The 72,089-nt window shown below is 36.2% G+C and overlaps 5 protein-coding genes across 10 annotated transcripts; 1 reads left to right on the forward strand and 4 right to left on the reverse strand.

Annotated features, from left to right (window-relative positions):
• Positions 1–4,525: 4,525 nt before the first annotated feature.
• Positions 4,526–9,017, forward strand: LOC129257510 (neurofilament heavy polypeptide-like). The gene is made up of 4 exons (XM_054895847.2): positions 4,526–4,766; positions 5,251–5,316; positions 5,793–5,881; positions 6,582–9,017. Exons 3-4 carry the CDS (start codon positions 5,794–5,796, stop codon positions 8,480–8,482), a joined length of 1,989 nt encoding a protein of 662 aa, XP_054751822.2. The 5' UTR covers positions 4,526–4,766; positions 5,251–5,316; position 5,793; the 3' UTR covers positions 8,483–9,017.
• A 4,199-nt stretch (positions 9,018–13,216) lies between these two features.
• LOC129257509 (melanoregulin-like) lies at positions 13,217–25,837 on the reverse strand. 4 transcript variants are annotated; one of them, XM_064096744.1, is made up of 7 exons: positions 25,792–25,837; positions 25,176–25,653; positions 23,903–24,621; positions 19,168–19,348; positions 16,190–16,280; positions 15,369–15,535; positions 13,217–14,241 (listed from the first exon to the last, which is right to left on the reverse strand). In XM_064096744.1, exons 3-7 carry the CDS (start codon positions 24,070–24,072, stop codon positions 14,158–14,160), a joined length of 693 nt encoding a protein of 230 aa, XP_063952814.1. In that variant the 5' UTR covers positions 24,073–24,621; positions 25,176–25,653; positions 25,792–25,837; the 3' UTR covers positions 13,217–14,157. The 4 variants fall into 4 exon arrangements, with proteins under 4 accessions (XP_063952814.1, XP_063952815.1, XP_054751820.2 ...); XM_064096745.1 differs by lacking the exon at positions 25,792–25,837 and having other exon boundaries at positions 19,168–19,327; positions 25,176–25,577; XM_054895845.2 differs by lacking the exon at positions 25,792–25,837 and having other exon boundaries at positions 19,168–19,327; positions 23,903–25,601.
• Positions 25,838–27,214: 1,377 nt separating this feature from the next.
• LOC129256410 (uncharacterized) lies at positions 27,215–34,228 on the reverse strand. 2 transcript variants are annotated; one of them, XR_010293248.1, is made up of 5 exons: positions 34,050–34,228; positions 32,942–33,143; positions 31,986–32,080; positions 28,577–30,285; positions 27,215–28,387 (listed from the first exon to the last, which is right to left on the reverse strand). XR_010293248.1 is itself a non-coding variant. In XM_054894622.2 (4 exons), the coding sequence occupies exons 1-4, from the start codon at positions 34,082–34,084 to the stop codon at positions 30,099–30,101; spliced, it is 519 nt and encodes a 172-aa protein (XP_054750597.2). In that variant the 5' UTR covers positions 34,085–34,228; the 3' UTR covers positions 27,215–30,098. The 2 variants fall into 2 exon arrangements, 1 of the variants encoding a protein (XP_054750597.2); XM_054894622.2 differs by having other exon boundaries at positions 27,215–30,285.
• Positions 34,229–35,490: 1,262 nt separating this feature from the next.
• Positions 35,491–41,393, reverse strand: LOC135153743 (uncharacterized). 2 transcript variants are annotated; one of them, XM_064097868.1, is made up of 5 exons: positions 41,185–41,393; positions 40,224–40,377; positions 39,162–39,353; positions 37,909–38,003; positions 35,491–37,449 (listed from the first exon to the last, which is right to left on the reverse strand). In XM_064097868.1, the coding sequence occupies exons 1-5, from the start codon at positions 41,304–41,306 to the stop codon at positions 37,308–37,310; spliced, it is 705 nt and encodes a 234-aa protein (XP_063953938.1). In that variant the 5' UTR covers positions 41,307–41,393; the 3' UTR covers positions 35,491–37,307. The 2 variants fall into 2 exon arrangements, with proteins under 2 accessions (XP_063953938.1, XP_063953937.1); XM_064097867.1 differs by having other exon boundaries at positions 41,176–41,393.
• Positions 41,394–67,239: 25,846 nt separating this feature from the next.
• Positions 67,240–71,268, reverse strand: LOC129276941 (uncharacterized protein K02A2.6-like). The gene has a single exon (XM_054913332.2). The coding sequence runs from the start codon at positions 71,266–71,268 to the stop codon at positions 67,240–67,242; it is 4,029 nt and encodes a 1,342-aa protein (XP_054769307.2).
• Positions 71,269–72,089: the final 821 nt, after the last annotated feature.

Consider the following 72,089-nt stretch of genomic DNA (forward strand, 5'->3'; position numbering starts at 1 on the left):
GTGGGCTGATGATGTCATATCCCCACTTGTCCTTTTGTATGATATTATATGAAATTAGGTTTATTTAAAAAAGAATCTACCAAGAACTAAAACAATTGGATTGACAACTGATTAAGTGCATTAGTTATGTACTGCTGCAACTTATTTCATCATAATGGAGACACATCATTTACACATGTATAAAAAAATAAACAATCATGATTTCATGTAATAACATAAGAAAAGGGAAAGTGGGGATGTGACATCATCAGCTCACCTAATGAATATTCACGACGACGTGCATACAACTGTTTTCACAAAATATTGCTAAAGTTTACATTAAATGACTTCGTTATTTGTTATCCGATTGGATTAAATTATCAGCATTTTGCTCTGTGAATTATTCTCTATTTATTTAGATACATGTATAAATATCTTCATCCAGGAGCATCCCTTTAAGCAAAACTTTTAAAAGTCATAACTTTCTGATTTTACATCCGAGTTTAATGAATTTGTAGTGTTATGCTCGTTGGATTTTTCTCTTTTTTATGTAAACCAACTATTTGTTGGGGGTGTATTTGTCATTAAAAAATTATCGCTCAAATGCGATCAGCCCTATGTAAAAGAGATTTTCCGCATTACAAATATCGTTTTAACATTTTATTTCGAAGGGAGATGAAAATGAAGAAATGTGTAAATTGAATAAATGAAGATGTATTACTTAACATTTGTGGATTGGCCTGAAATGTAAAGGGTGTCTGAATCACAAAGTTTGATTTGCAAAAGTTGACGAAATGAAAAGCAAAGCGTTTTCAATAAACCAGGACCACACAGTTGTCGTGAAATTTGCTTTTATCTTATGTAAATCGTTCAGCTCGAAATTGGGCCAATAAATTTCACTGGCCACCCTTAATAGGCATCTTAACAAGCCGAACATTAAACAAGGTTTTGTTCCCTAATGGATTTCGTTTTCACGTATCAATACAACATCATTTACTACACTTAAGGAATTAAGTAAATACAAGAAAAATCCTTGATAACAAATGTATGTTAAATCGCGTTGAATCCTTAACAATATGACTGTCATAAATAAAAGTTTATTTAAAGAAATATCATTATTTTGGCTGTAATATCAAAAACAAAATCTGTATTAATGAGATTTATACTAAATTATGGCACGTTTTAATGTCTTCAGTATCATTTATTGCTCTTACTGCTATCAATAGTAATCGCGAATCGTGTACCAATATTGAGGTTATTTTCCCAAGACAACCGTAGAGTTAACATACTTTAATTTCTTTCAAGTTTTTTTTATAAGGCAATCATCGTGAAAGGGAAGATGTATACCATACTGATTAAAGACTTGTTTTATTTGCGCAGGGGTAAGATGTTTTGGAGATACCATATTACTTGGGGTAGTCTATATGTGATATAGTACTAAAATGTGCTGATTGTTGATTTTTTACCATGTAAATAGAGGAAAGAATGCCGTTTTCACTCATACTCACATTTTAATCATTTTCTTAAATATATTCTACAGTCGATTCTCCTTATTATGAGAAACTTTTTTTTTTAATATATCTACTTGAGAAATAGACATTTTTTGGTTTGGTTTGGTTTTATTTACCGTATAAAAATCACAATAAAATACATTTCACAATATATTAGATTAAATATGAATATATAAACATGCACATAAAAATATACGGATGGATCACTCTATTCAGAGCCATTGATATAATGGCTCTGTTCTTCCTAGAGGTCCAGTCAAGGTAACATGATAAATAATATGACCTATATATATAATGACACATTGATGATAACATGTATTTAAAATATTATTAATTAAAAACAAAAATAAATACTACTAATACTACACAAAAGCGAGTGGTAAAAAAAAAAAAAAAAATAATAATAATAATAATTAATAATTAGATACAATTACACAATAACAGTCCTAAACCTTCCCTATTCCTAATGATACCTTAAACCTTAACCCCCCCCCGATCAGCCAAAAGTTTAAAGATCAAAGTTTTCTGTCCATTTATCAAGGTCAGTTTTAAATAAAGTGAGTGTGTTGGGTCTGCGAAGATTAAGTGGGAGTTCATTATATATTTTCGATCTACGATAAGAAAATGTCCGCTTACAATAGTTAGTCTTAGGTTTTGGCAATACAAGATTTCCAACATTTCTTAGGGCATAAATACTTTCTTTGTGAACGAGATTATTTTGTAAATATTTCGGAGCTAAATCGTGAAAAATCTTATACAACATTACATACATGTGTTTTTTACGCCTAGTTTTCAGGGTTTCCCAATTTAAAAGTTCATGAATTTGAAATATAGATGTGTGAGTGTAGGGACTTATTCTGAGAATTATGCGCCCAGTCCTATTTTGGAGTTTTTGAAGTTGGTCGAGAAAGATGTTTGGACATGATTGCCATACGGTATCAGCGTAATCAAAATGAGGGAGAATAATTGATTGATAGATTATATTGAGATAGGACTCGTTTAGTGAGTGCCTTAACCTTAACATTCGATGAAATAGTGAAGAAACATTGATTCATTAATTTCTTTTTAAGTAACTATATAGGCCTAACCATTTTCTCTTGTTGCGCTGATAATACATTATTGTTGACGATATGAAGAGGATTAATGTATACCACACTTATTAAAGTTTGGATATTGTTTGAGGTGCATGAAAAAGACGCTTATTGTTGATTTTTCAAAAGTATAATATGGGGGAGGGGCATTTTTTCTGCTTTTATTACTTTGCATAGTCTAAGATTTCAGGTGTTGCTGGTGCAAATTTGAACTTTTGTACAACTTACTCCCTTTATCGTGTTTATAGTGCAATCTGCAACATAAGGAGCAAGAAACTTCTTCAAGCGACCCCCAAGTGTTTTATTGTGATAATTGAAGGGTATATTTTGTTCTTTCTTAGTTTGTCCTGCATTTGGTATCTTTTTTGTACATTCGATGAAATAGTGATGGAAGAAAGGGTGTATATAACCCCCACACCCAAAATGACGGATCCGGGGGATCAGGCCCTTGTCCCCTCCCCTTTTGAGAGCCATAAAACACTTAGGAAAATGTCGGAAGACCTATTTTTTGCTTGTCAATTTTTTTTCCGGATAAAATGCCCCCCCCCCCCTAGTGGAAAATCCTGGATCCGCCCCTGCCCCCTCCACTCTATAATACATCAAGGTCTTTCAATGTAGAAGGGTTGGGTCTATAGCATGTATATAGCGCGTCCTGTGTTGGCACTAGGCATAAGCATATATGAAGAAGGGATTCTGGCTGCAGCTGTGACGTCATTATGAAACGATAGACTGATATTTACTTGGTTTTGATGATAGCACTCCACAAGTAGTAAAGTCATCTGACTGAACTCGGAAGACAACTTTCACCTGTATTGAAACCTATAGAGCTCCGGGCAAGTGAAGCGAGCAAGCAAAATTGTTTACCCTTTTGATACAAAATCTATTTTTTTAAATAGATGTTTACATCGAAAAATATCATGTTTCACCCTTTCCCTCATTTCCTTCCTTTCATTTTTTTTCTCGGTTTCTTGGTGATTCATGGTCACAATCTCCTATCTGTACGCTAGTCCCCAATCCAATTGGGGCGCTGACGTCGAGTTTTTTTAATCATTTTGTTTTCTGGTGTGCGAAGGGGCACAAAAATGATGTGTGTAAGGATAGGAGGGTGTGTGTGTGTGCGTGTGTTTTTTATGAGGTGTAGATAAAGCTGACATTTTCAGGCGGTTAAGGTTGGATAATGAAAAAAAAGGCGTTCGATATTGTGCACTATATACTTTTTCATAGCCTGATATATTTGTAATTAGAGGGAGCGAAGAAAACAGTGGAAACCGAGACTTTTAGCACTAATAACTACTGTTTGTAATAAATGTGGAGAGTTTGCATATAAAGACCATTATATCAACAAGATATCAAAGAAAATTCAATGAGAATTATGATGCTGATTATTATTATTATAATCATCATTACTATTATTATTATTATTATTTATTCATATTTTTTGTGGGGGGGGGGGGGTCAGCACTAGCTCCCCCAACAACATCACGAGTACACGCCCGTGGGTGGGGGGCTTTCTTATTTTCTTCCATTTTTTCCTGAAGCCATTGTGCTCATATGTATTTGTTCCCCTTATTTTTCTTTATAGAACTATAATATAGTGTTTTTGCCAAGTCATCACCTCAGTTAATAATTTTTGTTCGACTTTACTATCCATATATCGGCAGTGGTAAGTTTGGTAGGCCAGTGGTTGGTCTTGACAACGGAATCAAAGGGGAAATATTGAACCGCGATGCGTCCAAGATGTATACACACTTCATGGGGGATTACGAGGATGGGCTGAAAGGGTGGTGATGTTGTCTCAAATATTTATGAGGGTCGTGGTGGACGTATTCCCTCTTGATATAAAACTCGAGAGAACAAAAGAGTTTATTTAAGGTGGCTGTATACAAGACGACGTCATCGGCATCTTGTATAGTGCTTGAAAGGAAGGGTACTGGGACAAAGTTTGAATAATTGAGAGAGAAGGGGGAGGGAGAGCAAGAGGGTAAGAGAGAGAGGGAGAGATGTTCCGCTATCGAAAGTTTGTTTCGAATAACATCCCAGTCGAATGGTCGAGACGCGTTATGTAAGGAAGTCGTTTTGGACGCTCCTCCTGCATGAGTTGAGAAAGTGCCGACGAAAGATGACGACGCATTTTTTAACATAGGAAATCTGGAATTGATTATGGAGACTACATGAAAGCTCACAGGTAAAGCTGGAAGAAAATCTTTAATTTGAAAATGTTGATTCGAAACCTATATCTGAAAACAGTAACTTCAAATAGTATTAACCCCATAACGTCTTTATCTATTATTTCAAAATTAAAATAATATCAAACCACGTTAACCATGTAGTTATAACTTCATGGTTAAACCTTATTTGTGTAATGGTGATATTGATGCCCACTTTGATCTTTATACCACAAAGTACACAAAAAAGTATCAAAATCCAGTGGTATCATGTTTCTATTTAAGTGTGACGTGTCATTGTCTGTAATTTTCACCTTATATAAAACTCTCTTATATATTATGGAACCATAAAGATGATTGGCGTATATCATTGTACAGTCTTTAATTATCATTTTCATCATTACATACGTTATATGCCCTTTATATGATGTTTAAGATAATTATTGAGTCAATTTTCTAAATAAAATAAAAATAACTACATGCGATCTGATTTCTTCCTTACAGAGACTGACTAGCACTGGAAGGAATATTTTTGTCTTCAACCGTAAAACGCCTTTACTTGCCATTCACGTAAGTGGTAGTGTTTTTTACCTGATTATTAGTTTAGTAAGCTGGGCTTGGCCACTGATTTTTGCTGCTCACATTGACATCCCATGGGTTGGGTTGGGTGCAGCACGGTGAGGATGAATATCTTTCTGAAGGATATTAACACTGTGGTTAGGATTTATTCGAACCCTCGACCCTTTGATCGCAGGAGTCACAAGCACTTGATCACGATAGTTATCATCCATTCGGTCCCATATTAATGATGAAAATAAATCGGCACATTTTCACTCTACCGCCTGATAATGACTGAATTTCGGATTTGTTTTTGTTTTATGTATGCCATTCCCATATCGTTTGCTTTTTAAAGAAGAAGTTATGAGGTATATTTCCACGTTGACCCATGTGTTTAGTGTCGAAACTATAAATATATTATTTCATTAATAAATGCTATTAAGAAATTACTTATGTATCATGCTTATTGTTTTATCTAAATTTAACAGCATGACGAGACTCTTCAAGAGGTGGATTTCCCTTCTTCTTTGTCTCTTCCTTCCCACCATGATGATCTCTTATTTATATCACAAACACGGTGAGTTAGTGTATACATTCGAATAATATATCCACCTTGACGTGAAGTTATTGTATAAACTTGAATGAAATAAACGTAAATTAGTGAAGGGTTGATGAAAATCAATAAAAGGATAATAGAGTTATGATTTTTTTTTCGAAAGTAAACAAAAATTGTGACGTCACATGTGAGCAGACCCGGTTGACTACTATCATGTCACGCGAGTTCCATGAATTTGCTAGTTTTAACGATTTTATAATGATTGGATATATTTTAGAAAATAAACTTGTATGAATTAAATATCTGGTTATTATATTGAATGTACTGCTGAAATTTTTTGAATTTTTGGAATATAACACTTTATATACATTTCAATTTTCATGACTTATAATTGTTGAGCTTCTCGCATGTGATGTCACAAAATTAGAACGTTATTATGGACATTCTTCTTATCATCAATTTCGTCATTATTTGATTATCGATTTGAATACTATTATCATGACAATTTTATTATAATTAATTAATTATAATTTTCACTATAACAAGTACCCGCTGAAGTTGTCAAAGTAGCAACGAGAGCAGCATTTTTTTAAATGAAAGAGCAGAAAAGAAAGAAGATCACATTGGCAATTAAGAAAAGTCCAGAAAAACAGAGACTGAATTAGATAAAAAGACGTTCATATATCAAAACAAGTTATCATTTGCTTTCCTACGTATGCAGGGATGTTGCAAAGGAAAATCGACAACACCCTTCAAATCCACCAGCGCCTGTACCCTAAATCCTTCGAACCCGACGAGTCATCGAGATCTATATGGGAAACTATTGTAATTCCAACACCAATCTATCGCGTCGAGAGAGATCTAAACGTATTATGGTCCCCGACGGCAATATCGAGGTTAACGTCCAAGGAAGTCAAGCGAGTCAGTCCGACAACGAAGAAAATGGTCACCAAAACGGTAGCAAAAGAAGACAACCCTTTGCCAATTAGGGAGGAGGCACTGGTCGACGGACCCGAAAGAAGTGTTATCGTTGCTAAAGGAAATGATATGATCAGGACAAAGACGCCATCGAAAGTAACCAAGAAGCGTCCGAGTAGGCGACCTCGAAGATCAAACAAAAGACCACCTGTGAAACAAAAAGAACTCCGTGAAAAAAATGCTGCAGAAACGCCTGTTGAATCCGTCAGAGGCTTGGAGAAAGTTGATGCTAAAGGCGAGGTGATTCAGACTTTTGCCCCTGTCGCCAAGACTCCTCCTGTGGACAACCATGAGGAAGATTTGAAAGAACCAGAGAAGGACGATGGTTCGGCTCCTGTACCACCTGTTAAATCCTTTGATACCGTAAGAACCGCTTTACCTACAACAAAGATCCTTCAGACAATCGCTCAGACAAAAATAATTACTGAAGTACCCAACTTTCCTGATGCTAATCTTATAAATAAAGTTACCAACTTTCCTCATGATAATAAGGTGACAAATGAGACGAAGTATAGCGGATTGACAAAGAGACCCGTCCAAGAAAAACCTTCAGAACAGAAAGTACATACTGCACCAGCTGCCCCTTCCAAACGAAAGTCCAATAAAAAGAAAGTAAAAGTGAAGAAACCTAGTGCAGCAATCGTTGATCAAGTTGTGAATAAAGAACAAAAGCTTAATCTATCGATACCGGATAGTGAGGTTGAAAAGAGTAAAAATGAGACTAAAACCAAGGATAGTGTAGATCTGACGATGGATGAGCAGAAAGAAAACAGTGTACCCGAGAAACCCCTATCCAAGAAAGAAAGCTCTAAGAAAAAACGGGATCGTAAATCAAAGAAGTCCAAACGAAAGTCTCATTCAGATGATTTGAGTGCTGTACCAGTGACGTTACCTCTCAAGTTCAACCTAACTGACCCAAAGACACATTCACCTGTGATTCTGGCATCTACGAACAAGGCTTTCATGAACTTCACTGACAACTGGCTGGAGAGTGTGAAGCGTTCAGGTATCCGATCAGGGGTGACCCTGGTAGCTGAGGATCGCGAGGCGTTCAACTACCTGAACAACAGGACAGACATCGAACTCAATGTCGTTCTCAATGACGTATCGGAGTCACCAGGAGAGCGGCTTCAGTTTGACTCCCCCGCCTACAAGCAGCTAGTCAACAAACGACCAAGCTACATCCTCCAGATACTGTCCAGTGGACATGATGTCCTGTTCTCCGACGTGGACATCGTTTGGCTTAAGAACCCGTTGCCGTTCTTCACTAACGACACCAACGACATATGGCTACAGGAGGACCGTCACGAACCCACGGTGTACTGTGCAGGATTCACCTTCTATCGGTCCACACCGGCAACCATCGCGCTGGTGACGGAGTGGGTGCAGACTTTGGCCTTGCACCCCACCTACCCCGATCAAAGGGTCCTCAATGGTCTCCTCAGGAAGAAACGATGGCTGGGGGATGCGATCAAGAAAGCTGTCATGGATTCGAGACTGTTCCCGAGTGGGCACCTGTTCTTCGACCCGGAGTGGCGCGAGGCTAATAAGGACAGTGATCAGGTGATGGTTCATAATAACTGGATAGTTGGACACGATCGTAAGGTGGAACGCTTCAAAGATGAAGGGTTTTGGTATCTATAGGATGAACTGAGTCGAAGAGTTTTTTAAAGAGTTGAACAGGGGCCCTGCTTCACTAGTTTCACTACGAGTTTCAACAATATTGCTATTCTGGCAATATTAACTACCATAGTAACTAGGCTCAGCAATCAATTACAAATCAAAGTTTCCATGATAGATTTAAAAAAAAAAGACAAAGTTACCACAGTTGTAAGTCTTCACGAAACGAATCCCTGGACTCAAAATGGAGGCCAAAGTGACCATCTTGACCGGATTGTGTAATTAAAACATTATTGAACATGTTGAAGAGCGAGCAAGGGTGATTATTTCTGAAGTGACCAAAGCAAAGCCAGAATCAGAATTTTACTGAAAGTAACAGCACTTCTTCTTTATAGTCCGTGAAACATTTCTGCTTAGTTCACCCAATTTCTCCAACTTACAAGATAAACTTGCAAGTTGTTGTACTTCACAATTTTTGTAATAGTTTAGGTATGAATATAAAGGCATTTTTAATCACCGTTTTAAGTAGATGTTTAATAAATTTTCATTGCAATTCGTCTGTTTCTATTTTATTACCAAGTAATTGCTTTTTATATTTGTTTTTTGTTTATTCAAGTGCACGTATGTGTTAGTCAGTTTACAATTCAACGCACTTTACCATTAATAGGACACAGGTACTTTTATTCTATACATTGGCCAGATAGTAATAATATTCGCTGTGACTCTACAAACCAAAGCTGTTAAATTGACAGACCAATGGATAGAAAAATGACTCATTGTACTAGTAATTGGGGAAATCTACATTTTATCTACACTTTTTACAGATAAGTCAGAAACAATCTTATCGTGTAGAATATAATATTACATTATACTGATACTACTAGCACTATCCTATTCATATTTTCTTTTCTACTCTTACTCCTCCTACAACCTCACTACTACTACTACTTCTACTATACTACTACTGCTACTACTACTACTACTACTACTACTACTACTACAACTACTACTACTGCTGCTGCTACTACTACTACTACTACTACTACTACTACTACTACTGCTGCTGCTGCTACTACTACTACTACTACTTCTTCTTTTTCTTCTTCTACTACTACTACTATTACCTCTTTTACTACTACTATACTACTACTACTACTACTACTACTTCTACTACTACTACTACTACACTACTACTACTACTACTACTACTACTACTACTACTACTACTACTACTACTACTACTACTACTGCTACTGCTGCTGCTGCTGCTGCTGCTGCTGCTGCTACTGCTGCTGCTGCTACTACTACTACTACTACTTCTTCTTTTTCTTCTTCTACTACTACTACTATTACCTCTTTTACTACTACTATACTACTACTACTACTACTACTACTTCTACTACTACTACTACTACACTACTACTACTACTACTACTACTACTACTACTACTACTACTACTACTACTACTACTACTACTGCTACTGCTGTTGCTGCTGCTGCTGCTGCTGCTGCTGCTGCTGCTGCTGCTACTACTACTACTACTTCTTTTTTTCTTCTACTACTACTATTACCTCTTTTACTACTACTACTACTACTTCTACTGCTACTACTACTACTACTACTACTACTACTACAACAACTACTACTACAACTATATGTACTACTACTACTACTACTTCTTCTTCTTCTACTATTATTTCTACTACTACTCCTACTTCTCATTCACTATTACTACTCCTACTAATGCTAAGTTTCCACCACCACTTCACCCGCCACTACCTCTTCTGTTGTAGCACTTTGAAGTTCGTAAAGCACTTTCTGATGGCGCCATCTTGCAATTTCATGCATAATGGGCAGAATAATTTGGAGTTGATATGACGGAGTCAAAAGTTCTGATGTCGTCAAAAATCTATTTGTTCAGACGATTAAATTCAGGTTCAACACTTGAAATTTATACAAAAGGTCAATAAGAAAGTATCAGGGTGGTACCGACAAAGAGAATCGTATAGGCCCGCTTTAATCCAATATATACTCAAAAGAATAGAAAACATTAAGGAAATAGTGAGAACGAAAGAAAGAAAATTAAAGAAAATGAAGAATTGAAGGAAATAGAAGGAATGAATTAATGTAGAAAGAGAGAAAGATAGATAGACAGATATATAGATTGAATTGAATTTATTTTATACTACACAACAAAATGTAATAATCGCTGATGTGGTTTACGGTACACCATGTGGAGTGTTATAGAAGCAGTGGATAGAAGAAGAGAAGGAATGGATAGGCGAGAAAATGGAGATTTGAGAGTAGAGTATTATTTCTTGAAAGTAGTCCTGAAAAGGACTGTAAACCAGGAAAGATTGATGAGTTGAGAACAGCTTGAGTAGTAGAGCTGATGAGGAGATGCTGGCTCGAGTCGGCAAGTAGAGATGATGAGTGGTAATACAAGAAACATGAGAAATACATTTGATACATATTACAGAAGACAGAAGATAATGACCATGGCAATAAGTAAGAGTGAAATATGAAGGAGCCTGCATTAAAAGCAGAGATAGATAGATAGATTGATAGAAATAAAGAAAACAAGGACGAGAGTAATGGGAAATAAGGAGAGAAAAAAAGGAAAGAGAGAGGGGGATAGAAAGAGAGGAGAGAAGGGGGACTTGAAAAGTCGGATAAACTTTCTGCAAAACTTTTTCAAATCTTACGAAAAACGTGTCGGGCAAGAGCTTGATTAGTCTAAAACATTGATTAACAATTATACAAGACAAAACATGACAATTTTTATTGATATAATTAGTTATTTTAATATAAATACATTCTATTCTCTTTAAAATGGCAGATTTCCCCAGTTGCATTATTTTGCTTTAGCTTCCCATAATTTTCATAATTGACTTACAACATTTTTAAGAGTGGCTCGTGAATATGATTTTCACAACGACGTGATTTAACAACTTGATCTTGTTATAACTAAAAAAAAACGATGGAAACGCAAACATATATTGCAAACACATATATAACCTAACCAATTATTATATCAGATGTAAGAAAATCCCAGCTAGTATATAATGTTATTTCAGACATTATCAAAAGGTCTCAGAATGTTATACACATATTTTTGTAAGCGTTTTGATAACATTCGTACATTGTAGTTTTCATGTAAAAACTTTATAATATTTTCTCCAAAATTATCTTATTTTTGTCAAAATTAGTCCACTATCGATATTTAAAAATATCTCAACAATGTTTCCAAGAAAGCAAACAAACATTTGAATAACAAATAAAAAATAATATCCTTATTAAACATAATACAACATAAATATTTACTTAACCATGATAAACCATTCGTTTTTATATTTTTAATATGTTTTCTTAACCTTAAGCTACCATTATTATGCCTTTTTATGATTTTCTTTAGTGAACTGTGATATATCATAGTGAACTTGTAACATTCTATCATATTGACAATGAAATACTCGTTTAAACATGTCCAGATATAACTTACATTGATAAAAAGAAAAATTCTTATATCATGAATATTATGGCATTTCATTCATTATCCATTGAACAAACTTATACTAGACCCCCCAATATAAAATGATCTGTTAAAACCACCATCTTCCATTTTCATTTTTTACCCTTTTCGTAATTTTAGACCAAATTTCAGATAAAATCGTGTTTTTTGTCGTTTTGCAAGTAGCATCTTCAAAATTCAGCTTTCATGCCATTGTTTTTTATACCACCTTTACTAATAAACTTTCACTGCCGCGTCAAATTATCCATATTGCACCAAACTTGCAATAGAGAGAAAAAAATCATTTTAAAAATGCAAATTCAGAATAGTACTTCTTCCCTTTTGCTTGTCTTTTTCTTTTTCTTGAAAAAATTATGGAACCTAACTTTTAAAAAATTCCATATTCTCTGAAAAATATGAAAAGAACGATGTTCTTTGTCGTTAGTGTATATTTCTCGAAATCGCGTATGACCCCGTCTTGAATGCTGAGTACAACAAATAGAGTTTAATCGATTACTGGACAATGCTAAGGTTACATTTTGGGTTTAATCGGTGCAAGAGAGAGCAGGATAAAATGGACTGTCATAATTATAAGTTTTTATCATAATGTACCTGTTCATTTGATAAAAATCTGTGCATGTTCTCAATGTCTTTAAGTCCATCCCTATAAAAGTTGATTTGAACAAAAGAGAAAAATCCAACAAGCATAAAACTGAAAATATCATCAAAATCGGATGTAAAATAAGAAAGTTATGGCATTTTAAAGTTTTGCTTAATTTCACAAAACAGTTATATGCACATCCTGGTCGGTATGCAAATGAGAGAACTGGTGATGTCATCCACTCACTATTTCTTTTGTATTTAATTATTTGAAATATTAAATATTCTAACTTACTCCTCATTGTCCTGTAAAACAAAGTTTTATTTCTTCATTAAATGTGGAATTACCATTGTTTTTAACATTTTATGTTTCAGTCAAGTTGGTCCTTATTGTCAAATCTGTAAAAATTAAAATAGTGTACAATTCAAACAATAAAAAACAAGAGAAATTATGAGTGGGGGACTTCATCGACTCTCTCATTTGCATGTTGCTGAGTTGTGCATATAACTGTTTTGTGAAAAATAAGCGAAAGTTTAAAATATCATAACATTCTTATTTTACATCCGATTTTAATGAAATTTTCAGCAATATGCTCATTTGATTTTTCTCTATTGATTCAAATCCACATTTTTTTTTTTTGGGGGGGGGGGGTGGACTTAACCTTTAAGCATGTAATACATTATACCATGCCTCTCTGACTGTCCATATCCATTATGTTTGAATTTCTAATGCAATAACTTAAAAGGTGTCTTTAAAATATATTATTTTGGAATGAAATACTATTGAAATATGGAAGTATCAAATAAAGATAAAAATATGAAAAGAACGTCACATTTTCTATTGCTTATTATCATCTCGCCAAGCGTCACTTTGTCTTCTTGCACACATATTAGAATCCTTCTTCGGTGTAAGTACGAGTATCGACCATAATAAGACCAACTCTCCTATAGTTTATGTTAGTCCATTTCGGCAGCAGCTTATTTTAAAGATAGAAATACGATGGGGAAATGAGCAATACAGTATTATTTCCCACAAAATGGCGCTTTTGGGACGGTTTTACTGTCACGTGAGTCTCGCAATGCAAACATCTCCTCCCTCGAAGCACTTTTTAAAGTACCAATTCAAAACGACATTTTAACTTTTTGAAAGGGTATTTTTTATCCAGTCACTGACCAACAAATGAAAACCCAAGAGTTCGTCTATGCATCAATGCATCTTGAGCGATAGCTGCATTAGGCGACCTTCTGTAAGTCGATATTCGCCCGAGTAGAAGCAATAATTTCTTAAAACAAAGATGATGCAAAATATGCCTTGTATTCCTCCTCTAGGTCGAATTAGTCCCAAGTCGAAACAGATTTCTATATGGTCTGAAATTATTCAACGTAGACAAAGTTCAGATGGTCCCATGGCCGTCGCGGCTTCATTCACCGAAAAGCAGAACATCCTTCATCATCTTTTCTATACTTTGTCCAAAGTGGGCCACAGTGGAGTCATTTTCGACTACACTACGTATAGATAGTCCCTTTAGTTCAGCGGATCTGCCATGCTGTCTTGTCTTAAGCACCGGAAGTGCGGAAGTTCTGGATTCAAATCCCTTCAGGTTTTTGGGGATACATTTTCTTTGCCAACACAACAAAATCATCTGCGATGTCCACTTCTATAAGCCGATCCTGAAAAAAAATAAAGAGAATGCTTGAATAGGACAAACTTACGAGTGGACTACAATAAATTGCAAGAGTGTACTCGAGTGGCAAAGATGTGGAGATGTGGCAGATCATGGAGAGGCTACATATACAAAATACAGGATCATGAGCAGATTGTTATGTTATTGATGTACAAGTCATCATTTTCTTGGTATTTGGTAAATGGAAATTTGAAATGCCAAGAATCAAGCAGGTTGAATAATTTTTCGTCTTTAGGTCAAGATCGAGACTCGATCGTCCTTACTTCTCTGCGCTTTTCATCATTCACTGTGGTCCAGAGTCATGATAGTCTGAACTCTGGTTTGACCAATACAAAGCCATGTTGTAAATCTATGATAAAATCATGGATAGCTATAGCTGCTAAACCCCTGTTTACGCTGATAATTAGGTTATTTAAAATATAAATATAACTATTAAATTTGTCATATTCAACCCAGACTGATTGCCAGACTATAGTTGTTCCATGCTGAACATGTTCAACATCTTGTGTTGAAGATTAGTGTTTCATTATTTTGGCTCCCCATAGTTGAACCATATGCCAAGACTATAATTTGAGGTAAATTTGAGATCAGGGGGGGCGTTTCATGAAAAGACTTGTCGGACGTTTTATCCGACAAGTCCTGTTTTATCCGACAGTTACCATAGTAACAGTCCCTCTCAGCCAATCAGAATCAAGGAAATGTTGATGAAACACTCCCCAGAATACCAGCCTAGATGGCATTGTTAACTGTGAATCTAGTAAAGGCCTATTCAGTTGAGTACATGTAAAATCTCGCTCGGAGCGGCAAACATTTTCTGACAAGCAAAAAAATTATAATTATTTTTTTAAATGGTCATGTTTATTGTCTCCGCCATTCCAGAAGCACTTCCCAGAGGGGGGGGGGGGGGGGACTTATGACAACTGAAAAGAGGTAACATGTTACCAGCAGCACTTTCTGTAAAAAAAAAAAAAATCAGACGATCCCCACCACCAAAAGAAAGTAAACCAAAATTCTATCGGGCGCGCGCGGGGGGGGGGGGGGGTGTCGGGCAATCTGCACCCCCTAAACCAACGCTATTGGTTATAAATGAATGGCTTATGAAGTATAACTTACCAGGATTAAACCATATCTTTTGTCTTGTACCTCGGTATCTCCGAATATGTCTGTCTGGTACACCAGGACATGATGAAGGTTGAGAGCTTGGTCTGATGGCGGTAGCGGCTGTGTTATTCCAGAAGCAACGCTAATCGAGACGAGATTTTCGGCCTGAGAAGCAAACCCTTTCAGAAATTTGAAATAATCAATATGGCATGAATTTTAACATTTATCATGTGCCATCTGTCTAGTCCAGATAATATCCTACGGTGATTCGTCAAAAGTTAAACACGTGATCAAAATTGGTTTCGCTCATCAATCACGAAGAAGATACTCGGCATGAGAAAAGCACACTTTCAGAAAGAATAATATATAAGCTAATGTCTTGCTGTGATTGGTCAAAAGTTAAACATGGGATTAAATTTACTTTTGCACATCATTCACCAAGAAAGAGATTAATAGATGCAATGTATGATATTTTGAAAGAGAATTGAAAGAGAGTCTAATGACATTATGACAACACACTTATTGTAACGGCTACTGTACTCGTACATGACAAATTGATTTCGACGTAAAATGTTTCCTAAGTTATTGGTTATACCAGCTTGGCGTTAATGCGGCGGGAATATGTGCTGTCGAGTTCACTTAAAATGCTGACAGAAAACAGTTTCTACTACTGCTGCTGCTACACTGCAATTATCAATGACAATAATGGTAAAAAGATAATAAAAATGAATTGGTGATCAAAATAATAATAATATTATGCTCATTATCATCACCCACTGTCTCATGTCCCCCTTCCTCCTCTTTCCGTCTCATTCTCTCTTGAATAATCTCACCTAATTTTTCGAGAACTTTTTGCCATCTGTCTCGCACAAGTTTTCTCTCTCTCCGGATTGCCTGCACTTTATCGTATATGACCCTTTTTTCCTAGAAAACAGAATACAGGAGAAACATACTATTCCAAACAATCATCGTTAAGCAAAAAATACTAATGATATAATAATAAATAATAATAATCAAGAAGGCTGTTGTGCCTATTGGTGGCATTTAGTATAATTTTTTTTTCTCGTTCAGATTAAAAAGTCAACACAAACTACTCAAGATCGTTTGTGTTTTTTGTTTTTGCTTCCTTTTTACCATATAATCTTCAGTTTTTATTGACAGAACTATTATTTTTATTTACTGTTTAATTTGATAGAATTGAACTGAATTGAATTGAATAGAATTGAATATATTAATTATCATTATTAATTATCAAGTAATTAATTGATCGATTTATTATTTGATCGACAAGTCAATTTGATTGATTTGTTAGTCAACCAATCATAATCATATATAGATATTACTTTTATGCCATTGTCGAGTTAAATCTTGAATATCTGTATCTAACTGATTGAGTGATACATTTATGCAATAATCCATCTTATCGATATATATACTCATTAATTCATCAATAATTTGAATAATTAATTGTATTTTGCACTATCAATGAATTCGTGTGCTGTCATTTTTTTAATTAATTGATATCTTTAATACTTTATTATACAAATTTAGTTAAATATTCATCAATTATTGTATGTCACTTTATGAATTCCATTGTCAGGAATCAACAAAATAATACCACTTCCTTCTATCTCGCTAATGCAGTTATGAGTTAGAGGTATATAAGGTGAAATACACTATTATTAAAATATATATATACTCTAAGATAACATTCTCATGCTTACGTGCAGTTTGAGACAAAACAAAATCAATGTCACATTCCAGCAACGTTTGATCCATCGTGAGACAACTGATTAATTCTTCTACTCCAGATTGTAAATAAAATATATTGAACTCTGGAATAATGCTTCGTAAAGTCACATACAACGAAACCAGTTCCAGAGCGATCAAAGTTTATACGTCTTTTTGAATGACATAGCACCGGTCGGTTTGGAGTCAGTATCGTTTGTGTGACTGAGCATCAACACTGGTATCAATATCAACATGATTTGTCATCAAAACAATATTTACACTAATCATTTTCAATCCAGACACTATTCCAGTAATCACATAACTCTGATCTTTAAACATCACCTGACTAACATGGACTTGATTCATCTATCATCATGATCAACACATTATTTACCTAATGAACGTCTGAGTATACACAGTTATTGTTCAAAGTCAGTATATTTGCAAATTTTCCCTAATGATTATGACGTGCGTGTTGAGCTTTGCAAAATGGTCGTAGACAAATGGGATTTCTTCATTATATTCGTTTTATACAAAATTAAATGTGGAGATGAATTTAATCAACAGTTTTGTTTTATTTTCGTAGTATTTGGTAGTGTTTTGGCAAATCTGTCAATTTGACTATTAATGCTGTCTTGTTGCTGTTATCTTTGATTTACTGAAAATAGGCCTATATTGTGAAAAAATACAAATGGCAACAGTTATCAATGAACATTATATAATATCAAAATTGATTGCTTGTTTAGAATTTATATATCAATAAGGAGTTACTTAAAGAAACAACAACGCATGAAGGAAACAAAAACATATATCCTCATTTAAATAAAGTTGAATCATTTTGAGAAGCTCTAACATCGTTTTGTGATATCTTAACGTCTGTGGGTGCGTCGTGGTCTAGTGGTTCTGACTCTCGCCTTTGAAACAGAGGGTCGTGTGTTCGAATCGTAGCCATGGCGTATTTTCCTTCAGCAAGAAATTTATCCACACTGTGCTGCACTCGACCCAGGTGAGGTGAATGGGTACCCGGCAGGAGTAATTCCTTGCATGCACTGAGCGCCGGTGATGGTAGCTCGAGCTAAAGCCGGGGTAATAATAGCAGCGCTTTGTATCCTCTGGCAAAAAGCGCTTTATAAATCCAACTATTATTATTATTATTATTATAATATTGATATAAACTGCAAATCAGAGAGTGAAGAAAAAGAAAAAAACATGTGTTAAACAATGATAAGTGTTTAATAATCATTTCATCGTTCTATCACCATAAGGAAATGAGAGAGATGTGAGAGAGATTGAAAAAAAAAATGCTCAAAATATAATCGGGATAAAAGATGTCTTGATTACTGTAACAATGCTTTTACTATAAGGGCCACTTGTAATAAGAACCACTTTTCATATGGATTAATATTTATAGATAATAACTAACGGTAATTATTATTCATCATGTTCACAAGGACTGCAAATGATTGCCATAAATAAGAGCGTAATGAGCAAAAAAAAGTTAAGGGGCACAACACGACGTTTACCAGCAAAACGCTGTCCTGCCGAGTTCCTACGGGAGTTACCATAAACAGAAACAGACACAAGCGAGCAAAGCGAGCCAGCAAAACTTTGACCTTTTAAAAATGAAAATCGTACTTTGTGATAAAGGTTGACATAGAAAATAACATCGCATCACACATTTCCCCCTTCATTTTCCTTCTTTTTACTCCTTCATTTCAGTTTTTTAAACCGTCTAACTGCTGGTTAAAACCAGTGGCGAGTCCACCTCGAGGGGGTGGGGTGCATCTGGCCTGTGCCCCTCCCCTCCCTTTAAGAGCCAAACTTTGTTGAAGAAAATGCTGGGCATACACAAGTGAAAAAAAAAATTGTTAGTCAATTTTTTCCGCAACATAATTCCTCTTCATTCGGAACAGAATGCGAAATGCACCCTTAAAAAAAATCCTTTATTCGCCCCTAGTTAAAACAAAATTGCATGCAAAATTATTTTTTTTAAACAGTTGGTCGATTTATTTTTGACCAACTTTTTTTGTTGGTCAACCAATTTCGAGTGTGTACTAGTTCATGTATATTTTTTTCCTACCATGTTTGTGGTTGCTTTCCGCCAGTCTCGGATGAGTCCATCGAGCTCTCTGTCTTGGCTAATCTTGGTGTGTGTGACGTCATAGGGGTCTGACCAAAGGTTGACATCGTCTTCCCATGATCGATAGCTGGCGATATAGGCATCAACCAAGGAATCGTCTCTGTAGCAGAAAGACGTATGTCTTGAAAGTGAGAAAAAATATCATAGTAACACGCTGAATCGATTCATGATACATATGTATCAAATTATTATGATCATTTGTTTGAACAAAATCATAGCAAATAGTAAGTAAGTTATGTATTGAAGTAGTAGTATATAGTAGTAACAGCAGCAGCAGTAGTAGTAGTAGTAGTAGTAGTAGTAGTAGTAGTAGTAGTAGTAGTAGTAGTAGTAGTAGTATTAGAAGCAGTAGTAGTAGCAGCAGTAGTAGTAGTAGTAGCAGGGGCGGAAATCTCTCCCAAAAGGTAGGGGGCACAGGGGCGGATCCAGCCTTCGCCAATGGGGGGGGGGGGGACGGAAATTTGTTTCAGCCATATTTTCCCCGATCGGCAGTTCGAAGATGATTTTTGTTTGTTTCTTTGAAGGGGTAGTCCTCATTAGTCACTTCTTAGCTTTATTCTTATGAATTAATATATATCATAACCCTTATTTATATGATGCGAGCGCGAGCAATTTTGTTTGGAATTTTTTTGCATTTTTCCTAAACTTTGAACATTCTGGGCAATGTTTGTTATCCTGAAAAAGATGTGTATGCAACTTGATAATTACTACGAACGCAAAGCGCGAGTAGAAATGAACTGATGGAAAAGATACCTGTTAAAGTAGCATTTAACAATCAAATAATGCGAGCGCAAAGCGCGAGCAGATTTTTTTGGGTGACATTTTCACCTAAAGAATTTAAATTCTTAGCACTTTTTGTAACTCAAGCAGAATAGGTATATAAGTAAACAATTAATGCGAGCGCGAAGCGCGAGCGGAAAATTTCGAGATTTAGTCCTATAATATTTACTGAACGAGACACTCTATTCATGTTTAGTACAGCGCGTCCCAAAAATGTCCCTCTGACATAGGGCTGAATTAATTCTAAAATGTGGTAGTATTCTCAAATAAATGTTCATGAGTAGAAAGCTCATTTCATGATCTAACTTCTACGAAAATTTCATTGGTCGCGCTTCAGTGGTTTTGAATACACACTCTGCTATGTAACAGTGGTGCATTTTAGGCCATTCCAAGTTTGCAGCATTGATGTATTTCTGCATTGTCTATGGCATGTTAACCCCCATTTTTACATCCAGGATCTGAGCAGGGACATTTCCCTATAATCATATCCAGGCTCATCAAATCATAAACTTTGGCATGTTCAGAATGACAAGGAAAATAAAAAATAAGTTTGTTTGTTGATTGATAAGGGGAATCAGTGTACGAACTTGAAAGAAAATGTGAATGATGGATGAGTAAAATAAGCTGAAAAATAAAGGGGAATCCACAATCAGCCTTCGCGAAAAGAAATTTTACCAGTGAAATATTCGACTTTTTTCAGTTTCTTTCAAACAGTTACATTGATTGAATTAACTTGACTTTAGTAGCTTTTTAACTAAAAAAAGGAATGAAAACAAAAATGCAGTATTGTTGGAATTAGGCATTCAAACAGACATTACCCGTTGTCTCAATCATTGTGCATCTCCCGTTATCAAACATGAAATGAACTGTCAAATATTGTTTTTGCCCTTCTGAACATGCTCAAGGTTGTGATTTGATGAGCCTGGTTAGATCATGGAGATTTCCCTGGTCAGATCAGGGAATTCCTTGGTCAGAATGGTCAACAGTCAAAGTGGGTTGATATGCTAGAAAGTACAGAACACACAGCAGTGCTGCATGCATGCAAACTTGGAATGGGTTAAAAAGCACCACTGTTACATAATAGACTGTGTATTCAAAACTACTGAAGCGAGACCAATGAAATTTTTATAGAAGTTAGAACATGAGATGAGCTTTCTAGTTCTATACATTTTTATGAGAATAATTATCATCTTTGGAAGTAATTTAGCCGCATATCAGAGGGACATTTTTTTGGGACGCGCTGTAAATCATGAAAAGGATGAGTATATTAATAATGCGAGCGCAAAGCGCGAGCTGAACATTTTTATATACGTTTTGAACTGGTACCTGTTGAAAAGGTACCTGTTAAGGACTGCTTGCACTTAGCCATGAAGGCGTTACATATTTCAACAATCAAAAATGCGAGCGCGAAGCGCGAGCTGAATTTTTTTTAACTTAATAAAGAAAGAATGGAAAATTTTAATCAGTTTTTGTAATCGTGAACAGGATAGCTATATAATTTAACAATTGATGCGAGCGCGAAGCGCGAGCAGAAAAAAATCGAGATTTAGACCTAAAATGGGCCACTCTGTTCATGTTTTGTAAATCATGAAAAGGATGAGTAATATGGGGTCTTCCTACATTAATAATGAGAGCACAAAGCGCGAGAAGAAAAATGTTGATATTGTGACCTGAAACTAGATGATTTAAATTAAAGAACAAGTGGAGTATCTGAATAAACATGCGCGAGCGTGTTTTATATTTAGACCTAGAATCTAGGCATTCTAAATACATCTTTAATCATGAAAATCATGAAACTTTGATATTCCGATCTGAAAAAAGAGTCAATTTTAGCTTTATCTTTCAAGCACTTTGTAGAAATATTGTAAGGTGGATATGGATCGCACCTAAAATAAAAAAGAGCTGATATTTTCATTATTATTACTTTGAATTTTGACATAGGACCGGGACATCCTTACGACATGTCATCATATGAAAATGATGATATCTTCCTATTCCTCTTGCTAAGCTCGAGATAAAACAAAAGGGACAATTTAATTATTAAATTAATATCATATTTATCAATGCCTAATGAGGGCGCGAAATCTGATGATATCATGACATAAAAACTGGACATTTCACTTTTGTGATTATGAATAGGATGTATCAGTTAATATATTTTTAACCATTAATGCGAGCTCAAATTTTTTGATAAACTATCATGAAAAGGGGATTTTAAGTAGTTTGTTGTATAATCAATATTGAAACATTTATATAACTCGCCAATCAAAATGCGAGCGTGCAGCGCGCTAGCTGATACGTCTTAACAATCAGACCTGAAAAGGGATATTTTGAAAATTTTATGGAATCCACGATAATAATAGTACCTGATCAATCAAAATTTGCGAGAGCGCGCAGCGCAAGCAGCAAATGTTAATATTCAGACCATAAAACTTACATTTTTACAGAGCACTTAAAAAAAATCAATTTGTAAATTACACAAAATAATGAAAGTTCGATTTCCGAGGTGAAATATGTTTTGTATATTGACTTCCAAACTTGATATTCGAACTCCATATTGAAGAAGATATGTAAATCACCTAACAGGCAATGCGAGCGCGAAGCGCTAGCGAAAATTTTATATAGTGGCACGAAAGATTCTTTTCATTTTCCAAGTCTTCCCCTCATCTTATTTTATGCACTCGTCGTCCTTCTCTTCTCTTTTCCCTCCCCTTTTCCTTCTTTCTTTCCCTTTCTTTATTTTTTTTCTCCGCCAAGAGGGGGGGGGGGGGGGGGGGGGAACGGGCCGCTCGGCCCCCTGGATCCGCCTATGGGGACAAGGGCGGGAAAATTTGACAAGCAAAAAAATGGTTATCATCCCAAGAGTAAGGTCATCTCGTCTCAAAATACATGTTTTATTTCGATTTAGAATGATGTATTTCTTACCATTATAAAAGACCAAAAATAGTAGGGGGGACATTTGATATTGTGTCCCCCCTACTATTTTGAGTAGGGGGGACACGTCCCCCCTGTGATTTCCGCCCATGAGTAGTAGTAGTAGTAGAAGTAGCATTGGCGGCGGAGCAGAGGATTATCTTTTGTGTTTGGGGGGGACGTCTATTGTTGCGTCCCCCCAAACACAAAAGATAATCCTCTGCTCCGCCGTCAATGAGTAGTAGTAGTAGTAGCAGCAGCAGCAGAAGTAGTAGTAGGCCTAGTAGTAGTAGTAGTAGTAGTAGTAGTAGTAGTAGCAGTAGTAGTAGTAGTAGTAGTAGTAGTAGTAGTAGTAGTAGTAGTAGTAGTAGTAGTAGTAGCAGTAGTAGTAGTAGTAGTAATAGTAGTAGTAGTAGTAGTAGTAGTAGTAGTAGTAGTACTAGTAGTAGTAGTAGCAGTAGTAGTAGTAGTAGTAGTAGTAGTAGTAGTAGTAGTAGTAGCAGTAGTATTGTAGGCCTTACAAATAGAGTAACAACGCTGCATGGTAACAATAAACATAGGCCAAGTGGTGGGATTTTTTGTGATGGAGGGGGGGGGGGTGCTGCTGCCTCTAATTTTTTTATCACATGTATTGCACTTTTTGGTATTAAAAAAATTAATAATTATGTTGCTAAACTTTTCTGTAATGACTGACTGATTGACATTTTTAACACACAAGATCATATTTTAAAATTGATTATTAATTCAAAATTATAGATTTTTCTTCTCGTTCACTTTGTTTTCTCGCATATCTTTGTCAGTACAGTGTAACATACACAAAAGTCAACCCGCTCAAATTGTTGCCTGATGGCGCCAATGGCAGTATAGCTTCATCCTGACCTCCACCACCACCACCACCAACAACAACAACAACCTTTTTAATGATTCCTGCAATAAAACCTGCAAATTTTTAAGTCTCATTATATCTAAAAGTAAAACATACCCGTTTCTTAGCAACGATGATGCTTCTGTGGCTCCCTTTCTATTCGTACTCGCATCCGAGTCGTCAATTTCATCATATTTTTGTCTGTGTCTTCTGGACATCCACGGGCAACAAATAGCCATTTTCATCCGTTTGATGACGATCGTGTTCAAGTTTGCCAGACGATGCATGTGCCTATCAATACATGCCCAAGGATTTATGTGTCTCGATCACACTACAACCTATAACACTCGATAGGTTTCGTATAAGTGGGGAAAAGTTATCGAACTTATGGCTATCGATCATTATTTAGTAATTAATTGTCCGTGGTTGGCAGTTTCAGTGCAATATATCCATGATATCGCAATCCGATTTATCAAAGGTGTTTACTTACAGATCTTGAGACCTAGTGGTCAACAATGTCAACATGCGTTGAGGGTTGAGGGTCTTTTGATATCTCTCGGCAAACATGAAGCATCACCCCATCAAGTTCATTCGAACAGGGGTTTTGTTACGTAACTGTGTCGTCAAAACATACACTCGCATGAGACAATTGTCACAAATTAATTCGCGAGTTTACTCAAAGGAACGTCAAACAATAAATATAGAAAAGAGAGTGGATGAGCTTGTGTGTGATATAAAGTACTTTACAGATCCTTTGACTTCGCTGAAGACATGGACCTGCATGGCCACGGAAGATTATCTGTTGTTACGGGGGTGCTGTGACAATGATCAGCAACCTTAGTAAAAAAAAATAGAATAATCGTCAGTGGACTTGGTGGACAGACCCCTGGCTGAAGAATGATTATCGGGTAATTTTGAAGTTTGGCAACTTTATTTTCTTCCGTCCTGTGAACCGGGGAAAATGCATTTGCATGTGACCAAAAAAGGTTTTATAAATATGTATATGTTTAATAAATCTTGTCAGGTTACAATTTTAAGCATGAAACGTACAAGTGTGACATCGAGGAGGATAAGTTAAGCTTTGCAAGTTCTAAGTACTAATAAATTTGAGCAAAAAAATATACCCTCATTTGCGGGACCTCATTAAGTTTATTATGAGACACGTATAAAATGACGCAGAAAATTATTTCAATTTCATGTTAACATTATCTTACTAGATCAGACGATACCCTATTCTTAAGAATCATTATCATTCTTTCGTTAAAGCTTTTAAATTGATATCGGAATATTGTGTGATCAGACTGTTTCATATGGGCCCTATACCAATCATGATGACGATTGTAAAATAGTTTTTTTTTTAATACACTTTTTGACTCGCCGTTCCTCGTACCATTGTACAACTGTAAAAGGTAATCCAACATAAAAAAAACTTTGACACTCCGTTTCCTCGTTCTTCATAGCATTTCCATCGTACTTCCTCTCGAGTTCCTCTCAAAATAAAGTCAGTTCATTCTCCGTCCCCATTGGTTAGTGAAGGCACGTCAATGCAGAATATCACTAATCTTTCATGTCATATCACAGTTCACGTCGAAAAAAATAAGACAAAAGCCGGCCCAAGAACTCCCTGAGATTGAGGAAAATAACATCAGACACAGCAGATATCTGCACCGGTTTTCTCACGTGACACTTCTTCACTTGATAGATCACCATTCGGCAAAATAATTCATTAGTTTATTTTGATCGCATGTAGAATTTAATTATCGCACCTGAAACCTTTGATCCTCTATTCGTTAGTTCTTTGTTATAGAACTACCGTACTTTGTATTCTGTAGTCTCAGCCACAAAGCTTGCGATTGAAATCCCTCTCTCTGAAATGACCAATTTTCATGATCAATACAATAATTTATTTTAGACATAATATCAGTGATGATAACATTACAATTGAAGTATCTATTCGGTAAACATTTTTGGCAAAATAGTGATTTCTTCTGTAAATATTTCGATACAAATGTAATTGCGTACGACACTCCAGACTACGCAATTTTAGTTTCTGTACAAGAGTTGAGAAATGACAAGACATGTAAATTGAAACCGCGTATATTTATTTTACTCAAGGTTCTTGATCTGTAAATAATATGACGTTGAAGATAAGAGTGGGGAAATATGTAATTCAGTTGTCACGTGCTTTCTGTATTGTGTCCATCGATCAACGAACTTAAAGGGGAAATCAAACATTGGTCATAAAAGTTATGTGAGAGAGAAGAAAAACAAGTAAAATGGTGAATGGTGAAAGTTTGAAAGAAATCGGACATTCGATAAGAAAGTTATGGCCGTTTAGAATTGAGATGAACCATCCCGAGTTTGCTCAATCTCGAGATTTAAGCCCGGGATTTTAGCCCGATCGGCCCTCTTCGCGATTACAGCATTAAGCGTACCTAAGGGGGGGGGGGCAGACTGCCCCCCTGACGAGTCACAACACATGCAAGGGATGTATCTCTGCCCCCCCCCCTGACGAGTCACAACTGATCCCTGACTAGCTAAGTGGCCCCTCCTTTGAACTTGATGACCTTTTTTTTGCTTGTCAATTTTATTCTGGTACGAAATGTCCTTTATTTGTGGTTGAAGACCTTTTTTTTTTTTTTGCGGACGAATTTGCCCCCCCTTTGGAAAATCCTAGGTACGCCACTGGATTATCTCGAGATTCAAGAAACCCCGTCTCCACTATCATGACTATCGCAAGAAGAGCGATTCCTGCTCGAGCGAGGCATCGATGCATTATGGTCTGACGCCGTGAATAAATAATCCCGAGTGCGTCTGCACCTGCGAATTAGCGCGATAATTCGTAAAATAGCGCGCTATTTTGCAAATAATCCCATTTGACTTTCAATCTCGAGATTAATCCTACGAACTAGCGCGATAATTGCGTCTCCATTACAAATAATCTCAAGATTGTTCAGATCGGGATAATTTGCCAGATCAGAAATAGCGTGCTAATTTGAAAACTCGGGATGGTGCAGACGGCCCTTTAGACTATCAAGGGATATTTCTTGTAATAGGTCCATGAAATTGGCAACTGGGTAAGTAAATTATGACAAATGGTAGGGATAACTTTCCCATGCCCTATCAGGATTTATCGGATTCTCCTAAGTTCCTATCCCCCTGGGACAGTAATCTAAATATAACCATGGTAACATATTCTTTTATGACCGTCTACTTAAATGATTTTTCTCTAGTTTACTCTACCCCCCCTTTAAAAAATTGGTTTGGTTCCCCTTTAAAGTTCTGTATTCGCGAGTATATGACATTTACTGTGTTACAGGTGTGAGGCTTTTCATATTTGCTGTTAGAAAATGACTAACGTATGTCCATGCATGTATTTGTGTGATTAAAAAAAGAACTCTTGAAGGAGAAATCAGTGTGTTTGCAACCTTTGTATTTCTGGCAAGATTTATTTACTCAAAGTAATGGGCAAACCAAGACACCTAACAAAGAAAAAATCCGACTCTAATCTGATGAAAACACAATTCATAACAAAGTTCAATGAACACTGTTGTAACTTGATATGTTCATAATCGTAAACAAATGTCTTTGACAAACATAACAGTTCAATGATATATAGACAAGATCACAGATCCTCGGAATAAAAAATGGTTCGTCTACGAAATAAACATCACTTATTACAAAGTATAAAGACGAGATGAAAAATGAAAAATAAAAAGATGAAAATGCAGTCCGTTGAAGAAATGCAAATTGTTGACAATTACATGCAAATGTACTTTTTTTATCACCACGTTTACTTTGCCTACATAAGCTATTTACATCACTTATGCAACACATACATGACTGTATAGGCGAATCAGAAAAACAAGTCGTAATCATTTAAAGAATTTCTGCATTATACATTTTCGAAAAGAAAACATACAAGCCTAGACCAGGTGTTATATTGACACCAGTTGGTGTTCCTAGAGGTCTAAGGTGTTAAAATTACACCTAATATATAGTTTGAAGATAAACACCAAAAATTACATCCATTGGTGTTGAGCTAAACACCGGAGTAAAATGACTGGAGTGGTTCTCGGTTTATAACACCAAATTTTTTACTGTGATTGAAAACAAAGCAAAGGAATAATTACAGAGTTTATATCAGTCTGATATAATAATTATAAATAATGAACCTTTTTAAAAATTAATCATGTATGTTGGATTGACTATATATTCAGTGATATCTGCCAAGCGTCTCTTCATTCATTCTTCGACTCTCGAAGCAGAGATTCATTGTAACAGCGTCAATGATACGATTTATTAGTTTGAATGCTGCCACCTATAGGGTATGAACACTATAACCTATATACCTTCTTCTATGTTAACAGGGTAAGTCCTTGTATATCCCAAGCAAGTTTTAGTATATAGAGGCCAAAAACAAGAAACATACATCTTCTTAATAAACTAATGATGATCAAAATAATGATGATCAAAATGATGATCACAATATACCCTTATACTGAAAGTTAACAAATATTTGAATACTTAAAATATTAATGACTATGTCGTAATTCGTATTTACATACACTGCAAAAACTCTGGTGTTGATTTAACACCAGCCTGGAATCTATATCTGTCCACACCAGAGAAGTATTGAAATAACACCAGTTTGGAATCAAACCGATGCTGTTTTAATACTAATTGCTGTTGTATAATCACATATCTGGTGTTAGACCAAATCCAAACTGGTGTTGTTTAACTCTTCTCTGGTGTGGACAGATATATATTCCGGGCTGGTGTTAAATCAGCATCGGAGTTTTTGCAGTGTACAGTACCCGTTAAATGTATTCATTTATTTTGTATATAAATCAATATATTATTCCACTTTATTTATTATCTCATTTAAACATATTTGAAACAGGATGTACGACTAACACAATCTGCAATAAATTACGTATATAAACAAAACAGACACAAAAGCGAACGTCGTACGAAACAAAACAAATCGTATGCAACCAAACGAACCATATTATGAAACGAAAAGGAACCATAATGAAACAAAATGAATCATATGAAACAAAACGAATTATATAAACCAAAACGAATCACATAAAAAAGAATCAAAATTATGAAACAAAACCAATTATAAATTATGTAACAAAAAGAATCATGAGAAGCGAAATGGAAACAAAATGAATCAATATGGCACAAAACGAATCATGTGAATGAAATGAATCATATACGAAACAAAACGAATCATACACTCTAAAAATGACTGGCTGAAAGGGGGGGGGGGGTAAATCAACTTTTAAAAAGGTCGAGGAGTGACAGCTTTGTAATAAGGGTCTAAAACGCCGTCTCTCCTCTGCCCTTTCCACCCTTTTTGCCTTTCGTGTTTTAGAGTGTATGAAAAAAAAACCCGAATAAAACGAAACGTAACGAATCGTATGAACGAAAAAGGAATAATAAAGAAAACATAAACCCAAACGCCAACCTTTTACTCAAAGGATGGTAGATTTTGTATTGGATATTGTACAATTATAAGTATTTGTCCTTCGTCACATCAATAAAAAATATCAAAAAGCAGGTCCATGTTTCATATTTTGAATGAGAGAATTGACAAGATCTTACAGTAGAAATGCCAATTAATATGCCTTGATCATTATAATCACACATATACATGATGCAATACCTAATTTGGCAGTGGTGGATATAATTATGCTTAAGTAGATTCCAATAAAATAAAAACCCTGTTTCCTATTTCTCAATTCAAAACTAACTTGGGTGCCGCTATTTATCATGCTGAACGAGACTCAAATATTGAAAATAAAGTTTGAAGTGCCTGAAAATAATAGTGCTTCAATGAGGATTTCTCTTTTTATTTCTTTCTCTCTCTAAAAAAAGGAACTGATAATGTTAATCCTTTCAGGAGTAAAGGAAACAAGCTAAATACGAATAAATTTATAGTAATATGATAGCGATAATGAGAATAATCATTCCAAATTTACTCTTTCTCTTCCCTCAATTTTTCTATTTTACTTACTTTTGTAACGAGGTCTTGAGAAGACACACGAAACTTGTGTATGATTATAATTATTATGTTCCTTAAAATATCAAAATATACATCGTTTTATCAAGAACTAAATTGTCTTTGCACTTCAATTTGCATGATATATTGCTAACAGAAAATAAAACAACACTGGAGATGTTATAAACATACATGAACCAAAATTTAACCTTACAAAATATTTTTTCATATATTTTTTTTCTTCTACAGTAGAAAACAGAACTATATAATATGAAACGAATTCCTTTTGATTTCATAACATGTTTAGGAAGCCCTGACTTTGATTTTGCAAGGAATCACTTGCTGGCCTTTCTTTGGGGGCCGCAGCATGCAGCAAGGCCCGGACCCAAAACCACACTTCTCACAAAGAAGACACTTGTGTGGCGGTGTTGATTTCGTTTCCTCATCTGTCTTAGGGACCCTAAATATCCCCTGATGGCACCTCTCCATGCTGTAGAAAATGAGATAAAAATATAAACTGTCATATATGTTCTAAATAAGCAGGGTCCTCTTTTAAATCAAGCATATCAATTAGCTTGGACCCCACAAGGGGGGGGGGGGTGAAAAAGAGAGGGAAAGGGGGGGGGGGAGAAAGAAGACGACGAAGAGTCTAGATATAAGAGATTTGCATGATCTGAGACGCGTAACTTTACAATAACCCTATAATTCCGTGAGATAACATGACGTAACATTAAAGGAATGGTCCGGGCAGAAAATATTTATATCTTAATACATAGAGTAGAATTCACTGAGCAAAATGCCGAAAATTTCATCAATATCAGATAACAAATAATTAAGTTATTGAAGTTTAAAGTTTAGCAATATTTTGTGAAAACAGTCGTCATGAATATTTATTAGGTGGGCTGATGATGTCACATCTCCACTTTCCGTTTTCTTATGTTATTACATAAAATCATAATTTTTTCATTATTTCATACTTGTGTAAATAACATGTCTCCCTTATAATGAAATAAGTTGCAGCAATAAATATATAATGCACTTAATCAGTTGTCAATCCAATTTTTCTAGTTCTTGGAGGAAAAAATTTGAATAAACCTAATTTAATATAATAAAATACAATAGAACAAGTGGGGATGTGACATCATCAGCCCACCTAATGAATATTCATGACGACTGTTTTCACAAAATATTGCTAAACTTTAAAATTCAATAACTTTGTTATTTGTTATCCGATTTTGATGAAATTTTCAGCATTTTGCTCAGTGAATTCTACTCTATTTACTAAGCTATAAATACTTTCAGCCCGGACCATCCCTTTAAGGCTATCTTGCCACCTCCCCCGCCATCATGTTAGAGTACCCTTGCACCGTCCCTGTCTGCAGTCATTATAGTTCGTTCACATTCGTTAAGATCAGTGAATATGACAATATCAACGTCAGAATTGGTCGGGTTTGTGAATACATAGACCAATACACTATTAGAAAAAACAGGGCCGCGGAAGCGGGGGGGGGGGGGGATTCAGCCCCCACTTTTTTCCAAAACCGTGTACAAAAACTAAAAATGACCATATGAATGTGATTTTTTTTTTGCATGGTCAGCCCCTCACTTTGAAAACCGTTCCGCGGCCCCTGAAAAATGTGCAAATTTGAACCCGTTTGTCCAGTATTATTTTGGAACCCTCGAGAAAAGGGGTTCCCAAAAAGGTTCTTTACGTGCTCAAGAACCTTTAAGATTTAGAACCTTGAAAGGAACCTTTAACGGTTCAAAATACCATGAATACGGGACAATAATGAAACCCTCGAATAACCCCCTTTTCTACGATATAGTCGGTTTATCAGTAAATCTGACATTTCATTTGCGAACTAAATATACAAGTCAATAGCACCTCAATGTCCCCTCTCTCTAAAAACAACAAGAAAACGATTGGTTTAAATATTAAACTAAAAAAATGAATTCCGTGTAAAGTATGAAAGGTTTTATTTCGATGTTACTTTGTGCTGTATAAGCGCTTTGTAAAGGAATATACTATTATTATCATTATTTTTGTTCTTCTTCTTATTATTATTGTTATCGTTATTGTTGTTGTTATTATTATTATTATTATCATTCAACGAACTGTTGTTGAGTTCATATTTCAACCAACAATGCGATTTCTTTTCAATTACCTGAGATGGTATAACATAGGCCTACCTCTCGATTGCATATCTTGTCTTTTTTCTGAATTCTTCTTCTGGCATCTTCATCTTGCATAATAGGTTGCACCTTGAGCATTTCTGACGCCATCGCTAAAAAATCAATTAAAAAATTTCAAATAATTTGATACCAAGCATGACGACGGCGAGAAAATTACAAAAAGAAAACGGATTACTTAATGCATTTAGTTCAATACAGATAAGAGAAAACATTGTTATGGTGAAAAGAGTTTACTTGCTAAAATTCTAAATGGCATTATTAACTTGTAAATTTCAGCTCATATCAATGTTGGTGCTTCAATATTCATGTCGTTCTTAATTCTTATAAAACATTCAAACTTGACTTGCCCCATCTAAGTTTAGCTTATTCAAAGCAATGCTGCATAGTGCCTTGGTGCTCGGCCTTATGATTTAAAAAAAAATCTTTTTCTCCTGTAATTATAATGCCTTTGCCTTGGCCTTGGTCTTGGGTCTCCACGAATTGGTCATTCATTGCCTTGGAAGTTAAATCCATGCCTTGAACTTGAGGGCTTTGGGTACAACTTTGATTCAGAGTTCAAGAAAACGATCAAGCGAGGGAGCGAATCGACCATGTCGACTGGACTTTTTATACAATAAAAACGCGAGCGTTTTTATTGTATAAAAATGTAAATAAATGATTAACTGATCTGGTTCACAATTTTTGTGGAATTTCTTTTAAAAATCCAGTACAAAATATAATTTTTTTTAATTCAAATTTTTGGAGTAGGCAATGGTACGACCATGACATCTATAATGAATTAGAGGAGCAGCGGTAGGAAGGGGGGGCGGGGGGCTCCATTTTTTCAGTAATATATTTTTTTTTTGGGGGGGATGGTCAGTCTACCTTCAACTCAACCCCCATTAAAAAACCGTTCCGCCGCCCCTGCGTTATCAAAGTGACAAACAATATGATATGAATTTCATTTTACTTACTACCAAAGAGTCAGGAGATTTGAAGTTGATAGTGATATGCGTGTAGATACTTGTCCATTTGCGGTTACACTTGTAGCAGAAACCCTCCCCCTTTCCACGGACATCTCGCTTGCAGCACTTCTCGGATATCCGAGCGACTCGCAAAGTCTGTCCTCTCTCCCATTGGGCGATCTCGTCTCTGATTAATGCAGCGTAGTCTAGCCTGGTGAAAAGTAATTTAAAAAAATGCACAGTTGGAATTTAAAGAACCACGAAGACCATTGAAAGATCCATCAAGAATCGTGAAAAACCTCGGAGATCTTTGAAAGTTCGTTGAAAGACTCTTGAAAGATCAAGCAAGTTTCATTGTCTTACAGCAGTCTTTCAGAGGTCTTGCACTCTGTGGAATGGGGGTGAGGGGGGGGGGGGGGGGCTTGGGGAACTTCTTGACACTCCCATCCCTAAAAAATAATGACCGTGAACAGAAACAAAATAAAGTAGATGAAAAGGGATATTTTCTGGATAATAATAATGGAGGCAAACTGTCATAAAATTAGGTTTCATTAAAAAAAGGTCACTAATTTGGCTCGCTCGTAACTCTTTAGAAGTGTCTATACCAGTCTGGAGTGTAATAGTGGGCAGTAAAAGGGGATGGTGAACCCAGTTGAGCTTGTGAACAAAATCGGTAGGTGTGTGATAAAGATAGGGGAGGGAGAGAGAAAAAGATGGGCGTTGAGGGAGAGAGAGGGGGGGAGGGGGAGACAGAAAAAGATAGAAAGAGACTAATAGAGAGAAAGGGGGTGGGGAGGGGGAGAGACATGTCGATAAGAAGAAAGAGGCGTTGAGAGAGAGGGGGGGGGAGAGAAGGGGAAGGGAGAGAGAGAGGGGGGGGGGGGGAGAAGGGGAAGGGAGAGAGAGAGAGAGAAAGAGGAAGAGGGTTCTTTGAAGGGGTGAAGAGATTGACGTTTAATTAGATTACTTTTTCTGCAAATTCAATACAAATTAGTCAACTACTATATATTGAAACATTGATAATTGATTTAAATGCGATAAAAATCCCTTAAAGTTTGATATAATATAGCCTACATCAAGAGATAATAAAAAAAACAAAAACAATTATTCAGCTTACCCTTTTGTGGCCTTCAAAGCAGCTGCACGATACATATTTCCTTCGAATAGCGCAAAATTATCCACTTCCAGGCACGGGCATATTAACAAGTTGTTAGCATGGTTTCATGATAGTATTTCAGACACGAACTACTGACAATAACAATGTCATCAGATCGAATGATTGGAGCGGAAAGAAAATGATGCCCAAATTATTACATAGACGGGCGGGTGCAGCTCCACAAATTGAAAAGGGGGTATTGGTTTTGTAGTCTTTAACCTTAGCATGTTTATTTATGAAGGTGTTAAAAAAAACACGTTTCCAAAAATTATGGCACGAATTTACAGTAATTACCCGCAAACTGCTGCTTGGAAATATACACTACAATCATGGTCTACAAAATAAATTTTGAATATTTTTTTATATTTGACATTAATATTCTGATATGAACTGTTAAACTAAAAGAATAAACAGTACAATGGTAATAGAATAATCTTTTGCCGGATCGACATTGATCCACTCTGTTTAAAGTTTCTGCAGAAGGAGGGGGTACTTGACACACGAAGGAAGGGGGGGGGTACCACTTCCGAAACTTTCCTTGTACATCACACATTGTTATATCCCATTTCTTGACGATTAGATTAACGTAAGTTTAATTTTTTTATACCATTTTGGGAAGTTATTTTCTTCTTGTTTATAAGATTATACAATTTAATTCCCAGTAATGTCACAATTGAAGTTATTTTTGCCCCCTCTTTACACTTCTTTTAATTATTTCGATTTCAACACTAATAACTGATTTAAATATATCTTTGCTGACTAATAAAAAATAAAAAGTTTACTACGAGAGCATGTCGGTTCATTCAACTTTATTCTATAATCACTGATAAACATGCACACATCAATTTTTATCATGGAAAGGTGTATATTTTCAAGACTAGCTTAGAACATTTGTATTGCGCAATAAAAATAGGACGAGGTCCCCTTTCCTGTTCATGTTGCGAAATGTCAAGTTGTTTGTTTCACCATTAGTGAAACATGGTAACATTATGAAGCATCATTGTGAAAGGTTGGGGTGGTGTTATCAGATTATCTTGCCGTGATTACTTAACTAGTTCGAATGAATTTCATTTTTTTAATGTCATAATATAATTATTTACAGTATTTTGTTATCATATTTCAGTAGCTAAGTAATCTCATTTTTTCAATGTCTTAACATAATTATTTACAGTATTTTTTTATCATATTTTAGTAGCTAAGTTTAAATATTTATATGTATTTTACATCATGATATTATTGTAACTTTATATGTTTTTTATCCCTGTTAAATCAGGACATTGACGTAAAACAGCAATTTAGCTGATCCTTTTATCCTGAATAAATATTTTCTAATAAATAAAAATAAAAAATAAATAAATGGACATTATCACAACAGTAAAAAAAAATCATGATTTTTTTTCTTCAAAAACTTTAATCCGTCTTGATATCACGTCTACAAAACACTACACACACTGATGAGTATATATGGGACTGATGGATAAATCGCACAAACAAGTTTGACATGAATTCTGCTGTTTTAACCGACTATAGTTGGTCAGTTTAAAAAAAATCATCCAGTGACGTAATATCCATTTTCATTAATCATGGAAAATAAGTTCATCGATGAACACTACATACATGGCAATGGGTTGTCAATGGCAACGGACCTTGATAATCGAGGGGATGGGGAAATCTTTATATCCGAATTCAATATTTAAGCGCCTTGAAAAAAGGGCCAAAAATTGTACAAGTAATACAAATAATAATAATACAAATAATGCAAGTCTGGGTATGGTATATACCCCGGATACTGGCCTATGCTCACATTGTTTTTGTGCTTTAGTTACTTCTCCTATTAAATGCAATGCTTGCATTCTCCAATCTGTATGGAGGTAGTTTGAAGTAAGCCTGAATGCTCGCAAGTCAACAAATTTTTGGGAAAACCCACTTATCATGCACTCTCATCATTAATCGTTGCACATATAGCTTCACGACATTCATCAGGTACCTGTCAATCAAGGATTGTGTTAATGTGTGAGGGTGTGAGGGAGGGTGCGTGTGTGGGTGTGTGAGGGTGTGTGTGTGTGTTAAGGTTTTTTATGAGGGGGCTCAGAAAATAATATTGTTCCAATTTGTTTGGTGATTTTTTTTTCATATTTGAAAATAGGAAAATGGTCCTCGTTGACATGTAGGGGCCGGTAACGCAAGGACCGCCCCCCCCCCCCCATGTGAGAAAGTGATAATATCGTTTGTGGCTTCAAACATAATGTTAAGCCTCACTGGTGAAAAAACAAATTTTCGTGCTCGGTCGCTACGTTCCACTACACATGTTCATTTCTCCGTCCCTTGTTGTGTCTCATTGTCGTAGGTTCATTAAAAAAAAATAATACTTTTCATGATTTTTATTTCGATAACTTCATAAAACAAATTTGAGCTTATACACTAAAAAAACCCAAGAAAAAAACAATAGACAAAACAAATATTGCAGCTCAGATGCACCCATACCTTAATTTTTCTATAAAAAATAATTCAATTAACGAATGATTATGACATAACTTATGAATATTTTTATGTTGCCCAATATACACTCTAAAAAAGGTTTACCTATATTTGGTAAAATGGGAACATGCATGTTGGTTGGGTAAAATGATACTACATATTTTGTGAATTTTACGCAATGTTGCTTTGAAAAAATGAAATCTACTATTAAAACATGCATTTAGCCCAATATTGGGTTAAAAATACTCAGCAAACATGCATGTTCCCTTTCAACCCACTATTGGGTAAAAGTTTACTCAGTGTTTTTAGAGTGAATATACCAATGGATATGCATTTTTTTTAAATTTCTTTTCAAACTTAAATAATCGTCTTTCTGTGTACCAATTTGTTTTTCGAGTATACTCTTTTCATCTTTACCCACAACAAGACAAAAAATTGTAGAATATTCAGATGTCTACATGCATGTATTATCTGTATAGCTGCAACCATACATTAAAAGAAATGCATATTTTCTTGCTCGGTCGTTGGAGCTTTTCTTATGCGAGGTTGCCAAATGCTCTCTCTTTCTCTGTAATATTACAATAATATATTACTGTGAGAGAGCATATAACAATATTGTTTACCATTATGTTGAATATTAGAAATGCTAATTCTATTGGTGAAAAACTTAGAAAAGAGCCTTTCATTTTAGTATATTATGAGCTTACAGCGTCTCTATCTATTAGATACCAATTTTCCCATCTATTTTTCTTTCTTATACTTATGTGTCCAGCAGCGTGTTTTTCCGTATCCACACTTTTCGCACAATTTACTTTTGTGAGAAAGACCACCTTGAACGATTTCGTCATCTGGAGAGCCCGAGTTGGACAAATTTCTGTAAAATCTGAACAGAGAACATGTAATTAAAAAGAAATGACAAAGATACATGTAAATTATGGATCATAACATAATTTAAAAGGAGATTGGAATATATGACATTAAATGATTTTATGAGTAAGAAAACAAAGGAAAAGCAGCACCATTTTGAAAAAGGCGTCTGGGTATAACTTACGATTGGTATAGATTTCAAAAGGGCGTTTCATGAAGCTTTTCGTATAACTGTTCTTTTAATTGTTGTGAACTGGGGGTAATTATACCCCCATTGCATGTTGAAAAAGAAATAGAAATAGTCGAGAATTTTAAATCACCACCAATATATACAGTAGGTCTATTTCATATTCATTTTAACGTACATGGCATGTAGGTATGATGCAAAAGCTAAAGAAAGTTAAAAGCACATTCGTGTGTTTTTTAATGCTTGAATTAAACATGATATAAAAATATATTAATATATACAACTTACTTTTCGATTGCATTTTGAACGATTCTTTTGAAGTTACCTCTAGAGAAGTATGGCTCATTTTTCGTTCCACATTTGTTGCACTTCTGTTTGTACAACTGTGAACAGTGAATAGTATCATTAAAAATTTGGATGTAAAAGTAGCAGAAATAGTAAAAATATTGGTGAAGGTTTCAGGAAAATCCAATAAAGATTAGGATAGTTATTAGAATTTTAAGTTTTTGATTTGTAACAGCATAAATGAGGCTCTGCCCCATAATTATGTTATATATATGCATTAAATTAAATTTTTAAAAGTTCGTGATGACTTATTTTTTACTTTCTCTTTAGGAGGGGTGTAAATCATTTGTGTATTGATATACTGAAGGTACAATAAAATTGTTTTCTGAGAAAATGACATTTCACGGTGTTTTTTTTTTACCCTACGATATGTAGGAAAGCCGCTTGCATATGACGTCACAAATCAAATAATTAAAATTCTAATAACTTTTTTGTTTTTTGATGGATTTTTTCTGTTATTTTTACAATAAACTTTCTGTCAGGGTGAAATCCCCCTTTAAGCATCGGGAACGAAAGCGGGAAAGAGGGAGAAGGAGCGTATGAGTGCGGGTGTGTGAAAGAGAGCGAGAGGGAGGGAGAAGGAGGGGCTAGAGACGGGGTCTGAAAGAGAGAGAGGGAGGGAGGGAAGGAGGTACATTGTTTGGGTGTGTGTATAGTGTAAGGGTGGGTGGGATGTGGAAGATAGAGAGAGAGAGAGAGAGGGGTGAGAGTGGGCAGTGTGAGTGGGCGAGGGGGTGAAAGAGAGAGACAGTATGTGTGAGTATGGGTGGGTGGGGTCTGAACGAGAGATGGAGGAAAGGAGGCAGTGTGTCTGGGTATGTGTTGTGTAACGGATGATAGACATTCTCCCAAGAGCAACGTATCGCGAGGCATATTGTAAATGATTTTCTTCTACCATCTTCAAAATCATAGTAAGGATTTCAGTGGCTTATAACCATCGTTTGTGAAAAAAAAAATTACTGATTAATTCGTCATAAAACGCCCCAGAGCTTATTGCTATTCTGCATTTAACACGATGGTGTATCTATGGACAAACACCACCGCACCAGGGGCAAACGCAGATGGCCCTCTGCCTGAATGAAGCCCCTTCCATCCTTCGCGATGCTCCTTTCGTTTATCATCCCTTTTCTTCACATATTTATTTCTTAATTTCCCATTAAAAAGTTATTTTTTACATGATTTGATTATATTCTCACTTTGGTCACTTTCTGCTGCTCCCAGTTGATGTCGGCATACGCAAAACGGCTAAACCAGTCGCGGGGGCATGATGGGTTGGAGCATATAAATTTTGCAAATCCTCGCACCTCTTGAAGAGAGTTCTCATTTGGCATCTCCAGATTGGGCATGCCCCATTCTTTCATCACATCCCTGACGATTTGAGAGAGCTCCTTGATGATACAATAATAAATATGGTAAAGGATCACGAGTTAGATGACTAAACCGAACCGAATCGAACCGTAAAAATTAGCCAGACCTAACCGAACCGGATTGAATTGAACCGTTAAAATTGACCAAACCAAACCGAACCGAATCGATCCGTTAAAATCTCAAACGTAACCGAACCGGATCGAATCGATTTGTTAAAATTGACCAAAACCAATCCGAACCAAACCATTTAAATTAAATTGACCAACTAAAAAAAAAAGCAAAACGAATCGAACAGTTTAATATTGATTTTTATCATTCGCCATCCCACCAAGTCCTGATGAATTTTATATAAAACACTCGTTGAGTTGACTAACAAAACTTGAGAATATTTTTAAATAAAATCATCACGTCAATCAGCTTACGAGATCTAGATATCTAATGATATTCAAGAATTATGTTCATTATTTCATTTTAAATGACCAAATAGAGAGATAATGAGAGAGAGAGGGGGGATAGGTAGAAAGATAAATAGATAGATAGATAGATAGATAGATAGAGAGAGAGAGAGGGGTGGAGAGATAGATAGATGAAAGATAGATAGATGGATAGATAGATATATAGAGATAGATAGATAGAGAGAGAGAAAGAAAGAAAGAGAGAGAGGGAGGAAGGGGAATAAAAATACCGCGTAAAAGGAGATATTACCCATATACTGAGAAAAAAAACCCGTTAATTTTTGATGCATTAACAACATTGGAGCTGCCCTTGAGAGCTGCCCTATATATAAATGTATATAAATACTTGATCATGAATTACTATTAATATCAGAATGCATATATTTTTCATTACTTTTGGTTTGAATTTATCTTTTGACTGTTTTTTAAACTCACTTTTTTACTGAGCTTAGTCATGGAAAGGGAAGGTGAACGCGAAGCCCATCGCTTCTGGAGAGAAAGTAGAGATGAATCGTTTAAGAATAGTTCAGGTGATAGAATTGTTGCTCGAGGAAAGAATAGACATGAAGTTCTCACCAGATCATATTTTCTGTCAAATTTATTTTTTCAAAGAGAAGGAAATGTCATTCTTAATACACTTAGAGCATTATTATTTCTCATAAATAATTAATCACATCATGAGAATATCACATATTCATTTGTCATGCGCTTTCCTGACGTAGCAGTATCCATCAGGTTATAACCAGCCCCAACTAGGTTGGTCAAACGCCAACAAAAGTGCATTCTTCATTTTGCAAATTTTCTTTGCTAGGTCTCTTCGCTCCCTCGCATGAGGTATCCGACATTCACTTTTGGAGTCGACGTGTAACAGCTTCCCTTATTGTTATACAAATAATTTTTTTCGGTGTCATTAAATTTTTTTTAATAATCATTATCATTATGGTTTTTATTATGACTTTTATAAATTTTCTCTTTTGATTATACATATAGCTATAAGTATTATCACGTTGTGATGATAATCTTAATGTGATAATACTAATACCTATATAATCAAAAGAGCTCAGCATTTAGAGTAGAGCAGTTTTATAAATAAAGTTAATCAATACTTGTGGATAAATAAAACATACTTCACTTTTTTATGTTCATCATATTTTATCACTATTATTATTATCATTAGTAGTAGTATTTTTATCATTATTATTATAATTGGTCATTATTAGTTATTTTTATTATAATCATTGTTATTATTATTATCAATATAATTATTTAGTGTTATTATTGCAATTATTATAATTGTTATCGTCGTCATTGATATATTCATAGTTTATCGTCAATATCAATATAACCTCCCCTCTTAGTATGCAATGGTTGTTGAGAGACTTCTCACCTGACATACCTTATCAATCCATGTCCTAAACCAGGGCAGATCAGTGAAACATTCCTCCTGGTATATGATCTTGATAAAATATTACCCAAATTCTCCAAAATGGCCTTTCCCGATTTCATGAGGCTCGCCATCCCGTACAACCGACTTTGATACTAACTCTGATTCTATCGCTCCATTTATTTTTTGTTGTTCTATAAAGATTTATAGAACAATTTGGCGCTATATTCTTTTATGATCATGCGCAATAGGCCTATACACGATATATATTTTTTAGAAGTTTCGCCGCAGTTCTAAACATGCTGAAGTTGCCTATTCTTTGGTGAAATCACGAAATTATTTTCAGGGAAATTTCAAAGTTCATAACCCCGACAGATAACATGAACAACATTGTAAGAGGGAAAAAAATCGGAAAGACTAACAGATAGATTATAGGTCTCTATACAGGTATGGGGGTAAAGGGATGTGGGCTCATAGACCTATATAATATAGGCAGGGCTGTTAAAACCTCGTATCTCAAAATTTAAAAAAATTGAGGTATAGCTTAGAAATAAAGCTGTATTTTAGAAATATGACAATGGTGGCAATCTTATATCATATAAAAATATTCTCCTGATACCTGCCAAGAACCTTTTCAAGACAAAAGAAGACTGCTACCCACGTTAGCTTATTCTGAGCTGTCATCAAAATATATATTAATTTTGAGATACAAGGTTTCAACAGCCCAGAAATAATATGGAGCATGTATCACCGTGTTCATGTACTTGAAATATAAATAAAAACAGATTGTGTGTGTGTGTGTGGATGGGGGGTGTTACATGTGCCGTAACAGGGGGTACTCTATCTTATTTTGTATTTTAAAAGGAACACATTCTTTAAGATGTTTTGGGGAGGTAAAATGGATCTTTGAAAGGGTAGGGTATGCCGCCTTCATCCTGGAATGTCTGGATAGGCCTATCAGTTTAGACAATAATGGATTATGTGGAGGTATCGTTTTCATGATCATTGGTCTTCTCTGTCAAAAACGGAACAATTGAAACCACGAAATCAAAACATTGATCACATTCAAACAAAAAAACTTGAACCTAATCAACCTTCAAAATGCATCGGTTTTTTTACTTTGCCAATCTAAATTGTTGGGAGGATGTGGCGGTTTATCTAGGACATTCTATGATGAAATGTCATAGGCGTGGGCTGGTAAGATTGCGCAATCAATCCAGTAAATATAATATGTAGGACTTATGTATACATTCAAGACTCCGTTCAAGTGGTTCAACAAACGTTATTTTCAAATAATATTTCGCCCCTATAGGAGCTCTTTATGATATTTTACTGTTTTTAGCAGAATATAATAAATTCATACAAAGGAAAATACTTATGATTTATATTCATTTGAATTGTTGCTGCTTGAGTATTTTATGATTGATTGATTGATTGGTTGATTGATTATTTTATGATTTATTATTGATTGATTATTGATTGGTTGATTGATTATTGACTGATTTATGTATGTATTAATTGACTGATCGATTGATAGATAGATAGATAGACAGAAAGAATCAAAGAAAGAAAGAAATAAATAAATAAAGAAATAAAGAAAGAAAGAAAGAAAGAAAGAAAAAGAAAGAAAGAAAGAAAGAAAAAGAAAGAAAGATTGTTTGATTCATTGATTTTTATTCGTCATGAATAACAGAAGAAATACATGACGTTTCGGGCATCAAATTACCTTGACAGGAATCACAGGATTGCTCTTAAAACCAGTACGCCACAGACACTTTGAACGACGCCATCTCAGGCGTTCGCCTGTAATGTAAGTTATGTCGAGTTATGTGGGGGGGAATTACAAATTTGATGCAGAGGTTCGAGGTTCGAGCCCTGGGCATGTGTTTCGGATGGTGATGTTAAAGGTTGGTCCCAGACGTAAAAAATCATATCTGATTAATTAACGTCTGACAAAATTCAAATACATACACGCATGTTTAAAAAAAATCGATAGAGTTCGTTATATGCTATCGCACACACGATCTTGAAGCTACAGGAAAAGTACTTCATGACATAATAATAGTATACGCAGTGGCGTACCGTGGGTCACGGCATGGGGGGGGGGGGACCAGCAAAAATTTTGAGTCACTTAAAGAGCGCGCAGAGTGCGCTCAGTTGCCAGGTATACTTATATAATAGAGACATTTTTAGGACAGTGCCATTAAACGGATATGTATCTCACTGATCACATAATGCGAGCGCGAAGCGCGAGCTGAAATTTTTTGAAATTCAGACCTAAAAAGGACATCATAAGCAAATTTTTGTAATCATAATACATACCTGTCTCGCTAAACAAACCATGCGAGCGCGAAGCGCGAGCTGAAATTTTTGTATATATTGACCCCAAACAGGGACATTTTAAGGACTATATGTTAGGAATCCATTAAGAGTATACATATCTCACCATAGTCATCAATTGTGAGTGCCAATCTCTTGCTGATTTTGTTAGAATAATATACATCTAAACACATGAAGAACTTTTTGTAATCATTGTAATCATGGTTAACATACGCATCTCACTAATCAAATATTGCGAGCGCGAAGCGCGAGCTGAAAATTTAGGAAATTCAGACCTGAAGAGGGACATTTTAAGGCTTGTTTGTAGGAATTCACGAAGATCATACGTATTTCACTAACAAAAATATGCGAACGCGAAGCGCAAGCTTAAATTTTTGCATATCATTGACCATAAACAGGGATATAAGGACTATTTTTTAAAGGAATCCATTAAGAGTACATATCTCACCATAGTCATCTAATGCGAGTGCCAAGCGCATGCTGATCTTGTTAGAATTACATGTAAATGACACATGAAGCACTTTTTGTAGTCATTGTAATCATGATTATCATATACGCATCTCACTAACCAAATGATGCGAGCACGAAGCGCAAGCTGAAAATTTTTGATATTCAGATCAGAAAAAGGGACATTTTAACAACTGATTTTGGGAATTCATGAAGAACAGACATATCTCACCAATCCACGAATGCGAACGTAAGCACGGACAGGAAATGGTTTATATTAAGACCTTAAAATGGGGCAATCACTTTAAGTAGTCATGAAATAGAAGCATATGTCACTAGTACATAAACAATAATAATTCGAAGTGCGAGGAAATATATTTGGTGTATATTGACTTGAAAACGGGAGGTTTTAGTACAACAGGATTATATATCTTGTTAAACATACAATGCGAGCACCAGGAACAATGAAGACATAGGCCCTGCGCAAATTATGTTTCATAAAGTTATAATTTTTTTAAATGTAATATAACATAATATAACATTATAGTTAACAATAATTTCTTCTTTCCCCACTACGTTTCTCTCCCTTTCTCCCTCTTTTTCTCATTTTTTTCCCGTTTTTTTTTTTTTTTGGCCAGCCGACTGGGGGGGGGGGGGGGCACGTGCCCCCCCATGCCCCCCGTAGTTACGCCATTGAGTATACGGGCCAATCCATGCACGCGCACACGCAAAAGTGTGGAACTTTGTGCGCGCTTGAACTTTCGGAGTATGACCCAAATAAAAGGGCGCGTTGTTGTTACAAGGTCTTTGCTATGTCCAGTACGTGTTATGATATCAATGCTACTACTCTGCATCCAACATCCGGGATGCAATATTTGCTCTCTAGTTGACAATATTCACTACAATGATGAATAAATTTCTCTATATTTTTTTTACAAAAATTCAAATCACAACATTTGACCTTTCGTTAGCATATACTCTTCTTTCTTCTTTCGAAGTTCCCTTTTCCTCTTCTTTTATTTGTTTTTTTCACTACTTAAAAAAAAAATTAGTCGCTCGCTTGTCCATTGTAGCACCCCTGGTGGATTTCTCTGTTAACAATTGGTTGTCATGGTTGTATTAGATATAACATTTATGTTGCTATTTGACATAACACCAATCTTTTTGCAGTGCGTCAAAAAGGCGTTGAACTCTTTCACGCGCCACCAATAAATGAAAGAATTTGTTATCGTGTTCAATGTCTGTGCGATAGTCCATGCTTGATGAAAGCACAAAGTATACCCGTGTTTATGTCCGATATAATATTCATTCGAGAAATTCACGATATCGGGTAATGTGAAGAGCAACAGATCTGTCGACAAAATAAGAGTGTAATTCTGTAGAACTCGTTTCATTCTCTTCCTGCGTTCTTGCAGTTGAGTGTCGTTTGATCCAGGAGGTGATCTGGCTATCGTTCTGTATATCAAGATATAGCAAAGTCCGGTGAAAAGTAATAAAGAGTTGCACATGTAAAATCTCACGTCGTCTTTAAAGCTGTGGTGAAGGAACCAGGCAGATAGGCCTACGGCGATCATGATCACCCATGTCATGAGGCAAATTATAATTCGACGGGAATTGGTGAGGAGGATGTTCCTAGCGCCGAACGGATCGACTTTGAAGGCAATGAACTGATCGACAGCCACGAGTAAAACGTGAGCTGTGGACACCAGATTTGAAGCTTGGAAGAGGACGTGTAACACAGCTTGATAGCGACTCTGAAATAAAGAAGAAAAGAGTCATTCAATTAGTCAATGGCTATAAGCAAATTAAGTACTTGCGGAGAGAAAAAAAATCGTTGACCCCCCCCCCCTCCCCTGATTTTCATGATTGCCGCGTAATCGTTTTTTAAGGGGGGTGATCTCTCCAAGCTTTCATTTATAGTTCGCGACTAGTTTGCAACTCAAAATTTGGTTAATTGCAAAGTCGTCACTGCAAAGTCTCCGAGACATCTAAATTTTACTAAGTCCCCGAGGAGTCGCTCTAGTCTTAATTCGACGTCTCCGGGACATCTCTATCAATGTTGCAGTGACGTTATGGAGATTATTTACATCTCTGTCTCAAAGATGCCTCAGAGATATTGCGGAGACCAACAGGAGACCAGAAAGATCGATGAGACGTAATGGAGAAGACTAATCATTGACGCTACTTTGTGGCTCACCAAAGGAGATGTTTCTGCGACGTCCTAGAGGAGACGCCTCCAACATAAAACATTCTTTGGTCTAACCAAACGACGTCTCTTGGACGTCTCCAGAAATGGTGACAAACACTTGCCCGAAACTCGACGGAATGTTGCTGCAGAGTTTCCAAGCAACTGCTGCTGCGACGTCTCGAAAAAAGTCTATGAGACGTCGCTGCAACTAAGAAAAGTCTCCGAGACGTCGCAGCGACTACTTGGAGACTTTGTAGGAACATTTCCGTGACTATCGGGCGAAGTGATTGTCATCTTGTTTGGTTACGTCGCAGAGACGTCTTCTTGGTTAGACAGAATATATTTTTTTTAATGTTCGAGACGTGTCCGCGACTGTAGACTCTGGGACGTCGCAGAGACATCTTCTGTGGTGAGATAGGCTGCAAGTCGAATACTAAAATAAACAATTTTATTAATTATTATTGTTTTAGGTTTCACGTAGATGAATAATGCTGTTAAAATCAAATGAAAATGAAAATCTAGTTTATTGTTCGAAATACAAATATGAAATAGAAATACTCCGAAATTTCATTGTACCCAATTAATCGTGGGCCCGCCAGATCGAAGTTGCTCTATTCGTTAAATCGTTGAACGCCAAACAGGCTAACAACTCCATCTCTTAACGTATTTTGGTCTCACGCGGCCGGGGCTTGAACTTCCGACCTCACGGTTGTGAGACGGACGCTCTACCAGCTGAGCCAACACACCGGTTAAAGAAACAGTTTGGCAAGCCAGGTGCATGGCAAGATATGTTCTCATAGAGCATTGTATTTTTATTTCGAAACTCAATTCGATCACTTTAGAAAGTGCGTATTTTTTCTGGATCGCTTCACTCGCTCGTATATTTGAATAACGTATGATTTCAAAGGACAATCTATGCAGAAAATGGGTTTAAAGAACAGTGTAATCCACTGACGTAAATACGGTCCGAGCAGTGGTGGTTAAAAGCAATTATATTGACCTTGAAATAAAAAACAAAATGGGACCCCCACATCAAGGGCTTTATACAGTGCGTCCCCCCAAAAATACACTTTTGAAATGGCTGCCAAATAAAAAGTAAATCACTTTGGGGGAGAAGACTTATATATATTATGGAAAGCCAATAAAGTCATCTTTCAAATGACACCAAAATGTTGGAAAACTATTCATGCTTGAGTGAGCACGACCCACTTAAACAAAGGGTATGAAAATTAGGGTGGGCAGGAACTAGCCTTTCGGTTTCTTTCAGTTTTTGAGAGGCGAGTCCCTTGGAACTTGCAAACTTGAGGGTGTTGTGATGTATTAATGGTCATTCATTATCAATTTAAATTGTTGGAGCAAATTTTATGAATTATCAAATTGAAATTCCATGCATGCATGAGTGAGCGTGAATTGCAATCTTTAGTGCAGCATTTTAACTTTATAATGTGGATCTCAGCAATGTGTTCATTGGAGTCATGCAGGAGAATAGGGGTAAGAAACGACTTCAGTGGGTGGAGTAAGCTGATGGGAAAAGGGCCAACAGAACGTTTAGCCTCCCTCCTACAGGTCCGTCCCTCCCCCTCCTGTTAATATTGAGACTGATTGATATTACATGTACGCATTAAGTGCAGAGCGGACTGTCAATTTGATAATAAATTCTGAAAATTAGGTCATCAACTTTTACCTATCAATCATTCAATCAACAATATGTTAGTATATCAACTCAATCAATGTGATCAATCAAATATTCACCTTTTTCAATGTTTTCAATAAATTATCAATCAAACATTCAGCTTTTTCAATAAATCATTTCATAAATCATCATAATTAGTCAAGTTCTTAATAATCATTCAATGGAAAAGAAAGACCCATCAACCATAAGTCACTTGGCATTTAAGTTTTAAATACCATCCAGGAGAAAGAAAGGGTGTGGAGGAATTGGCGGCGGAAACAAAAAAATTGAGGGGGGGGACCCCCTAAATCTTTTGACAAGCAAAAAAAAAAGGTTATTAACAAAAAACAGGAAACAGGAAACCAAATTTGACAAGCAAAAAAAAAATAGGTTATCAACCGCCGCCTATGGGTGGAGGGCGGGGGTGAGTACATGACATGTAATTTGTAAGAGAACACAAAGAAGAATGCCCCTTTAACCCAGTCTTAGCCTATCTTACCCCCTTGCATGTAACAGGTACCATCACATTACTCTGACTCTCACAAGCACACTTGCTAAGACCCGCATAATAAACTAAAAATGCTACACTAAAATTACAATTCCTGTTTACTCATGCATTCCATTTCAATTTAGTAACTCATGAAATTTGCTTAAGAAACCAAAACTGATCTCAATTCATCAGTAAATTAGCATAACACCATTAACTTTGCAAGTTCCTAAGGACTCACCTCTAAAAAAAACTGGAAATCTAATTCCTGCTCACCCTAGCAAAGGCTAGTCTCTCAGGAGGGGTGAAAGGGGTAGAGAGAGAGAGGGGGGAGGGGGGGGGTTAAGTGTTCTGTTGACCCATATCCACTGAACTAGAAATACGTGGAAGTCGTGATCACCCAAGCAAAACATCGCCGGCGAACTCGATAAGTCACGTGACCGCCGCCATTTTGCTAGGTCAATTGTTCGAGAACGCGCCGTAGAAGGCAATTGAAAGTATGTGCAAGATGCAATATGTTTTCTCTATGAATATAAAACTAATACTGATGTAGTGATGTATATATACTTAGTGTGGCAAAGTGTATTTTAATGTACATTAAGCCAATCATGTACAAACATATTTCTATATGCACACATATCGAAAACTTGCATACAGTGTACCGGACATGTAAAAACATAGCAGACGACGTTTGCAGACATCGCGGTCATCGTATGACTAGCGGTGTAGAATGTTCCATTGTGGCTTTATGGGGGAGATAGCATTACAGAGGGATAAAATGTATACACAAATAATGTTTCAGCGTTGATTGGCAATATTTTGTGTCAATTTCATAAATTATCGTTGTTTGAACGTTTAAAACATCATTATGAAGTGAAAGGATTCAGCAAAACTTTATTTTCAGACTCACCTATGCAGTGGTAAGCTAGAATGCACCCCTCGTATACATAATGGACCCGTCACGAGTCTAGGTTTGCTCTTCGGATATCACTATCACAAAGAAAATCTCCTCTGATTTGATGATAAAAGTGCACTATTTCCTTATTAACCAATCTCCATGGTTCTTTCATGAGTATTTGCCTTACAATGTGCCCTTTATTATAATCTGGGCGGAAATTCTTGATACCATCACCCGCCGATGTGACGACGGATATAATCCAACGGGGTACTATAAAAATGCCCCCCAAACCCATTATCCCAATACATATTCCTAACTATGGATGGTTTTGAGTGATTTCAATGTAATAAAGTGCCATATTTCCCACCAGTTGAATTACAAAAAAATTATAATCATCTGATAGAAGAAGTTGTTAACAGTCATTTCAGGGGGGCGGAAATTCTATATGAATCAACGCTTGTCCTTGATACACATTTGTTTGTGAAAAAAGGGTATGATTCAAGAGAATTCTGCGTGTTATAAGGGTGCGCGCGTGCAGCGAGGACCTTCTGTCCGCTAGTTTTCCATATGTGTACTGGGACCTGGTAATTCATGTAGTTTAAAAAAAGGGTTTAAATCAGGGTGACCAGATTTCACAAAATGAAATACGGGACAATCGATAAAAAAAATTCATCAAAGAAGGCTACACAGTGTTATACTTGTGAAAAAAATATAAAGAATTGGAAGGGAGGGTGAACGAAAGAATGAGGGAGAGAAAGAAAAGACGAAAGAAAAGAAATGAAATGCCGAGAAAGAAGAAAGAAAAAATGAAGGGGAAAAAATGAAAGAAAGTTTGAATAATTAAAAGGACGATGAAAGACAGAATAAAGGAGAAAAAAGGGTTTCCGTCATTCTTTGAATTCATCGAATATAGAAAGAAAGAAAAAGAGAGAAAGGGAAGATGTAATAAAGGTGAGAGAGAAAAAGTTAGAAAAAGGAGGAGGAAACAAAGAATGAAGGAGAGAAAAATGTTTTCATTCTTTGAAAGAAAGAAACAAAGAAAGAAGAAAACAGGAAGGGGAAGGAAGGAAGGGAGGGAGGGAAAGAAAGAAAGAATAAGGGGAAAGAATTTGAAGGAAAAATAAAATATAGAATGAAAGAAAGAATGAAAGAGAGGGAGGAAAGATTGGAGGGAGGAGAGAATGAAAAAAAATAATGGAAGGAGAGAAAAAACGAAAAAAAAAGGTGAGGAAGGGATAAGGAAGTAAATAAAAGTATATATATAAGGAAAGAAAGAATGAAGGAAATAAAAAGGGCAGATAAGAGAAAGAAGGAAAGAAAGAAAATTAACACACAGAAAGGATCAGGAAAGAAAGGTAGGGAATATTAAAAGATAGATGGACAAAAAAAGCAAGCAGGAAGGATAGATCGAAGGATGAAGGATAAAAATGAAAGAGGAAAACGTTCAAACTTCAAGCAAACAAAAGCAATCCAATCATCTAACAGAAATGATAATGATATTTGGTGGTTTTTTTTTTTAAATAAGTGGTTTAGAAATTAATAACATTTCAAAGTGAAAAATTGTCAACTTACAAATTAGAGGAAACAGCGCCGGCATCCTACACAACAAGACTCAAGACGAAAGCTAAAACAACTACATGTAGATCCAGTTATGTAAACTAAAAAAATTTGTTCCTATTAAATCAGTAATCTGAGAATCTATAATATGATCATAAAAATTTCCCGCCGATTTTGTGATTATTTTGGTGGAAAAAAATGTTTATCATGTGAGATTGTTTGCACCATTGAGAATCTGCTCCGATCCTACATGCATAGAGCCTGCCACACACAGGCATGCAGGAAGCCAGCTCGTTGCAATGTATTGGGTTTGGATAAAAATCACCCGCAGAACTTGCAAAAGTTTAGTTATCGATTTATTGTTGTCTCTGCTTCGTCATCTGTTTGGTTATTTGATGAAAATTCGTCACTTTTCAATGTATCAACTACATTTTGTTCAATATTCTAAAAATACGGGACAGATAGGTGTCCCGGGAGCGAAATTATTTTTCCCACCGAGTTCTGGACCAACGTATGAATATTCATGACTTGCGTCTTCGGATTACGAGTACGCATGCGCGTGGACTCTGCCTCGACCAGTGCTGGTCGTAAGCATTCACGTTCAGTTGCTCAGAATGAATATTAGCATCGTCAAATTACCGGTACTCTTACATAGTTACATATGCCTTATATATATCCAATTATTAAACACTTTTCAAACTAGCTGCCATTAATGGCAAGACATGTGCTAGGCTAGGGCTCGCTTAGGCTAGCGCATTAACTTTACCTCAAATCTGGACCTGTCTAATGCCTAGTACTAATCAGTGTTGTAGTGCCTTGGCCTTGAACATTCAAGCCTTGGCCTTGGCCTTGAGGATTTTGAGCCTTGACATTTCAAGGCATTTTCAAGGCATTTTCAAGGCATTTTGTATTATGTACTTTCATTTGTTTTATAAGTAATTATAAATGTTTCATTTTTTTAAATTTTATTTAATGACACTATAATGGTCAATACTACCAGTCACCAGTAACATTAGCAGCAGCAGCAGTAGTAAGTGTAATAGCAGTGTCATCGATTGTAATTGTCACCATTATCAATAATTTTCAAACAAAGAATACATCAGTTATGAAAATTAGCATTATGTATTGGTAATGTGTTTTAATCATGAATAATGATGATAATGACAGTAAATAATAATGATCAAGATCAAGATAATAGTGCTTTGATGACAAGAATAAATTTGACATCTGACTGCAATTTTGACAACAATTTTCGTACTTTAAACATAGCTAACTCTAAAGCACGATAACAAGGTTGATTTCTATTCCATTAGGATTTTTCTTGTATTATTTTCTTTGGCCAACAAGAATGTTTTAAGTCTTCATGATATTCTGAAAAGATTTGGTAAACTTGAACACAGTCTTCAATTTTGTCATATCCAAATGGGTTATGTCAATGGCATGATGAGCCAGAAACTTTGAGGGGCCAAGCATGGCATATAAAGCAAAATTTCTGTCAAAAAAAAAGAAGAAAGCGATTGAAGCGAGCGAGTGAACAAAATTTGTCCCCCTCTTTCTATAGGAAAAGCTAATTTTGCGATAGATTGTTTAAAAAATAATATCACATTTACTCCATCTTTTCCTTTCCCTTCCCCCCTTATCTAAGTGTATTCTTGGTGGTGCAACTTCTTCTTCTCTCTATCTCTTTTCTAAATTGTATATTTGTTTTGGGTCAGATTGACAAAACAAAGGGGGAAAATGTTTACTTCTTTTTAATCATATATCGTTCAACAGTGAATTTAATTTCTCTACAGTTTCAAGGAAATAAACAACGTATTTGTTTTTGTGTCAATATGGTTTCAAGAAATAATGATTAATAAAAAAAAGTAAATGAATAATTAATTATTATTAATATTATCAACAAGTATTAATGATGGCAAGACATGTCCTAGGCCGCATACATTCGTAATTCCGAAGCTTCGTTATTCCGAAGGTTCGTTATTCCGAAGGTTCGTATTTCCGAAGGTTCGTAATTTCGAAGGTTCGTAATTCCGAAGGTTCGTTAGTCCGAAAAAGAAATGAGGTTCGTAATTCCGAAGGTTCCTTAGTCCGAAAACGAAGTGAGGTTCGTAATTCCGAAGGTTCGTTAATCCGAAAACGAAATGAGATTCGTAATTCCGAAGGTTTGTTAGTCCGAAAACGAAATGATTAACGAACCTTATTTCGTTTTCGGACTAACAAACCTTCGGAACAACGAACCTTATTTCGTTTTCGGATTAACGAACCTTCGGAATAACGCCACAAATGTTCGGATTAACGAACCCTTTTACGTTTTCGGATTAACGAACATCGAGGTAAAGGCAATTTTCGTGTTTCGGAATTACGAACCTTCGGAATAAAGAACCTTCGGAATTACGAAGTGTAACCGTGCTAGGCTAGGGCTAGCTTAGGCTAACGCATTAACTTTACCTCAAATCTGGACCTGTCTAATGCCTAATACTAATAGTAATAGCCGACTAATGCCATGGTTTAAAACTTCGAACCAAATTCCGAACTTTACGTTTGATTTTATTTAACATGGTTTAATATTTCTAGTCCGTATACAGAACCAGTCCTAGATCTAAAAAATATCTTAATTCTAGTCTAGTCTCTAGATCTAGACTCTGATGTACGCTGTATCAGCATGGAACAACTAGTGTACCAAGGGGGGGGGGGGGGCGCAGACTGCCCCCTTACAATTTACAACTGATCCAGGGGACGTGCCCTCCCCCCTTTGAGAAGCCAAATCAATAATTTGTAATGTCAAAATGCAACAAACGTGAAGATCTTTTTTTTTTGCTTGTCAATTTTTTTTAAGCTAAGAAATTCTTAATTTGGGGGGGGGGGAAGACGGGGATCAAGATCACTGACGTTAGTTTGTGCCTGACGTTATAATACGTTCCATGCAATGCAGTGGCGTAGCTAGGATTTTTTTTTATGGGGGGGGGGGGGCACTGGGGGGTCCTTGCTTTTTCGGGGGGGGGGGCCACCGGCCATTTTTTCCGGTGTGTGTGTATGTGTCACGAGGGCGGATCGGACTTTCGCCAATAGGGGACGGGGCCCGAAATTATTTCACCTATGTTTTCCCCGATCAGTCACTTCTTAGTTTTATTCTCATAAAACAACATAAACATGAAATAATCTCATAAGCCTTATAAAAAGTGTGAGCGCAAAGCGCGAGCTCAAAAATTTGTGATATTCCAACCTGAAAACTGGACACTCTAAGCATTTTTTTTTTGTGAACGGGAAGAGAACGAGTACAATAATTGATGCGAGTGCAGGAAGCCAGCCAAAAAATTGTGATATTCCAACCATTAAGCAACATTCTATACATTTTTGTAACCATGAGCAGGATTAGTACTGTACTAAACAATAATTGATGCAAGCACGATTCAAAATCTGTGATTTTCGAACCTAAAATTTATTATGTTTTATTATTAAAGAAGGTATTTTTCTTTTTTAAAAAGGGCATATTTCATTTGGAAATAAAAATCCTACAGGGATTTTTTTTTTTTTTGGGGGGGGGGGCTAGAGAGCACAAAACGCAAGTTAAAATTTTTAAATGCTTAAACTGAAAATGAGTCATTTTTAGGACTCTTGTCAGCTTTCTTTTTTTTTTCTGCTTACAACCACTTTTAAATTTCAATTCTCATTTCTTGTATCTTCTACACTTATTTTACCTTAAAAAAACAGAATAAAGAATACTAACAAAATAAAGTTATATTCAAAAGGATATAAAGTAAACAGGGCGCACCCCATACCCTTAGTTGGGAGAGGGTAAATCTTAATTATTTCTTTAAACAGTTAATCAATCATTAATTATTAATACTTGTTGATAATATTAATAATAATTAATTATTCAATTACTTTTTTTTGTATTAATCATTATTTCTTGAAACCATATTGACACAAAAACAAATATATACGTTGTTTATTTCCTTGAAACTGTAGAGAAATGAAATTCACTGTTGAACGATATATGATTAAAAAGAAGTAAACATTTTCCCCCTTTGTTTTGTCAATCTGACCCAAAACAAATATACAATTTAGAAAAGAGATAGAGAGAAGAAGAAGTTCCACCACCAAGAATACACTTAGATAAGGGGGAAGGGAAATGAAAAGATAGAGTAAATGTGATATTATTTTTTAAACAATCTATCGCAAAATTAGCTTTTCCTATAGAAAGAGGGGGACAAATTTTGTTCACTCGCTCGCTTCAATCGCTTTCTTCTTTTTTTTTTGACAGAAATTTTGCTCTATATGCCATGCTTGGCCCCTCAAAGTTTCTGGCTCATCATGCCATTGACATAACCCATTTGGATATGACAAAATTGAAGACTGTGTTCAAGTTTACCAAATCTTTTCATTCTTGTTGGCCAAAGAAAATAATACAAGGAAAATCCTAATGGAATAGAAATCAACCTTGTTATCGTGCGTTAGAGTTAGCTATGTTTAAAGTATGAATATTGTTGTCAAAATTGCAGTCAGATGTCAAATTTATTCTTGTCATCAAAGCACTATTATCTTGATCTTGATCATTATTATTTACTGTCATTAACATCATTAGTCATGATTACAACACATTACCAATACATAATGCTATTTTTCATAACTGATGTATTCTTTGTTTGAAAATTCTTGATAATGGTGACAATTACAATTGATGACACTGCTAGTACACATACTACTGCTGTTGCTGATGTTACTGGTGACTGGAAGTATTGACCATTAGTGTCATTAAATATAAAAAAACAACTGAAACATTTATAATTACTTATAAAACAAATGAAAGTACATAATACAAAATGCCTTGAAAATGCCTTGAAAATGCCTTGAAATTTCAAGGCTCAAAATCCTCAAGGCCAAGGCCAAGGCTTGAATGTTCAAGGCCAAGGCACTACAACACTGATTAGTACTAGGCATTAGACAGGTCCAGATTTGAGGTAAAGTTAATGCGCTAGCCTAAGCGAGCCCTAGCCGTACATGTCTTGCCATTAATGGCAGCTAGTTTGAAAAGTGTTTAAGAATTTGATATATATATAAGGCATATGTAACTATGTAAGAGTACCGGTAATTTGACGATGCTAATATTCATTTTGAGCAACTGAACGTGAATGCTTACGACCATCACTGGTCGAGGCAGAGTCCACGCGCATGCGTACTCGTAATCCGAAGACGCAAGTCATGAATATTCATATGTTGGTCCAGAACTCGGTGGGAAAAATAATTTCGCGTCCCGGGAAGGGTTCGTCGGGACGCAACTTTTTAAATGGAATTACCATTGCTATGCTTTTCTGATTTGTGCTCTAATTAGTAAACTTGTATAGAGTTGACTTGGTTTTGTTTATCCATCACCCATTCCTTTATGTAAAGGTGTATTGATGTATAAGCATATGTCGTGCAACATCCATGCTCTTCCAAATTAAATTTCATAAGAATTCAAATTCTATTGTGCCCATTTTTATATACACTGTACTTAGTAGATATTTCATGGCTGACCACACGAAGGTCCAACTTTGAAGGCTCATTAAAAGTAACAACCTTCTTGTCCTCAAACTTCTATTCATTTTTTTTCACCCTGAATGTGTGATTGAACAGTATGAGAGGGAGGGAAGGGAATATTTACTCATTATTTATATAGAGAAAGATGATATGAGAAAGGCAAAATGGTAAAGATGGAGAGAGAAAAAAAGAAACAGACGATCAACGAGAAGAGATGAAAAGAAGGGGAAGATCAAAGAGAAAGAGAGAGAGGAGAGAAAGGGGGAAGTGACGAGGAATGAGAAAGAGGTGAGAGAAAGGCGAGACGAGAGGGAGATAAAAGAGGGCTCGATATAAGGGAGATGGGGAAATAAAAGAGAGATATTTTTTTATAAGGGGGATAGATAGAAAGGGAAGGTAAGAGAGAGAGAGAGAGATGAGAAAGAAGAGGAAAATCAGAGAAAAAGAAGCCAAAGAGAAAGGAAAAATAATAAAGAGGGAGATCGAGATGATATAAAGGAGAGAAATAAGAGAGAGGGAAGGAAAGTAGAAATGGAAGAAATAGAAGGGGATGGAGAAAAGGGAGGATAAGAGAGATGGACAGAAGAGGAAAATCAGAGAAAATGAGATGAGATGAATAGTTGAATGAGAAGGGAGGTTTAAAAAAAAAGCTAGAGAAAAGGGACATGATTTCTAATCGTTAAAATAATTTTTTTTAATGCAACCAGCTAGTAGGCCTTTATTGTTCAGACAAATTGTAGGCCTACTCAGAAAGCATATTTGTTGTGGGGCCTTTCTTTGTCACAGTGTGCGCGTGAAAAAGGTCTAGTTTTTTATGATTTAATGTCTGTATGTTTACTCCCTTTAATACAAAATGTGACTAAATCAACATTTTCAGTTATGAAAGTATTCAATAACATATAGTTCAAGTTCATGATGTAACAAAGCAAACTAAAACTTTAAACAGCACAAGTAACACTTTCTTTGCGTTCCTTTCTCCCATCTGCCTACACGCAGCATAATTTGTCGACCAGCCAGTATTGACCTAGCAAAATGGCGGCGCGCTCAGTCGAGCGTGAAGCCCGATGCTCTTCGTTGCCGCACGGCTTTTACCCTTTTTACACACGCTAAAATTTCCTTAACCCACTTTCTTTTTACACAGCATTTTTGCAAAGTGGGCTAACCCCACCTTTAGTACGGGATTATTTGGCCCTGCAAAAAAGCAGGGTTATCCCAGCAATTGCGGTGCTAAGAGCGATAGTACGGGGTTAAGATCGCTAGTGTAAAACGAAAGTGGGCTAAGCTTAACCCCGTACTATAGGTGGGGCCAAATGGCAATTTGGCCCCACCTATAGTACGGGGTTAAGGAAATTGTAGCGTGTGTAAAATGGTACGAGTGAAGTACTTGTACTACGAATGATCGACAAAAACCACTAGTCCGGGGTTAGCGAGTTTCGTGTGTGAAAAGCAAGCATTCCTTATCCGGGGTTAGCAATAACAATTTGGCATGTGTAAAAAGGAAAAAAAATAGTACGGGGTTAAGGATAGTACGGGGTTAGCGATAGTCCGGGGTTAAGAAAATCCTGTGTAAAAAGGGTATATGTGTACGTTGGGAATAGGGACACGTATTCCACGTATTCTAGTTCAGTGCCCATATCCCGTCAACCTACTTCCCCCACATAAGTCCTATCCCTATTCTGACTTCCATGAACACATTGCTGAGATCCACTTGAAAAAGTGAAAAATTGTATTTCATGTTCACTCATGCATTAAATTTAAATGTAATAATTCTTGAAATTTGCTCTAAAAACCTAAATTGATAATGCTTGATAATTGATTTATCAAAACATCCTCCACTTTGCAAGTTCCAATGGACTCGCATCTCAAAAACTGAAAGAAATTGGAAGGCTAATTCCTGCCCACACTAATTTTCATACCCTTTGTTTAAGTGGGTAGTGCTGACTCAAGCATGAATAGTTTTCCAACATTTTGGTGTCCTATGAAGATGACTTTACTGGCTTTCCATATATATAAGTCTTCCCCCCAAAGTGATTTACTTTTTATTTGGCAGCCATTTCAAAAGTGTATATATTTTTTTGGACGCACTGTATAATATACGGGGGTATATAACCGTGAACATAATACGTTTTTAACGATTTTTTTTCGATGGCTATAATGTAATGTTGTGATATAAACTATTGAAATTTCCGAATGCGATCGAGCAAAGCAAAAATTTGAAAGATATGGTGTTAAAAATAATGAGTTGATATGGTTTACTAATTACTTATCAGGTAGAAAACAAACTGTTTATTGTCATGGAAAACTGTCTAAATTTAATAATCTTTCTGTAGGAATTCCCCAGGGTAGTGCCCTTGGACCCCTACTTTTTCTTGTTTTTATTAATGACTTAAAGGAGAATGAAACTCTTGGAGCAAGTTAGCTTTTGTGAAAGCAGAAAAATCAAAGAATAAGATCAACAACAGTTTGAGTAAAATAGGACTAGCAATAGAAGAGTTATGAGCATTTGAATGTCGAGATCACTAATGCTATGGAGATCCTCCCATTGGCAATGCGACCAAGATCTATGATGTCACAGATGAACAACTTTCCCCTTTTGGACACTGAAAATATACCCCAAAACATCTCTTTTTGCTCATTTTAATCATATGACAAACGATTCATCAATAATATAATGTTGTGAAACCTCTGTACTTGTCCTCTCATAAAGAAAACACCTCACCTTGTGATAGACTCTATAAAAGTGAGAATATAAGTGAAATAAGTACTTAAGTAATGAGGGAGTTGTACGTGTGTGACATCACAGATCTTGGTCGCATTGCCAATGGGAGGATCTACATGGCATTAGTGATCTCAATATTCAAATGCTCATAACTTTCTTATTATTCATTGAATCTTCCTCAAACTTTCAACAATATGTTTCTTTGATTTTTCTCTTTGATATGGATTCAGCTGGTTTCAAGGGTTTCATTCTCCTTTAAGTGAATGTTTATTATCATGTTCATGCAATATATACGCAGATGATGTTGTTATTTATATTTCTGATAAAAGTACCGAAGTCATTACGTCTTAATTACAGGCTGATCTTGAAAACATAAGTAGGTGGTATAAGAGAAATGAATTAAAAGTTAATGTTGACAAAACGTATGCTATGTTGTTAAAACGAAGCACACGTACTTCTCAAGAATTAAACATGCATCTGGATAATAACATTATAAAACAAGTAAAACATATTCGGTATCTAGGAATCGAAATTGATGAGAATCTTACGTGGAATTTGCAGGTAAAGAACCTAAGTAGATCTTTAGCTTTTAAAGGACAAGTCCACCCCAACAAAAAATTGATTTGAATAAAAAGAGAAAAATCCAACAAGCATAACACTGAAAATTTTATCAAAATCGGATGTAAAATAAGAAAGTTATGACATTTTAAAATTTCGATTAATTTCACAAAACATTTATACGCACATCCTGGTTGGTATGCAAATGAGGAGACTGATGACGTCATCCACTCACTATTTATTTTGTATTTTATTATATGAAATATGATATATTCTAATTTTCTCCTCATTGTCAAGTGAAACAGTGATTAATTCCTCCCCGAACATGTAGAATTAGCATCATTTAATACTATATGGTTCAGTCGAGTCGGTCCCTATGGTCAAATCTGTAAAAAATGAAATATTGTATAATTCAAACAATAAAAAACAAAAGAAATAGTGAGTGATGGACATCATTGAATGACTCATTTGCATGTCACTGAGTTGTGCATATCACTATTTTGTGAAAAATAAGCGAAACTTTAAAATGCCATAACTTTCTTATTTTACATCCGATTTTGATGAAATTTTCAGTGTTATGCTAGTTTGATTTTTCTCTATTTATTCAAATCGACATTTTGCTGGGGTGGACTTGGCCTTTAAGTTATTTTCTTTGAAAAAGGTCAGTAATTTCACTAATACGAGTGTTCTCAATAAAATTTATAATTGTACAGTTCAACCTATACTGGATTACTCTTGTTCGGTATGGGGGAACTGTTCTGTCAGTAAAAGGAAAATTTTGTTTAGATTACAAAAAAGAGCAGCAAGAATAGTAGAAAAGAATTTTGATTATACTCATGATGGTATTGACATTATCAAGAGATTCAAGTGGCAGGTTTTAGAAAAAAGACGAAATTATTTCCTTGCATGTATTATGTATAACTGTGTCTATGGATATGCTCCGGTACGTTTATGTAATTCTATTGATATGGTTTTTGATAGACATCCAATGAATACAAGATATGCCAATTCGCTCAACGTTGTTATACCTAAACCGAATATTGAGTTTTTTAAGAATAGCTTAAGATATGCAGGAGGAAATGTATGGAATAGTTTAGATTCAGAACTTCAGAATGCAACTTCAATTGATACTTTTAAAAGGAAATATAAGAAAACACACTTCGCGTAACACTCTCTCCGCTCTCCATTCTATTCATCTTTATGCCGGTTTATGTTTTCAACTTTCAATTTAGTATTCATCACCCAGTGCACATATATCTTTTGTTTTTTATATATCTATGTTTGTTAATACCGATGTCACTCATTTTTTTTTACTATTTACTATGTCTGAATTTGAATTGTTTAATGCATTTTTTTCTGTACATTGTTAGATGTTTACTATGTCAACAGGACCATGTTGAAAAACAGTGTATATATTATCTGAACATGCTTATCCTGTATAAATAATTTTTAAATAAATAAATAAATAAAAAAATGAATAAATAATAATTAAAAAAAATATATTCGGATATGATATGATACAACATTCCAAATTTGAGTAAAATTCATATTTGAAATGTGTTAATTATTGTGATCCGATTGGGACCCCCATACCAAGGGCTATGTATGTATATATATATATATATATATATATATATATATATATATATATATATGTATATATATATATATATATATATATATATATATATATATATCTATATGAAAATATCCAAAAAATGAAAATGAAAATCCATAATTTATTGTTCGAAACAGACATGAAATGAAATACTCCGAAAATTTGCTTTGCCCAATTGATCGTTGGCCCGGCAGAGCCAGATCGACGAGGCTCTATCCCTTTAATCGTTGAACGCCAAACAGGGTAGCAGCAACTCCCATCTTTTAACGCCTTTTGGTCTGACGCGGGCGGGGTTTGAACCCCGACCTCCCGGTTGTTAGACGGACGTATACCATGTATACGGGGTTCATATAACCTTGAACATAATACGTTTCTCATGATTTTTTTTCGATGGCTATTGTAATGGATGTGTTGTGATATACTCTATTGAAATTTCCAGATGCGAACGAGCAAATTTTCAGGAGTTGGAAAATATGATGACCAAAATCGTATTTCATGGGATGAAATTATTGGATGAATGCAGTGAGCGAGCATAGCGAGCGAGCAAATTTTCAGGAGGTGCTCTATAAATGGATTATTGTAAAGATAAGTGTTTCATTAACAGAATTGATTTGATCAATGTCATTAGTAACTCATTGTACACTTACTATAAAGAATACGGTAAGCCTATATTTTTTGTACAAATCATCCCCGCTTTCACAAAGGTACGAGGATATGACCCATCCCTTCCCCTCAAATTCACGAAAGTGTATTTAAATGATGTTTTGATTCGTGTATGATCAAATTTATCTATCTTACTTGCTATATAGTTTTGTTCACTCGTAAATCGAAGTCAGATTCCAGTGTAAAAAACATTTTGTAAAGAATTATTCGTGACCAAATATATCAATATTATTTCCTTGTTCGTTATTTATTTTTCATACAACACTAATGATTTCACTTCATTTCATTTATTTCCACAATAACAGCAAAGTAAATACATATTTACACCTCAACGTCATTATGAAAAAAATACTATTTAAACATAGAAATAGAACATTCGTGAAAGTAATAAAATAATTGGTAATGATCATGTAACGTAAAAAAAAAACCCTGTCATGTGGAGAAAACCTTGAGAAAATAAAGCTTGTGAAACAAGTTCCCTTCACACAAACAAAAAATGAATATTTCGTAGTTGTCAGAGTTTTCATGCCTTAAAATGTAACCATTGATTGTGGGTATATTCAGCAAGCCAAACAGGTCGTTGAAATTAGTGGAATGTGTCAGCATTCTATCTAATTCATCACAATTAAAAAGCTTCTTTTCAGCAAGGCCGTAAACAATACATTAATGAAACAATGCTGTGCGTAAGTTAATAAATCTACGTGGGGTCAGAATACGGGTGTTGATTAAAAAGAGATATAAAACATGCAAGTTGTCAGGTTCTTTTTTACTCGGAAGGTTGCAGGCAGGCTATTGAGCAATTTAGAAGCCGAGTAAAGAGGGCTATTTCTAGAGTAATTTAAATGTGGCTCTTGCAATCGAATTTGACGATCTATGTTTCATAAGCGCTGTATGAATACAATCTCTGTCAGAGATGTTTGCAAATTAAAAATTATACCCAATTTGATGAGGGACAAAAGAGTGGTGAACTCGTGCGTGCCATATTCGGTGAATGACCCCAGCTGCCCCCTCCATATGGGCATGACACCAGTACTTCGATAGTTTTTTTTGGGGGGAGGGGGTATAAATCAAGATATAACCATGATAACCATGAAATGATACCTACCAAACGACATCTCATTTCTGTACAGGCATAGTAAACCAAGATAATGGCATCAAGCAGCAAATCAGAGAGAACGATGTTGAAGGCGAAGATGAAGTGTTTCTTTCGAAATCGACGATGGCAGGCGACCGTGAGTAAAGTGACGGTCGTCACGACGATTCCGACGATGGCCAGGATCCCAGCGACGTGATTGAGAACGTTGAACGTGAACTCGTGCGGTTGACACGTGTGTTTGACCACAGTTGACATGTTTGAGGTTATGTATTCATTCATATTGATATCCTTGTTGATTGATAAACTTGTTTAAATATTTCAAACTACGGTGTTAGTTCCACTAGTCCCACTACAATGAAATAGGATTTCGTTTGACAAAATAATGCAAGAGTATAAAAACAACCGCGAAGCGCGAGTTCATGGAAATAAGATGTTTGTTTCTAAGACATTCGTTTAAGAGAAGCAAGATTTGAATTCATCTACAATGAAAATAAGGTGTTTGTTTAACCAGTCCAAGAATAAAATTATGTACAGTATTATAATCAAAGAACAATATAATGGTTTTGAACACTTGACGTCAGAATTCATCCGATTTCAGCTGGTATGGAAATCTCTTTCGACACTGTATAGTCGCAAAAAGACCATGTTATATACCAGTAAAAATATAGGACTATACCAGGAAAATTTATTTAAGCGGGAGTGTGAAAAGAAAATGACCACCCACTCACGAGTATACAATAATATACAATAATAGGTTCAAAGACCTAAAGAGAATAAGTGGTGAACTCGCCGCAGAAACGTTAAATACTACAGTGTAACCTATCTGTAGTGATCACTCAAGGGAATCTCATAAAATGTGGCATTTCTAGACAGGTGGCTGCTAATACACACGATCTGCCTCCATGGGAAACAGTTTTATTGGTCACTATAGGCAGGTAGCCACTCAACTGTTAAACTGTATATTAGCTTTGTCATCCAATACTAGTTACCATGGCAAAAATGCTCAACAGTCAATCAAAATCAATAATTTCATGGAATTTAGCATTGTACAGCGAAGAAACCATGATTTGTTATGCAACGGGGCACAGAAGTGGGATTTTGGTAGCCACGTCCCACCTTACATCGGCAAAACCGACTCCACAGACCTACCAGATAAGCAATTTATCTTTATTACCAGGTCCCTCAGAGAGGACCTTAAGCCTTCGGTCCTCTGGTTGCTAGCTCACAAGTATTTTATGCTTTCTTAGCGATCAAGTTAAATCGCCACCAAATCACATGACTTCCAATGTGTATGGCATTGGTAGGTCTGTGGGGCCTGTAGCAAAAAGAGTTACGTTTAAACACAAGCTGAAACAATCAAACGCAAATCCCAAATGCACGCTTTTGATTGGTTGGAAATGAAGTTACGTTTGATTTTTAGAATTACGTTCGATGACAACCCTTTTTTGCAACCGGCCCCTGGTTTGTTGATGTGACAGTAGCAGTAGATTGCATTTTAAGCCATGATTGCATGCAGTGGCGGATCCATGGGGCACATCCGGTCCGTGCCCCCCTTTGATAGTCATAGTCAATATTTTTTTATGCAAATGTGTCGTTCATACACAAGTGTGCCCTCGCCCTTTGGGAGTCACAGAAAATGTTTTTAATGGGAATGTCGTTCATACACAGTGTTGCTTGTCAAAGTTTTTGTTTGACAATATTACCTTCAAGAACCTTTTTTTTTGCCTGTCAAATTTTCCGAGGGAAAATGTGCCCCCCTTTGGAAAATCCTCGATCCGCCCCTGGTTCCATGCCTCTCCTGAAACACACTTTAATTGTTTTAAAAAAGTGTAAAATCATTTGATTGTAGATTAATGTCTACTCTTCAGATTCATACCAGAATGTTGCAGTATGTGTGGCACCAGGAGGGGGGAGAGTTTGCCCCATATTGCCCCATCATCATTTTGAAAAATTTAGAAAAAAAATGCTTTTCCAATACACTCATTTTTTCTTTTCCACCCCAACACTTTATTTTGCCCTCCACTCATCACCAACACCCCCCCTTTTTTTTTTTAATTTTAAACACACTGGTTTCTGGTAAGTTAAGAGTGACTTTAAGAACGACTGGTGAACCTTCCTCTTACGCTAAATAATCATCAATGATCATTTAATGGTGAATATCATTTACCACAAGAAAGGATAACCAGTCGTTCTTAAAGTCACTCTTAACTTACGAAGAGCTTTATGAAACGGGCCCCTAAAGTACTCAAACTTTGAACAGGTACTGTATCACGTGTTCGTTTTATGTCAAGGATAAACTTTAATCTAAAATATACAATTTCAAGTCGGTATGTATTCCAGATACAAATTACACGACGCATTCCATATCCTTTACATCATGACTATCTTATAATATTTTTGTATTTTAACTTACCACGCATACAAGTCCATGTACGCTGCAAATTTTATGTCGTCATTATTTTTTATTTTTTTACTATGGAAGTATGATAACACTAATTGAAGTTGAATATAATGATAGAATACATACATATTGAAAATATTGAAATATGATTTTACAATTTTAGCCAACCACTATACGATATAGGACTGATAGGCGTAAAGCCCCCTCCCCTTCCCCAAATGAAAAATGTTCTTTTAATTATTTTCATACTGGAAGAAAATCCTCCAATTATTCTGATATCCTTTGACGAACAGGGGAAAGTAAAATACAGATGCCTATGCTAACATCTGTTACATCGTTTATATATTAATATTTATTTATTTATCTATTTATTTATTCATTATATTTATTTATTTATTATTCGTTCATTTTTTTTACATTTTAGGAACCCTATTGTAAAATGGTCATTCATACTGTTATAATGTGGATTGGTAATAAGTGGCACACTCCCGTCTGAGCCAATGATCCCCTTTTCTCCCCCCCCCCCTCTGTCGCCATTTTATGTTTAGATACATTTACAATAATCTTCCATCATTATTCCAAAATCTATTCCATTTAAATTCAAATATACATGCATATCCAACCCGCCATTCTTCCGATTATCATTTACACAACCCCAAACTTATTCTTGCTCAAAAATCAGTTCGCCATCATGGACCAGATACCTGGAATTCCTTACCACAATACTTAAAACAGTATCCCTCTCTTAACTCATTCAAATCATCCTTTAAAAATTTATGATACGCAAATACAATTCTGATTAATACATAAATATATATAAAAAGAGTTCTTCGGGTCTTGGTCAATTTTCAATTGTCTTGGTCAATTTTTAATTTCTATCTGATCGCATAAACTGTTACATCAGAAAAATTCATGTATTGAAAAAAGTAAAGTCATAGTATCAAACTTTTCTATCATTTCAAGCTGTAATCCTGGAACCATTCAATAATTCCTAATTAATACTACCACCACGCCCTCGTATATCGACACACACACACACACTTATACAATACACACACAATTTTAAATTTTAAATATACATTTGCACACACGCACACGTTTGCACATGCACAAACACATGCACACACGTCAACTGTGTGTCAAGCTATAGTCAATAAAGAATCCTGTACTAGCTTTATATGATCCAACATCATAATATAATGTTTATTGTTCAGTTTAGTCGCAACACCGGCAACAAGGTAGGCTGGGCCGGGACCGCCATATCGAAACCACAACACATAGCAACGCGTATCCAATGTGACGTCAGTTACATCATCGCGCATCAAGTATGCAAATGATACATATTACTACATCCCCCCTTTCATATATATAAAAAAAAATGTTTTCTGAATCCATACAATATCACTGTAACACTTCGAGCAAAACATTTTTTGGAATATAAAACCATTGGGTAACTCCATGCAGAACAGTCTAGTATTATCACTGTGTTGTTATATACACATTTCAACATGTATCAATAATATGTATATTATTTGTATCAATTGTATCATAACTCAATTACACCCTTCAATTGTCATAAAAGGCAAAAATTAGTAACACGCATGTTTTTTCGTACATGTATCCGTAAAACAATCCTGATACAACAATATGATTTTGTTGTGCCATTTCCAAATTTCTCTTATTTTTATCAATTTTTTGAAAGTAATTAATCCAAGTGACCAGTTATAATAACTCGTAATACAATTATATCATCAATAACAGACAAACATGTATGATCAACTTCCAACAAATTATTATAGATACATACAACAATCAGATTTACTAATTGGTTTATGGCAATGTACAACAAGACATAAATTAAAACGTTTTCAATTTGTTAGCTGTTGGAAAACAAAACAAAACATTAATTTTCAATTAGTCGATCGGGCTTCTTGACTAATCGTCCAGACCTAGTGTGGTACCCATTAGTACTGGATTGATGATGATCATCACTCGGGTTCTGTTGGGTATAGTCTTTAGGAAGTGAGGGTGTTCTGTCTGCACAGTTTTGTGGGATGTTGAACCGTACTTGCTTTCTCTGTGGATTTTCAAGGCTACGCAGGTCTCTTCTGTTACGACGTAGCACACTACCATTTGGAGTTTGAATCATGTACGATCTTGGTTCTAATTGGCACTTCTGGATTACTGTAGCCGGGGCACATGTTTCAGAAACATGGTCGAACACCGTTACCTTCTGATCTGGCACCAGAGGGGGTAGTTCTCTAACTCCTCTTCTGTCAAAATCGTCCTTTTGCCTTTCTTGGCGTTGTCGGAGCTTCTCCTTAATCTCACTTTGATGGTCAGAGTGCATTTTCATGGGAAGATTGCTCCTATACTTTCTGCCTTGTAGTAGTTCCGCTGGTGAAGGTAAACTACTGTCAATTGGTGTTGTCCTCAGACACAATAGGGCTAGGTCAGGATCACCTCCAGTCATCTTCACCTTCTTGAGTGTTGATTTGATTGTCTGTATTGCCCTTTCCACAAGTCCGTTGCTCTGCGGATAATGAGGACTTGATGTCACATGCTGGATGTTCCACTGATCTGTGAAACTCTTGTATTCTCGACTAGAGAATTGTGGTCCATTGTCGCTAACGATCTTCAAGGGTATGCCCTGCTCACTAAAGATGTTCTTGGTGATCCGGACAACAGTTGAGCTGGTACAACTTCCTCTGATCTTCCTCACGACAGGAAACTTAGACCAATAGTCTACGATGACAAGATATTCATCGCCTTCGAAATGAAACAAGTCAGTTCCGACTGTTTCCCATGGGTAATTGGGTACTTCATGCTGAAGAAGTGGCTCTTTCTGCTGAGCTTTCTGCAACTCATTACATGCTTGGCAAGATTGCACCATCTGTTCAATTGTTTTAGACAAGCCATCCCAATAGACACAACTTCTTGCCTTGAGTTGGGTCTTTGTCGTTCCTTGATGACCAGCATGAAGACTTTGTAGCACTTCTTGCTGCATCGTCTCTGGTATGAAGATTCTCTCTCCCTTCATGATGAGACCATCTTCTACCGAAAGTGTATCTCTGCAAGACCAGTAGTGACGTACTTCTTTGGGAACTTTCTTTACGTCATCAGGCCAACCAGTTAGGATTATGTCCTTGAGCACCTTTAGACTCCTGTTGGCTTCTGTGTCATCTTGCATCTGTTTTAGCTTGCTTGGAGATATGTAGATTCCGTGGATGGTTTTGTCAAATTCCATTGTCGGTTGCTTCTCTGGGTTGATCCTTGACAAACCATCTGCCAGGGCAACTTCTCTTCCTGGCTTGTAAACGAGGTTGAAGTCATACGGTTGCAAACGGAGGAGCATCCGCTGCAATCTGGGTGGAGCGTTGGCTAAATTCTTCCGATGAATGCTCTCCAACGGCTTGTGGTCCGATTCCACAGTGAATTTGGCTCCATACACGTAGGTGTGAAATCTGGTACAACCAAACACTACTGCCAACATTTCTCTCTCAATATTCGCGTATCGGCTCTCTGTGTCTGTCAAGGCCTTGCTTGCGAATGCCACTGGCTTCCCCTCTTGCAGTAAAGCTGCCCCTAGTCCTCTCGTAGACGCATCTACCTGGATTGTTGTGGGCTTTGAAGGGTCGAAGTAGGTAAGGGTGCACATGGACGATACCAATGACTTCAAATGCTCAAAAGACTTCTGATGCGATGGCGTCCATTGCCATACGCTGTCTTTCCTTGTCAGTGCCCGCAGAGTCTCTGCATTCTCTGCTAACTTTGGGATGAATGGAGACATGTACTGTACCATCCCAAGGAACTGCTGTAACTCTTTCAAACAGCTTGGTGTTGGAAGACTGGTAATATCAGCAATCTTTGAAGGATCAGGATGCACACCTTCTTTGTCATAAAGACAGCCAAAGAACTTGACCTGTGGAAGCTTCACATCACATTTGTCTGGATTGAAGACTAGTCCATACTCTTGTCCCACAGTCATGAGATTGTGCAATGCTTTGTCATGCTCTGCTTCAGTCTTTCCATAGACCACAATATCATCAGCAATGCCAATTGTGCCTGGGCACTGCTCGAGAATCATGTCCATCTTCTCTTGGAAAATGTCTTGAGCTACTCTGATGCCAAAGGGCAAACGCTTAAATCTGTACCTTCCAAAAGGTGAATTGAAGGTTGTCAAGTAGCTCGATTCGTCATCTAGGGCGACGCTCCAATATCCATGCCTTGCATCTAGCTTTGAGAAAACTTGAGCACCATGTAGCTTATGGGTGATTTCCTCAAGTGTTGGAGCTTTGTGATATGTCCTCTTACATGCCTTGTTGAGATCCTTTGGGTCGAGGCACACTCGTAACTTCCCGTTGCTCTTCCTGCTGAAGGCTAGCGAGGAAACCCAATCTGTAGGCTTGGACACTTTCTTGATGACATCAATGGATTCCATCCTGTCTAGTTCCTCTTTCAACTCGTCTCGAAGATGGATAGGAAACTTCCTTGGTGGGTGGACAACCGGTTCAGCATTCTCTTCAAGAGTGATGTGGTATTCACCTGGGAACCTCCCAATACCCTGGAACTGATCTGGGTATGCAGCTACCAGATCCTGTGTACTCTTTATCATGCCTGGACTGCTTCTCTGATGCATCTCACAGTTCACTATAACTAGGCGCATCTTAACTGAACTTTGCAATCCTAGGATAGCTGGTCCACGTGTATCCACGATGAAGAAGCTGTTTCTGAACCATTTCCCATCTTTGTACTGGCAGGGAAAATCAAAACATCCGTACTGCTGTATCGGTGTCTCGTTGTAGGCATACAACCTGACATGTCTCAGTCTGACAGCTGACTCAAGAGGATATCCCTCATCATCTAAAAGCTCTGGAAAAGCCTTCCTGAAGCATCGAAGAGGCAACACATTCCCCTGTGCTCCTGTGTCAACCTTAACCCTCAAGGTGTGGTTACCTGGCTTATCCCTGATGCTAAACTTCAGAGTAGCAAAAAGCTCGTCTTTGTCATCGCTGTCATCAATGGGTACACCATCAACATGAACATGCCCAACATAGATTGATTCTATGGAGATGTCTTCAAAGTCTCTCGGTAGGTCGTCGTCGACATTCTTGCTGGCAATTGGATGCAGATTCTTTCCATGGTTACGAGATCTGCTCTTACTTCGATTCTTCCAGCTTCCTTTCTCACGTCCAGCCTGTCTTGTCTGAGACCGAGACCTATGTTTACTTCCGTCTCCTGAAGACTTGCACAGTTTCTTCCAGTGGCCTTTCATGCCACACTTATGGCACTGTGACTTGAACGCTGGGCACTTCTTTGGTGGGTGCCGCAGACCACAATTCCTACAAGAACTGGACTGGTGCAAATCATGTACTGAGGCTCTGTCTAAGCTGTTCAGCTGGCTCATATGAGAGTCACTGGCCTCATGCGTCCTAGCCAATGAAGCAGCCTCATCTAACTTGAGATTTTCATCTTTGCTCAGTAAGGCTTTCTGCACCTCTGGGTGTCTAATTCCGGCGATTAATACTTCTATGATTCTCTCCTCAACAGTGTCATCAGTCTTGAACTTGCACTTCGCTGCCTTTGTGCGACACCGGAGAATAAAATCATCAATAGTCTCTGATGATCCTTGCCTGTATCTCTGGAACTCTAGACGATGAATCCGGAAGTTCTCCTGGGGTTCCAGCTGGGTTGCGAATGCATCCCAAACGTTCTTGGGGTCGGTTAGTTGCTCATCTGTCAACTTCCAAGTGTTGAACATCCTCAAACCTTCAACCCCCGACCACAGTATCACATAAGTGTGCTGCTCCTCTGCTGGAGTCTTCTTAATCTTGAACCACAAGTCAGCAACTTGTCTAAACTCTCGCAATGCTTGCGAACGGTCCGGGTTGGACCAGTCCATTCTGGGACTTGGAATAGATGCACTAGCCATGATGATACCTGTGATCAAATCCTCTGCATGAAATAAATGCACTGAGAGAAAAAATAATGACTTATTTCATATTCAAAATGCATATAAACAAGCAGAAATATCTATCATATGTGAACGGAACTCCAATTGTACACAATTACAATATTCATATTTGAGCAATATGTGAACGGAACTCTCTGTATACAATACAGCATTAATCACAATTTTGCAATCATATGTGAACGGAACTCTGCATACATATACATCGTATATAACATTTTTGCAAGCATATGTGAACAGAACTGTCAGCATAATAGTGTGCACAAAATATGTTGAATTTATCCACCATATGTGAATGGAACCTTGCACGCCAATAGACTCGATTTTTCCTACTACACCATGCAACAATAACATTGATTGAGTGCAATATTATAACATTATAGCATGTCGATGTAAAACAGTTACTTAGAGTCCTCTAAATCAACTGAATTAATTTAGACCTGCATGCAAAATAAGTCTAACTTTCCAGGAAAAATTACAGATAGGCCTAGGCCTACAGTAAAAATAAAATGAGTCTTCCAGTTCACAGACACAGTTTTCAATTTACCGTTCATGTTCACAATTCAACTTATTTCTCATGAGCTTTCCCTCTGATCATCCAGACTGCAGAAGTCTCAAAATCCACTGGATAAACACATGTTCAGCATAGCGTTCATAAGTTGGCCTTGAACTCGATCCAGGTCCAGGATAGGTCAAAATCTTCATCTTTCTTGGGATCAGCCTCTAGGCTGGGGCTCGCGCTCTAGCGCTCTTGTTAATGTTCACACACAGCTTCATAATCA

The sequence above is a fragment of the Lytechinus pictus genome, chromosome 3, assembly GCF_037042905.1.
Source record: "Lytechinus pictus isolate F3 Inbred chromosome 3, Lp3.0, whole genome shotgun sequence".
Classification (NCBI taxonomy): Eukaryota; Metazoa; Echinodermata; class Echinoidea; order Temnopleuroida; family Toxopneustidae; genus Lytechinus; species Lytechinus pictus.

Excerpts from the sequence above, each read along its gene's own strand:
- LOC129256410 (XM_054894622.2), bottom strand. The coding sequence starts at position 34,084 with ATGTATCGTGCAGCTGCTTTGAAGGCCACAAAAGG. Across the intron at positions 33,144-34,049 it reads GCTTTGAAGGCCACAAAAGG|GCTAGACTACGCTGCATTAA; the intron begins GTAAGCTGAATA and ends ACTTTTCACCAG. Across the intron at positions 32,081-32,941 it reads AATCTCCTGACTCTTTGGTA|CGATGGCGTCAGAAATGCTC; the intron begins GTAAGTAAAATG and ends TTGATTTTTTAG.
- LOC135153743 (XM_064097867.1), bottom strand. The coding sequence starts at position 41,306 with ATGGCGAGCCTCATGAAATCGGGAAAGGCCATTTTGGAGAATTTGGGT. Across the intron at positions 40,378-41,175 it reads GGATTGATAAGGTATGTCAG|AAAATATGATCTGGTGAGAA; the intron begins GTGAGAAGTCTC and ends TAAATTTGACAG. Across the intron at positions 37,450-37,908 it reads GTTCAAAATGCAATCGAAAA|ATTTTACAGAAATTTGTCCA; the intron begins GTAAGTTGTATA and ends TTCTCTGTTCAG.
- LOC129257509 (XM_064096744.1), bottom strand. The coding sequence starts at position 24,072 with ATGCATCGTCTGGCAAACTTGAACACGATCGTCATCAAACGGATGAAA. Across the intron at positions 19,349-23,902 it reads TCATCGTTGCTAAGAAACGG|ACATACGTCTTTCTGCTACA; the intron begins GTATGTTTTACT and ends CTCACTTTCAAG. Across the intron at positions 14,242-15,368 it reads AAAGATATGGTTTAATCCTG|GATCGGCTTATAGAAGTGGA; the intron begins GTAAGTTATACT and ends ATTTTTTTTCAG.
- LOC129257510 (XM_054895847.2), top strand. The coding sequence starts at position 5,794 with ATGACGAGACTCTTCAAGAGGTGGATTTCCCTTCTTCTTTGTCTCTTC. Across the intron at positions 5,882-6,581 it reads TTATTTATATCACAAACACG|GGATGTTGCAAAGGAAAATC; the intron begins GTGAGTTAGTGT and ends CTACGTATGCAG.
- LOC129276941 (XM_054913332.2), bottom strand. The coding sequence starts at position 71,268 with ATGGCTAGTGCATCTATTCCAAGTCCCAGAATGGACTGGTCCAACCCG.